Consider the following 72,089-nt stretch of genomic DNA (forward strand, 5'->3'; position numbering starts at 1 on the left):
GAAGCTGTTTATGGCTTCTAGGAGTTTTATGGTGAAGTTTTTCAAATCTTTTAGGTATAAGATCATGTAATCTGCAAATAGGGATAGTTTGATCTCTTCTGTATCTATTTGTACTCCTTTTATTTCTTCTTCCTGCTTTATTTCTCTGGTTAGGAATTCCAGGACTATGTTGAATAAGAGTGGGGAGAGGGACAACCTTCTCTCGTTCCTGACTTTAGGAGAAATGGTTTCAGTTTTTCCCCATTAAGTATGGTGTTGGCTATACGTTTGTCATATATAGACTTTATTATGTTGAGGTATATTCCTTCTATTCCTAGTTTCATTGGAGCTTTTATCTTGAAATGGCATTGAATTTCATAGAAGGGTTTTTCTACATGTATTGATATGATCAAGTGGTTTTTGTCTTCACATCTGTTAATGTGCTCATCAGCTTAATTCTTGTGTGGATTGTAGAATTATATATAATTTGGAAACCACTTTCCCATGTAGGGTAGTTTTATTGCTGTTGTCAAGGGACTCCAAGAATGTTATTTCTTGCATGTTTGTTGTCTTTATAATGTTCTCTTATTCCCCTGGCAGCAAGTCCTTTCTCTTACATTGAGAGACACTGTTCAATAGAATGGTAAAAATTCTTTATTGGAGCTGGCAGACTTCAGCAATAGAATAAGAAAGAGATGTTTAACATATGAAAATCATTAAGGTTTCATACTGAATGTATCACCTGAGGAATATCACAAGATTCTGGCTGAGAGATAGATGATTTAACATCTGTTTTCATGTTTCCACAATGCTCTCTGACTTAGGCAATGCTGATTTTTCTCTGCTCTTCTATTTGCCACCCAAGTTTCATAAATTGGATGATTTATATAAATTAGGAAAGTAAGCACTACTGTGGTGACCTTTTCGTTACTCTGCCTTTTGATTATTCAGGATTTTTTTCTCCTTGATGGAGAGGCAGAGCCTGCTGACTTCTTTAAGAGGAGTCTGGAAATCATGTTTACACAGTCTTTCATAAAACTATGTGTCAATTTCAGGAGAAAAGACAGAGCAATTAAGTCTTTTCCTGAAAGACATGACAGACCAGAGAGATGCTAAAAAAAAACTGATGAGGTTCACAATTCTCTAAGCATACAGCTTCTTTCTGAGAGGACTGGAGAGGAAAGTGCCTTTAACAACTGTTTTTTAACAATGAGAGGAAGAACTAACATTTGAATAAATCTGTATAGTTTTCAAAGAGTTTTCTGATCTATTATTTCATTTAATGCTTTTAATAGCCTTCTTAGATAGGCAGAATCAATGTTGTCATTACTTGACTGTGGAAGGGATAAAACATGTTGGCTCATCAGCACCATTGGATACCAAGAAATAGAAGAAGGTAGTATAATTTGGTCTATATGCTGAGAAGGTTTTACTAATTCACTTATAGAGTTGACCAAAGACCATGGCTACGTTGTGATATTGTCAGTGTCTGAGCCTGGTATTGATGCTTGCTGAGGAAGCCCTATATGGTTGACAAGGCATGGTGATTAGAGTTTTAAGTGTTAAACAAAATTCTATAGGAGTCAAAATGGTCCTGAGTTGCCTTGATAAAGAAAATAAGACAAATTTATTCATAAAGACTGAAGCACACAGATGATTAAAGCTCTTCCCTGCAACACTACGCTCTGAATGACTGGGGAAGAGCAGTTTCCAGGATCCACAGTAGATAGGGCTTAGGCTTTCAGCATACATGGGGTTGGCCTAGATTAGGCTAGGAATTGACAAGCATTGAGAAATATATAGGGATGAGCTGTGACTCCACTTGAAAGGAGCTTTGGATAGGCATTTTATAGAAATAAAGTCATATGAGAGTTAGAGTCATAGTATTACTGTACCAAGAGCAAATTATTGATTATTTCCAAACTAGTCTTCTTCTATATGATCTGGAAGTACCCAGAAGCATCTAAAATAATGTAGAAAGGTTTTATTGGTATTTTACACACTGAGTAATAGGACGAGTTCTTCATTACAGTATCAGGCTTAGTGTTGAAGCAGAAGATTGGATATGAAAGAGACTAAAATAGAGTATGTCACAGAAAGAAGGCACCAGTGGAATACTTGTGAACACTGAGAAGTTTTGTACCTACTTGAAAATTTTTGTCCCAGAGACAATCCAATACATTCTTCTTATGAAATCCCAATCCTCATGAAATAAGGTGAATAAAGAGTGTAGATGGAATAGGGAAACAGTTTATGAGGAAGATCTCAGAGAATGTGCCAAGTGCACAGTTGTGGGCAGAGATGTGACAGATAGATGTGCACTTGAAGTCTATGTTGGTTTTCCATACATCTTAAAAAGGAGACAACTATGAGTTTAAAAAACTAACAGCCAGTGATTCTATGTGTTCAACAATTAGTCACATGATAGAATCCAAGGCATAGAATATCCTCAGACAATCAGAATTATTGCACCACTTATCTGTGCTCCCATAGATTTGTTTGGTTCCATCTTACATTGGTTGTTTCCTTTAGTAGAATAAAAGAAACTTATCAATGATAGGGATCAGGTCTTACTTATTTTTCCTGTTATTATAGTACACAGCACAGCATTGTGAATATGAAGGAAACTACATATATTTGTATATGTAGAATTAAGCTAGATAAAAGAAAGGGAAATAGCTGCCATAGTTCTTCATTTTGCAGATGGTTCCAGTGTTCAAACTTGATCAAAGTACAATACAGTCATGTGTGAAATAACACCATGAAACCCCTTCATACAATTAATAAACACTGATTAAAAAAAAGAATAGAAAAAATTAGATCTCCAGAAAGAAGGAATGTAGATGATTAGGTAGTAGAGTAAAAAGATGACTAAATTACCCAGCAGAGCATTAGAATTATTGTTCTAACTGAACAGTTAGCTTTTTGTTCAATTCTTTTGAGAACCTTCTAATCCATGAGCTTTCTTTATCTTTGTGTTCAAATGGGCCCATTTAACTGGGCATCTTTTTGGACCCATGTTACTCAAGAATTTGCATCAAAAAATAAAATGGCACCAAATGTTGAGAGTCTATTAGGCAAGTATACGATTAGGCAGAAAGACAGTTTGCACTGTCGAATTTATTTCCTGACAATTAAGCAATGTAAGTTCACTTGATAGAGTAAAGAAAATATATAATAAAGAAAATAAAAATTAGTGATAATTTGGGATAACCCAAATGGACATCTTTGGGTATTTCTCTGTTTAACACTGTGTTTGGGGGTGGCAAGAGACAGAAAAACAGATTTAAATTTATGGAATTATATTACATAACTCTTTGGTATCGTGTATTAGTCACTTAGCATTAAATTTTGAACATTTTATATCATTAAGTATTAGAAAATGATTTTAATAGCTGAATTCTGTTTCATTGTTATGCATCATAATTTATTTCACCAATCCCTTGTTATAATGTGATTATAATATAGATTTTAACAAATCTGGGCCGATTTTTCTATGATAAATTTGTGGCACATAAACATTTTAAAGACTTGTTTATCTATTGCCAAGTTGCCCTATAGGAAGAAAGTGGTACAATTTATGCTGCCACGAGTAGCTCATGAGGAGGCCCATCTTAATGAATTGCCTACATGGAGGTTATCATTATTATTATTTTTTTACAGCTTCCATAGGTAAAACTATTTTATTATTTTAAGTTAATTATTTTCCTGGATTTCTGGTGAAAGAAAAAAAATCTATCATGTTCCTCTTGGGGATAATTGCAGTTTACTTTTGCTAGTTGCCTATTGGATCACTCTGCTCTGTAGGAGTGGCTTTTTCCACATTGATTTGCAAATATTTCCCCCATTTTATGATTTGCTTTCTGTTTTAAATGCTTTTGTTTTGTCATGCAGAAGCTTTACATTTTCAAGTAATCAAAGTAATATCTTCCCTTAAGGCTTCTACTTTGATTTCCTTTCAGAAATGTCTCTTTCACTCAAAGATTATATAAAAATGCAGCTACAGTCTTCTCCTTTGGGGAGAGTATGTGGGAGGAAGAGATTAGACATCCATGCTTACATTGTGATTGTGGGAGTCTTTATGTAAAAGCATTTTTATTGTGCTTAATCAAGTAGTCATTTCTTTTATTATCCTTGTTTTATAAACACAGTTGCAAGATGGAGAAATTTTAGTGTTTTAATAAAAATGTGTAAGCCTATTTGATTCTAGTTCAGTATAATCCCTCATGCATTTTGTTTTTCTTCTGCACTTCTGTTTTATCTTCTTTCCTATCAGAATGCTTAAATATAGAACTTTATTTGATAGATTTCCTTAAATTTACTTTTTCTTATATGATTTTATATACAGATTATATCTTTTCTCTCTTGCTTCTAGATCCCTAGTTTTAAATGGCTTCTGTGCCTCTCAACTTGATTACCTTGTATGTATCTTGGAATCAAAAAATTCAAAAATGGATTTGTTATTCTGAATGAAAGAAAGCAATTCTTTTCTACTTTCTGTGTTTGTTGAATTGGTTGTTGGTTTCATCATTGATATAGCAGTTAAACACCACAATCTTAGCATCAACTCTGGACTACAGTGGTAAAAATGAAAACTGGAAGGGAAGTTCATAGGGGAACAATCTTGTGAGTTACTGTAATAGATTTGAGTTAATAGGAGCAATAAGGGATGCATACATCATTTCCCAAATAGAGTTTATGGAAGAAGCAAGAGCCAAGAATAGAAGATATTATACTATGTGTTTACATCAGAAATTGAAAACATAAATTCCTACATGTAACAGGCCAGGAATATAAATGGATGTCCCTGGCTCTTTGGGAACAAACTGGAAAACTAATGCTATAATTCTAACTCCAATCAAGTTTTACCATGTGAAAACAAAGACCCAATGTTTCCAGATCTATGATTTTTCAAGGTAAGGTAGAAAACTAGTTTTTATTTGATATAGCCTATTGTTTGCATGTTTGCAAGCAGTTCACATTTAAAAGCAAACAAGCAACAAACAAATAAGAGCACTGTGTGGCCACAGAAAACACATTTAGAGGCCACTATTTTGTAATTCTGACATAGGCTGTTGGACCTGAGCTGGCTTCACACTGTTTTACTTGAATGGTAAGATGGTGGACAATGTGATTTCTCTATTCTTCAGAGCATCACAAAAATATAAAAAGCCTGGGCATCTTTGAATTTCCTGAGAGCTTAGCAAAGTTCAGAGGTATGACCTGAGCATGTGGAACTCTGTGTGTGTGTGTGTGTGTGTGTGTGTGTGAGAGAGAGAGAGAGAGAGAGAGAGAGAGAGAGAGAGAGAGAGAGAGAGTTGATTTAGGTGAAAGTTGCTATAGAAGAACTATAATTTCTTATTTTTTTGAACATCTGTCCTGTAGATCAATAGTTGAAAATAATAAAACATATTTCATACTTAGTGTTATGATGATTCTGGTATAATGACATATCAGAAACTGTCTACAGTGGTTTGAGAATTGGAAACCACGTATTTGTGAGTTGCTTTGTGAACTTTTCATTAGATTGAATAGTGTGATTGTTCACCACGTATGAATCTATTACTTAAAACAATAAATGGACAAATTAACCTACCTCTCAAGCCTAATTTTTCCTTGGCCATGGATAGACCTTCTATTATAGCCTTATCAGATCACTCTCTTTTCCCTCCCTGACCTCATTTTTTTCTCCACACACTTTTGCAATTCTTAGATCGCCACATCTCAAATGTTGTCCAACCCTTAGCCTGCCTCTGTGACTTAGTTTTCAGAAGCCAGTTCAACAGCCACCTTTTTTTTGGAGCTAACCTACTTCAGTATCCATATCACATGTTTGCTGTCTAAAATTTATACCATTTAGTTCATACCATAAATATCATATATTCCAAATTGTCATATGGGCACTGCAAAACAGCCTTTCTTTTAACTAGTTTGTGAATCCTCTGAGGAAAGACTGGTACCACTTGCCATAACCATAAGCATGTATCATTCCTTGAAAGAATAGTTCAGTTCCTTGAATTTACTCTGAGCATTAAGATATTACTACATCTTTAATGCAGTATCACAGATGATAAAGACCTTGGTTCTAAGATGTAGTGTGGTGTTCTAGGTCACTACACATTGTAGTAACCTAGATTGTTTTAAAAATTCAGGCCAGTGATATCAGAATCACTAGGAGTAAAACTTAGGTATCAGAACTTTTTTTTAACAATTCCACAGATGATTCCAATGTACAGCCAAGTATGAAATTCAGTGTTTCACAGAGTGTTAAATGTAATCTGATGCTAGTAAAGCGTTCTAGAGAGCATGTTCTGTTTCCTGTTGCTTTTGTGCACTTGCCTGCTCCATTTATTTACTTTTAATTCTCTGAAGTTTGTACTAGTCCACGACTTTGAACCCTGTTGTTATCTAAAAAATAGAGACAATACTTTTTCTTCTTTTAAAGGGTTATTCTGAGGATTAAATGAGATGATAAAGAGAAAAGTGCTTTATGAACTCTAAAGAATACTAAAAATACTTGTTTTTCATCTTACCAGATCCATATTTTCTCTCCATACATATTTTATTTATTTTGTAAATGAATTAGCTTCCAAAGAGTGTAACATTTATTTCCAAGTTCACTTAAAACTATTCTACATTTTAAATTAACTTTGCTATGATGCTCTTCCTGTTTCACAACTACAGCTATTTTTTTCTATTTTCTGTCTCGTGAATGCTAATAAAGGAGATTAACATTGATCCAAAATATAGAATATTTTAAAGCTCTACAAATTATGAGCAGTGTCTTATAGATACTGGGACTCAAAAGAACTTTTTTTAAAAGCACAACACATTTTTTGCCTTTGAGAAATTGCTGTGACATCTGTTGAGATGAGATTTCATTTTGGTTAAGTTCCCCATCAATTTGCATGGCAAATATTTCATAGAATAATTTTGCACAGTGCTGATCACTGAGTCATTGTCAATTTGATGAGGTATCTTTCTTTTGACATAAAGGCACTTCAGTGACATTTAAAATGGAATGAACAGTATTCTGGGCAAGGGAACCAAGCAATAAATTTCTTATGCCTTTGCAAAACTGAGCCTTCTCAAGGTACTGTATCTTCAAATTCAAACATATGGGTAGTATAATTTTATATTCTCCAACGATGCATTTTCATACTTGTGTAATTATTTAATTAATTTTTTGGTTTTTGGAAGAAACATAAGGAGAGTACAAGACTCCATAGGCCTTCCAGTCACATCTATAGTAAATATTTCCATTCACTGTAGTATGTCAATGTTTTACAAGCTAAAACTGGTTAGGTTTAAATTGCTATCAGAATGCAATACCTTTATTGAATCAGCATGGTAGTTCCAAAAGGTTCATTATAACACTGATGAGACAAAGAGCAAGGCTCCCAGAGGTAGGAGACCACGGTTAGAACACAAATATTTATCATGCTTGCTTCATGAACTAAGTTAAGTTAAAACATCCATGCCTTGATTTTTTGTGTATAAAAGGGTATTACTACCAGATTTCCAAACCACACTGAATGATTTTATAAGCAAAAACAATTCTCTTGACAAAATGATATTATCATGTAGGAAAATATGATTGAGATCTTTTCAGGATTCAAAGTACTAATAGATATGAGCAGGACTGATAATTGTATGAAGATTTAAATAATTGAAAACATATCCTTCTACATGGACTAAGAGTCACTATTATAAAGGTGAGAATATTACATAAATTTATATGCATAGTTAATGTTATCCCTCTGAAAATTTCACCTGCTTGTTGTGCAAAAATTGACAGGCTGATCCTAAGAAATTATATAGAAATGCAAGGGACTCAGAACAACCAAAGCAATCTTGAGAAAAGCAGAACAAATGGCAGAACTTACAGTTTCTGATATCAAAACTTATTAAAAAGCTATGGTAATCAAGAAAGTATATCATTGGCATAAATATACATATGTAGATTAATAATTAAGGGTGCAGAAATGAAACCTGATGTTCACTGATTTTAAACTAGGGGGCCACAGCAATTAAATGGGGGGAAGTATAGTCTTTTTTTATAGAAACAAAAAAAGTTATTTATTTTTATTTTTTTCTCTCTGTGATGACATTTTATCTTTTTTTACTTTATTATTGTGCTGGATAAGGATAGACTGTGGCATTTACAAAAGTTCTTACAATGTATCAAATGTATCACACTTGAATTCACCCCCTCCATTGCTCTTCTTCGTCTTCCCTCCCCTGATTCCTGGAAGTTTCAACAGGTATCATTTTTGTGTTTACATACATGTGTACACATTGTCTGCACTGTGTTCATCCTCCTACCTCTTTCCTTCCATCTCCCCCTCCCACTGGTGCCAGCCCCCTCTACCTTGAGCAGGACTTGTTCTGCCCTCCTGTTCTCCAACTTTGTAGAAGAAAAAACACAAAAGATAAAAAAAAAAGTATGATGTTTTTGATAGTTTGAGATAAAGATAGCTACATAGAGAGTTTCCTTGTGTTGTTTCTATGTATATATGTATTACAACCCCAATTGGTTCATCTCTTCTAGTGCTGTTCAAACCTCCTGAGTCCCCTTCCCATGGTGGCTCCGGCCACATCTGCATGCAAAAGAAAGAAGTTGGACCTTTGTTCACACGAAATGCAAAATAAATATAAAAGTTTGTAATATAAAACCCTTGGACGAAATACAGGAGTGAATTTTTGTGACCTTGAATTTGGCAATGCTTTCTTAGATAGCACCCCACAAGTATAAGCAATAGCATAAAAATAGAACTTTGGGTTTTATTTTTAAAAAGAGCTTTACAATCCTAAAATTAATATCAAAACAAAAGATACTTCAAATAGCCAGGTTAATTTTAAGCAAAAAAGAATAAATCTGTAGGCATTGCACTTTTTGATCTCTAAGTATGTTACAAATCTATAGTAGGTAAAACAGCATCATACTAGAACAAAAATAACACCTCATTCAGTATATTTGAGAGCACAGAAATGAACCCATATGATCACAGTTAATTGATTTTTGGCAAAGGTGCTAGGACCTGACAATGAGAAAAAAACAGTCTATTTGATAAAGTGTATTGGGAAACTTGATGTCCATATGCAGACAAAGAAAATGAACCCCTATCTCACACCATATACAGAAATCAAATTCAAATGGATTAAAGACTTAAACATAATACCTGAAGCTATAAAACTACTAGAAGAAAACCAGAGAGAAAGCTATATTGCGTTGGACTGAGCAGTGAATTTTTGGACCTAATATCAAAGCTTAGGTAACAAAAGCATATGAAGAAAAATTGGATTATATCAAAATTAAGAAAAAAACTGCACAGCAAAGGAAATAAGTACACAGTAAAGAGACAATCTGCAGAATGAGATAAAATTTTTGTAAGCCTATACATCTGATAATGGGTTATAGTGTTCCAAAATATATAAAGAACTCAGCTCAATTGCATGAAACTAACAATTTAAAAATGGACAAAGGAAATGAATAAGCATTTAAAGGGAAATTGTTGAAAAACAACTTCATTGGTTTGTCCTCCAAAGGCTCATGTACTGGAAGGTTGGTTCTCAATGTGGCAGTGGGTCTAATGAGAAGTGGGGCCCAGTAGAAGGCAATTAAGTCATGAGAGCACCTACCTAAGAAGGGATTAATACTGATCTCAAGGAGTAGCTTAGTTCTTGCACATGTTTTGTGTGTGTATGTGTGTGTGTGTATGTGTCTTGTTTCTTTGTTTTCTTTGTTTTTTGTTTTTTGCAGTACTGGGGTTTGAACTCAGGGCCTCACACTTGCTAGGTAGTCACTCTACCACTTGAGCCATGCCACCAGCCCTTTTTTGCTTTTAGTTATTTTTCAGATAGGATCTCATGTTTTTGTCTAGTGCTGGCCTCAGACCACAATCTTCTTACCTATGACCTTCCATGCAGCTGGGATGACAGGCACACATCATGATGTTTGATCTACTGATTGAGTTGGGGTTTCTCTAACTTTTTTCCCAGACTGGCCTTAAACAAAAGTTCTCCCAACTTCTGTCTCCTGGATATCTAGGCTTACAAGTGTAAGCCACTGCAACTGGACAAGATTGAGGGTCTTTTGTTTTCTTTTGTTTTTTGCAGTTGTACTGGGGCTTGAACTCAGAGCCAAGACCTTGAGCCACTCCACCAGCCCTTTTTTGTGTTGGATATTTTTGAGAAAGGGTCTCCTAAATTATTTGCCCCTGCTGGCTTGCTGGCTTTGAACCATGATCATCCTTATGCCTCCTGAGTAGCTAGGATTACTGTCGTGAGTCACTAGTGCCCGGCAAGAGAGTGAGTTTTTATAAAGAATGCTTGACTGTCATAGCTGTCTCTCTTCCTTCCTGTTACACCATGTGATGTTTTCCTCTTGCACTCCCTTCCACCAAGATACCATCCAATATGTTGTGGAGCTGAAGACCTTCTCCAGAGTGGAGCAGATGCCAGTATTATGGTTTTGGAACTTCAAAACTGTGAGATAAATAAACCTCTTTTTTGGTAAATTTCCCAGCCCAAGATATTTTGTTATAGTGATATAAAATAGATAATAAAAACAATATATCCACATAATAGAATATTGAATACACATAAAAAAGAGTGCACTAGTTTCTGATGATACATATATGTCTGTACATATGTGTATATATATGCACACACATATATATATATACATAGTTGAGCCATGAAATGGTATGTATATCAATATATTTGTATGTAGTTGGGATATATTTTCAAGACAAAAAATTCAAGGTGGAAAATGTGTTCATAGTGTGTTTTGGTCTATGATTGATTTCATAAAAAATTAATGGATGATGCAAAAGGAACATATCAGTTCATGTTTTGTATCATGTTTACATATTAAATAAGCTTTAAAATCACATAGATGTTTGGAATTTTAAGTTAAATATGTGTTTGTTTTGCAAAGAAGTGTCTTTTCCTGACAGCTTATTGGATACCACTGTACTGTTCAGTGATTGAATTTGGCTGAATGTAAGAAGAAAACCCAAAGACAAAAATCATGGCACTGAAGTGCTTTATTTTCCCATATAATAAAGAATAAAGTGGTAGGAATTCCAATCCTGGTGCAGTGGTTCCAAAACAGGTTGCTTCGGTGATTTAGCTTTATTCTCCCCAGAAAATTGCTATCAGAATGGCTCAGGAAGAGTAGTTTCTTGGGTTTTAGAAAATATAAAATGATTACATAGTTTATAATCCAAGGTTATGAGTGGAGAGCATATTGGGAGGAAAATAGTAAGCAACTTCAAATGAATAAGTAACTTACAATTTATATATTTATAAACAAGTTATTTATAATTTATTATAATTTGTAGCTTATAATCATATTTGTGAATACATTTTGTAATCTGTAATCTTACAGAGATTTAAGTTTCATAAGAACAAACAACAGGTCAATGAAAGCATTCGTGTATCAATTTACTATTTCATCTTTGGTTCCTACCAGAAGAGTAATCTTGCACCTTCTTTTTATGCTGGGCAGTAAGAGGTATATGAAAAGCTCACTACTTAAAATGGATCTGCAGAAACCTTAGTGTTACAAAGGTTTCACTGGAGTCTTGACAAGTCACTGCCACAGTCCTTTCTAGAAGTCACAATAAGAATTTTTCATAAGTCAAGTAATACAAAGCTATGAAATAGACATGTTGAGTTCTTGCTTTTCCCTGAATTCAACATTTCGTCTTTTCTACATGCTCAATGTTTTACCTAATCAGCAGCCAGACACACTTCATTTAGCGACAAATACTGCATTTTTAAATTCTCCCCAAAGAAACGTGCATATTAAAATAGCCAAAACTGATCCTGATTGAAAAAGCAACTTCCATGCTGAGAGTGCCTAATCTTTACTTAATCTTGATAATTTGGCTGGGTGCTTAGAATCAGTTTGCCAAGATCTTTTCAACTGATTTTTTCTTACTGCAAGGAATATTGAATATGAAGTGAGTATTGAAAAGAAATACTGGCAATGCAAATATTTCTCCCAGTAGCATTGCAATTTAATAAGATGACAAATATTTACAATCCATATCATGATACAAATTTCTCAAAATTAAAAAAAATCCAAACATTGAGCCATTAGAATATAAATTTAAAGATTATTCATTTGATAAAAATTAAGCTCTATGATGATGGAATGAATGATTCTCTTTTTCAATACCTTATCCTTGCTGCTTGGCCCAATGCCTGGTATATGGTAGTCAGGGTTCAATCAATCAATATGTATTAGCTCAATGAATAAATAATCCAAATGTGGTGAAAGAAAATGTCAGCTCCTACTGTTGAAATGTATATTTTCACTTCTATATAAAGAGCAAATCATCAAGAAAAAACTGATTGATTTTAGTTCTTGACTCATTTCTCTGTCTTGGTAGAGAAGTACTCTTTATTTCTCTTCAGATATTATGCAAGATAACCTAAGACATTATTTGCTCTATTCCTCTTCTTCATCTCTTATATTTAACAAGTTATCAAGTCCTTTAATTACACTTGAGAAAAATCTGTATTCAGATTAGATTAATCATTTTAATGTCAGAAGGTTAAAATGTGAAACATGTACATCCTGTTTGGTATGCCTTAGTTTACGATATCATAATTTTAACCTAAATATAGTTATGAAAATATAAATAAATGAATAAATAGCATTTATCACCTATCTCCTTGCCTCCAGACTCTCTTCCTTTTTCATTTATTATTAATGTAGAAGATAATAATGTTGATTTTTAATTAAACTATTTTCCAATAGATATAGATTTCCAACAAATAAATTCTAATGTGTTATCATTAGTTGGCATTTTTAACAGTCTGGCTCTAAACTGCATTTCCAGTGACAGTTCTTTGGCATCTTTCCAGTTTTCACATCTTTGCACATGTCATAGTCTTGGTCATCTCAGACTTTGAACATGTGCTATGTTATCTTCTTGAATCATTCTTCTCTTCCCTCCTTCACCTACCTGTTACTGTTAAGTCTTCAGTCTAAAAATTAACTATTCTGTTAAGCTTTTGTTTAATCTCTTTGGGCTAGATAAGACATCCTGATATATAATCTCATACTGCCCTGCACTTCTTAACACTCATAGCCCTTTTAGTTATTTATTTAATGTCTTTTTTTTAAGTGTAAGGGCTGAGAATATATCTATCTTGTTCATCCCTCTGTCCCTATATACAATATAGTGATCGGCATATAATAGGTTCTCAAAAATATTTGTCGAGTGAATGAATGTTAACTGATATATGAACACATTTTACACTGCCATCATTTGGATCTCTTTTAAAATATGCTATCCATTATACCTACCTAAAATATCATTATGCAATTTTGAATTGTAATCCTATGAGTATTTATTGTGTCCTGATCACTTACCATTAACTGTGCTTCATGGTGGGGACATAAGGGCAGAAATGATATATGTTCTTTCATGATGGAACATAATATCTTATTTAGAAATAGGCACAGATAAATTAATACTGTAATACCAATGAGAGGAATATTGATAAATCTTTTTGCAAACTAATTGCAGTAAAAGCAAGGGCTTTTATATAATTATCATCTCCAATGATAATGTTGGTGTGGAGGAGGAAGTTCAAGGAGTGGGGTCACAGAAATTATGCTTAAGGTGGTTTTGTTAGGCTAATGGCAAAAGGTGGAGCTGGTGAGAGAAGTAGAAGCCAGGTACTAATATGCTATGCAGTTCAGACAATTTAAGGGACAAACAAGTATAAATTCCCTAAACAAGAATGATGTTTTCATGTTTGAGAGAAAGAAAGAAAGTGTATTTAGGAAAAGATGATGTCATTAGAGCAGTTGCAAAGGGGATGGGAGAGAAGGAATGGAATCAAGACCTAGTAAGTAGGTAAAAATGAAGAAATTATGGTGGCTAATTGAACATGCACATGTTGGGGGGTTTGCTAAAAGGTAAAGGAATGAATGAGTATGATATATGGTTTCTAACTAGGAAAGTTAATGTAGCTAGCTATTTGTTCCATTAACCAAGATAATCAAAATGGGAAAAAACACAGATCTGAGTAGGGAGGTAAGGAAATAATGAGCTCAGTGTCGGAGAGGTACACTTGGGGGTATCTGTGGGACATCCATGGAAGCTGTTCTGTGTACAGATGGAAATGAGGTCTGGAAATCTAGAAGAGCTGAAGACATAAATTTGAGATTCTTAGCACATAGATGAAACTGCTGTGTGGTACGAGATTAGAAGGTAGATTTTAGCACTGAGGACTTTAAGGGAAGAAACTTTAGCTTCATAGAAGATGCAAAGACTAATCCTATGACCTAATCTTCTCTCAGAGATGTTGAAAGTAGACAGTCGTGGCTAATGGATTAGAGCTAAATAGTTTATTTCTCACACACAGCAAACAAGGTAAACAGCAGCATAGGTATAGTGGTTCCTCTGCCCACAAGTTCTAGACAATGTGAGAGGCCCAGATAGATGCTAAACACAAAGAGTTGTTTTGCATCAAAGCTGAGGAAGCCAAGGGCATGAGATAATTATACTTTTCAGCAGGAAGAAAACGTTTTAAATAGCAAGCAAACCAAGCCAGTGTCATTTTCTAGAGAGTGAGCATTTATGCAGTAGCCATGCTGTGGTCGCTTTGGCCTACTTAGTTGCCTATGTGTCTAGCCACAGAAACAGCTTAGTATCAGAAGACCAATAAGATTTGCAGTTAGACACAGTCAGCAAAGACTTGCAGGGATGCTCAGGCCCATAGTGGACTGCTTCTTCCTAAAAGTATGTGATTTCATTTGACCCCCATAAGCATGAGCAAATAGGGAGAATATGGCTTTATGCCTCACTTTACAAAAGTGAAAATTGCTTCTGTTAAAGGAAATGGGTGTTTCCATCTCTAGCATATGAAAAAAAACAAGGCTGAAACCCAGTTCTTCTGAACATCTGTGAAAGCTTTGTGTGGTATTTTAAATGATAAGCAGAAGTCACAATCAGTAATTCAAGGCTATATTCCAAGACTAGAGCAGTCTGAAGTATATTGATCTAAATAGGTCTTTCCTTGCATGAGATTTTTTTATAGCTTGGAATTCACTCTAGTGAAATTTCCCAGCAAGTAATTCTCTCAAGTCTGCCTCAGAATCTTGTGAAGGCCATGGCCAAGGTTAACAAGAGGTGAAACCAAAAGGAATGAACTTTGCTGATGTGTATGCACTTGCCCTTCATTTTCTCTGCTGTGACTTCCAGTAATTGTAGAAAGTAACACCAAAGAGTTTCTCATTGAATGCAATTAACAATTTAATGAAACTTGGATTCATTACATCCAAGTTCTGTAGATTTTTACAAAATCACCTTACTGAAGCCTGCAAGAGTGTGCCCTAATGACCCATGAACATGTCACACATACAGTCTTAAAATTCTACTATGAGCTTTTAAAACAAACTCTTCAGTAAATGCAGTGTCTGTGCTGAAATATGTCATTTTGCTCTCTTTTAAAAACTGCTTAATTTTTTTAATGGAAAGTGCAATTTAGCTGACAGTCGCCTCTATGCCACTGCTCAGAATAAAGTAGATTTAAAGGCATGGAGTAAACTCTAACAGTAGGTCTTTATGCAAAAAGGAATAAAATAGAAAATGTAGGGAATAGACACAGAACTGAGGATTTGATTCTGAGTATGAATGACTATGTGTGGTTATTAACATGCTTTCAAAGGAGAATGTTGGTAAGAAAAGACAATGAATTAAGCAGGAATGGCAGCTTAGGTAAAATGAGAAGATATTGGTTGGAAAAAGACATCCTAAAGAGATCTATGAAGACCAAATAAATTCACAAATACTTCTCTGTACTGGAGAAAATTGGTACTAGAAAAAATGGGTGAAGATAGGAGCTAAATTTTGCAACTACATTCATCAAATGAATGTGTGTGTGTGTACGTGTTGTCATTGCTCCTTTACTCTTTCTTTGCACTGCTTCTCTGGGTGCTGCCAGTAATGCCAAATAAATGGAGGAAGAGAAACAAAAGTCTCACTCTTAGATCCAGAGACTTTCAAAAGAAGTTCCAAGGCTGTGGAGTCAGTGACCCTTGGGAAGGGTTAGGATCTGGGTATTCTCATATATCTCATTGTAATTCTTTTAGTATTATTTGCAGAAACCTGAGGGGCAGAGAATACAGTGAGGTCACCACATGAAATTACTGAAGTTGCTTCTTGCCTCCTGGTCAGAGCATCATGGAACAACTCTTTACTTTGGACAAAAATTGAGGTTCAGATGTGGAGACTCCAGTCTGCTCTGAGTCTTGATAACAGTGCCTCAGGGGGCTGTTGACAAAGATGGATACCCCCATGTCCACCTGCAAATGCCTGGGATGACTTTTTAATAACAAGAGTTTTTCCCTTGATTTTGTAGCTGTTGGTCCCTTTCTGCCACAGCCTTTCTCTTTCAACAAACCTTATACACTTGCAAAACCTAAAATAAATAAATACAGTTTTTTTTCAGTTGGCTTAGTCCAGTGATTATATATTTTGATAGCTGTAGAGGCAAAAAGGAGGTGCCGTGACAGAGAATACTTGGAGCAGGGGCTACTTAAATAGGGTGCTGAGGGATAGTGCTCCACAAATGATTATGCAATTTGGCACTAACCACGGATGCTCAGCAGAGACAGCAAGTGAGGGATGAAACAGCTCAAGCTTTGCTTGCCAAGTTGAGAATGATGCAACAAGTTACATTGGTTTTAAATTGGGGGCCACTTTTTCTTCCTTCAAAGATATTGTCTGCTTTCCAAGGCCTGTGCCTATATGGATAAGTCCACTTAAGAGGGAACTTTGTTCTAATTTGCACAAAGAGACTATAATAAGAAAGCTGTATCACTGATCAGGAAGATCTTTGTGAAGAGGTGTTATTTGATATTATTCTTCAAGAATGAGAACGAGTCCATGGAAAAATGGGCACTTAGTGAAGAAAGAGTGGCAAGCAGTTGTCTGGTAGTCTTTTAGTTGGCAATGTGTCTCAGGTATTTGAGGAAGAAAAAAACAGATTAGTGGAACTGAAGTGGCATATATAAAGTGTGAAGAAAGAGGATTAGATGTAGTTGGAGAAGTAATGAGGGTCAGAGTCCATAAAATTTTCCAAGCCGTTCTAAAGATTTTGACTTTTCCTTTGTGTTGAGCTGGGTATGATTGGAATTCTCTTAATCATGGCTGTTCTGACTGAGGTACCTATCACTGGTGCTGTACTGCTAAATATTTATAATCTGTTCACTGATATCTGTAATATACTCACCTCATGGCCTATTTCACATTACTGAATGTAGAATTGAGGACAGATATTAAAAATTGTGTTGAGTAGTGTGAGCCAGTTGCAGCAACTCATTTTGCAGATGCAAAACCTGCAGAAATAAATAATGATCCAACCAATAAGGACTTAGTTTATCAGGCTAAGAAGTGTAGTTTTCATCCTATAGGCAGGAGGAAGATATTGGTAGATTTTAAGCAGAGATAATATGGTTAAATTTGTGTTTTACAAAATGTTAAGTATAAAATTAGGGGTAGTATATTTGTTAAATGAATAAATGGGCATAGAGAAGTTAAATATTTTATTCTAACTAGTGGATTCAAAGGAAAAATTGTCAAAACAAGAGCTTATGAGTTAGTGGCAAACCTGAATTTGAAGCCAGATTAGTTAAATATTCTATTTTGTAAACCATTATTAGAAGGGAAATAGCTAAAGAATATTTTCTTGATTTGCGATATTTAATAAGATAACAGTAAAAGAACTTGTGGGAAGATGGCATTAGCAACAAATGTATGTGGTCAATAGTCCAATAAGATGTCACTATGAAAAATGGGTAATGGAAGAAAATGAATTATCTCCAAGAATTTTGAAACAGTGGAGAAGTTGGAATTAAAAGAGTTACTGATTCTGCCTCTTTGTCTCCTTTTGGAAGGATAAACAAATGGCTGAGAATTGCCACTAACAGCACAGAACCATTAATAAATTAACAACTACAACACTAAAATGTCCCTTAGTTATGGGAGCTTTAATAGTGTATAATCAACCAGAGGATATAGAACTAATCAGCTGAAATACATCAAGGATGAAAGTCAGATTCTAACTAATTTATTGAAATACTAGTATGTGATTTCCAAATTATTTGTCTTCTTCTACATTTCATCATGTTAACAACGAAATACCAGAGTTACACATTGTATGTTGTTAAATGATGTTAACAAGTGAGGAATATTTGGATAAAATGTTGGGAATTTTTCTCACAGGGAAAAATATGTGAGCTTAAAAATTATACATGATTTCTTCAGTTGGCTTAAAACCAGTATCAAGAGGCATCTTAAACAAGGTGAAATTTGTCATTTCTCTTGGAATACAACCAAGAAGAACTAATTAGCAGGAAAAGATTTCCCCTGCAGGCTGCAAAATTAGTCTTGAGGTCAAAATAAATGATAATGAGAAAGTTGGGTTATTAAGTCTAAGCATAGTTTCCAAAGGATAAATATAAAAGGTCATTGAGTAGAATATTATCATAGTGAAGCTTTCAAGCTTACAGATTGAGATTTAGTTAATATAAATTGCTGAATTTTTAACAAATTTGCATTATATACATTTCCTTCATCTCTACTGAATCATTAAATTAGAAAATAAGCTTCCAAGACATTTTAATATGCATATTGAATTCAAAATGTTCTTGTGTCTTAATTTTTCAAAACTAAAGTGTGGGCTTATTTTGTCAAGAAACCATACTTCTATTTAAATAAAGCTGGAGCACTTCCTATAATTTTTAACTGCTGAGTAGGACATTCATAACTCTTTCTGCCTTCTGTTTGACTTCCATTCATATATTCTACATTGATTTTGTGCAGGGCACTGTGGTGGATGCTATCATAAATGTAGCAATAAATCAATTAAGGATCTTGAATCCATGAGGATCTACCTTAATATGTGGGAATAAAAGACATTCTTCATTTTACATAACACAAGATTGAATGTTACAAGTATCTTGTAAGAAGCACAAATAAAATGTTCTGAGTCCAGAGGAAGAAGACATTAATTTTAGTTGAAAAAAAAAACTTTTATGTGATGATAAGAACACACGGAAATGAGTGGTGAGAGGGCATTCCAGGTAGAAGAGAAAATTTTGATAAAGGGTTGGAGCTGGGGAAGCATAGAATGTCTATGAAGAGAATATAATTCAGCATGCGGTTCAAGGAGAGTAATATTGAATGGAATGAAATGTAGGTTTGTTAACTAATCTATTTATCAAGAACTATCTAGTGAGTACTACCTATATGCCAGGGACTTGTCTAGACAGTGGGGATAGAAGGATGAACAAGACCAGTTTGTTGTTGTTTTGCAGTGCAGAGGGTGGAACCCATTACCTTGTGTAAGGAAAGTGTTCTACCACTGAGCTACATCCCCAGCCACAAAACTGTCTTATCTCATGGGTGAGCACTTTTGGATGCTAACTATTGACTTTTGATAGTCAATAGGCAGGGGGATCATTGAAAGTAGTGTGACATGCACATGATTATAGCTTTAAAGAAAAAAAGTATATTGAGACGGTACTAGCCATGTGTAATTGCTAGAAGAAACTTGAAGTGCTGGGAAATCTATCCTATTCCCAATATCAGTTGTAGAAAATAAAACAACTGCCGTAGTAAAATAAATAACATTTATGATTAATTTCACATTGCAAATAGTCAATTTCACATGAGTTATCTCATTTGTTCTTTTGGTCATCCCTGTGAGGGCACTTATTATTATTATTATTATTATTATTTTCATTTTATAGATCAGGCTTTAAGATTAAGTGACTTGCTGATGTACACACAGCTTTATACTATCAAACCAAGATTGATCCCAAATCTTCTGTCACTCCATCCCCTATTCTTTTTCTATAGCTTTTAACTTCTCTATAGTAAAATCAAAGTCTCCCAAAATAATCTTTCTGTGTATATCTTTTCCTACCTCTTTATTGTGGCACTAGATGCAAGGAAGCACTAAAGAGATTATTGTAAGCATAGATTTCTGAAAATCTTTTCAACTGTCAATTTTGATTGAAATGAAAACAATATAATGCAAATCCTATGAGCCTGCCACAAAGCTGCTTCCTAAATGCATTACAAATGCTGGTTTCTTGACTTCTAGTGTGGCTATCTCTATACTGTTTTATACCATTTCTAGCTTGGACCATGCAAGTCTGCCAAAATTCCTTATTGGCATTTTTTTTCTCACCCTATAGGTCCCCTGTATTGATTTAATAGATCTTTCATAAAGGTGACTTTTTTCAAAGACTTCAGCAATGTTTATCTTCCATGAACTGCAAGAACAGCATTTCCTTTGAGAGGAATAATATTGATTATTTATTAGAGTTTTATCCCAGTGGTGCTGAGGTAGTAGATGGCCATAAAGGGAGAATCAGAGTTTAGATACACATTTGAAAAGCATGATAGACAGCAACAATCTGCTAATGAATTCTTGTTGCTACCACAGCTGTATAGAATGGCACTGAAGCATCTAAGCAGTTGTGTGAGTTTCATCAAAGAGGTCTTTCAGCACTATGCAGAAAAATAAACATCTATAACAAACATGCTCTGCTTGGTTCCCACAACAGGGAGCCATTCCACATCACTCTGGTGCATGATCTTGCTGAATTCTTATCACCATTTTATTAGAGAACTTCACTGCATGACCCTTACTAAAATACACTGTCTGCCTTTGCTGGTTCCTACATCAGGAAATGGCTTACTCCATTTGTTTAGCTACTGCCCTCTATTTAAATGTAGAAATTAAGTTTTAATTCCTCCTCCTCCATGAAGCTTTCCCTTAATATGTTCTCTCCACTCATTTTACAATGGGGTGAACTGACCTTGTTCCTGGTCCTGGGCTAGGCACTAGAGATACAATCGAGCAATGGAGGAGGAAAACAAGGGTCCTGTCCTTATTCTGATTGCTTTTTTTAAGAGGAGAGGGAATGCACAAAACATAGAACACAATCATTTCCAGTTATGATAGGTGCCATGAATAAAAGAAGACAGAGTGAAGTGACCCTCAGATATCAGAGGCTGGGGTGTTGATTAGATAGTTAAGGAAGCCTCCCACTGCCACCACCTCTCTACCTGCTCATGTATATTGTTACCTTCCCTGTACGCAAATGGACCTGTTGGTTTCTTTATCTTCTTCCCAAATAGTCTGTAGACTTCTTAGCCAAATGGATTGTGCTTTCTTTATTTGAATCTACTGGTGCAGAAGAAGCACTTTAAAATATTTGTTGAACTGTGTTGAAGAAACTTGACATTGGACAATTAAGTGACTTGCCTAAAGTTGTAGTACTAGAAAGGAACAGATCAGGAGGTGAATCTGACCTTTCAGACTCCAAGTGTAGTGTTGTTTCCCTATATTATATCCTCCTTTCAGTGTTCTTAAATGATCTGCCACTCCAGATCTTATGTTATCTACACCATTGTTGTTCTCATCCTCCATATCTAACTTCACATTTTACTGTCCCCTAACTCTGTTCTAGCCCATCAACCTCCTTGCTCTTCCTTACACAGGCCCAGCATGTTCCTTCCTTAAGATCTTGCTCTAGCTGTTTTCTCTACTGCCAATGCCCTTTCTTTGAAAGAACCTTGGGAAGGACATCACTCCTTGTCTAACTCCCTTACCTCCTTCATTTCCTTACTTATATATCACCTGTCTATCTTATTTAAATCTAGCACCTGCTCCTTTGTTATTCTGATCCCCTTCAACCAGTCTGATATTTTTCCCCAATGGCCCTTAACATCTAATTTATTTGCTTTTTACTATAAAAACTTTTTATTAGAATATAAAACATCTACTTTATCAGGTGTTTGTCTTATTCAGTATGTCTGTCGTTTCTCTCATGCTAACAGATAGATTCCAGAAAGATGGATTCTTGTTCTATTTTGTTTACCTTCCTATAACAGTGCTTGGTACATGTTATCCAATAACTATTTGTTGAATGAAGTTTGAATAATATTCATGTTTAATGAGTGTTTCCTCAGATATCATTGATTTGCAATCTCTTTTTTTTTCATTTTCTATGTTTACTAAAAATGTGTACACAAACAATGTTCATAGCAGTTTTATTTACAATATCCCAAACTGGAAATAACTATCATAAATTAACAAGAAAATGAACAAATTTTAGCTATACCCCATATATACTATGTATGATTTCCTGAAAGGGAATTGAGTAAAAAAAGCCAGACCCAAATGTACATTTATTGTGATTTCTTTTAATTAAACTTCAAAAGACAGGCAAAAAGTTGCCATGGGTTTAAAATTCAAGAGAGTTGTTATATTTTTGAACAAATAAAACAACAAAATGCTTAAGGGAACATTCTGATGAGCTCAAAATGTTCTATCTTTTAACCTAGTTGATGCTTCACGTGAAAATTCATCAAGCTATGCATTTAATATGCTATTTTTGAGTTATTCTGTTTCTGTGTAGGCCAGGCTGACCTCTAACTCATGATCCTCCTATCTTAACCTCCCAAATATTGGGTTATAGGCATGAAAGATCATGTCAGACTACTTACTATGTTTTTATGTATATACATTGTACTTGAAGTTTTAAAAAACTGAAAAAGGGAAACCTATAAAGGGAAAGTAAACCTGATTTATCACTTCCCAAACTCCAAACAATAGCTATATTTTATCAATTTCATCATAGAGCCCATATACTCTAATGAAATTATTGAATGACTGATAGTGAATATACAGAAATATAATGTGCTTTATGCAATATATGGATCCTTTATGGAAGGCTATATTTCTTACAGAAAGAAGAGAATCTTCCAATGTCCTACTGCAGAAATGCCCCCAAATAAGGGTTGAAATTTGGAATTCTTCCAAAGCATATTTCCACAATGCTTTCCTTTTTTCCAATAGAGAATTACATAAAACTGGGGTCTCTGCATTAAATGGCATATAAAATATTCATGGATAGAAACTAAAACCAAGAACAAAACTTTAGTGAAACTCAGGCTAAAGACACAGGATATGAATGTTCAAAAATAGATTAACTATACTTTTATACATCTCCGTTATTTTGAAAAAGAAGTACAAAAGTAATGGAAAAAATCTGAAAGCACAACTTCATTATTCTCTGATTATTATAAAGAATAAACACACAATTAAATCAGAGAATGTTAAAGAGCTGGATTTTTTTCCAAAGATGGATTTGGGTTTTTTATATCAGATGAATAAATGAGCCCTAAGACAGGGTAGTAGCAGAGACTTATATGAAATAAGACAGTAAATAAACTAGTTTAAATTTCCTTTTATAAATGAAAGATTCTTAAATTAGGATAAACTGAAGAAGACATTTATTGGTGATTTTAAAATGGCCATATGTTCAACACCTTATTTGTGAAGTATCCCTTTTGTGTCAGGTTGTATTTTAGGTCATTCAGGACACTGCATTCAGTAATCAGAATCAATTTCTTCTGTCACGAAGTTTACAGCCACATAGCAGGAGAGGCCAAACATTTATAATGCATCTATGTAGTGATAGGTAAGTGAATGAAAAATGGATGAATAGAATAGGATGTCTGATTAAGTTGTTACATAATCTGAGACCTGAAGGAAGTAAAGGAGTGAAGTCTAGGGGTAACTATAGGAAGAAGGTCCACAGGGGGTGATAAAAAAGACCTTGAGGTGAAAAACATTTATACTGAGAGTCAGTAGGTAGAATGGACTGTGTGTGGAAAACAAAATATAGACAATAGTAGCAAGAAGGTATTGGGGTTGGGGGTAGAAAGGGGAAATATGGGTGAGACATGATTTAGTTTTGACTCTTAGCAATGACATGATAACTAAAAAACTGCTATTATATAAGTACATAGTGGAATAATTTCTTTCAAAAGTCAATTAAAAAAATAATTAAAAGCAAAGAGAAATGTAAAGGAAAAATATTGTAAATTCACCATTTTAGTGAAGAAAGACATAATCAATAATAAAAATATAATAAAACTTAATGCATAATAGAAATACTGGGAAACAACAAAGAAAAATTAATGGAAATATATTTTATTAGGAGCTTTTAAGTCACCATTTTCAGATTATAATATGTTTCACAGCAAAAAAATGAGTGTATGATGAACATAATGAACAACATAAATTCACTATGGATTTGACAGAGATTGTCTTTTTCTTGATGCTTTAAAGAATAGTAGACAGTAATAAAGAATGTGTGCATTTTATGTAAATCCCCCATGATGTTAAATTTGTGATAATTTTTAACAATTTCTTTTAACTTAACCAAACTCAAATACGAACATCAAAATTGAATGCAAGCAGCAAGCAAAGGATATCCCACTGGATGCTTTGATGATGAACTGCTAATGTCAAGTGCACAGCAGGAAATATGGTGCATCATTGAGTAAAATGATGTTTAATTTCTTTTAGATGGATAGCTCTCCAATTGATCATCAGAAAAAGGCTCACATGTATATCTACTTTGCTTAACACTTTGTTAGGTATATTGGGAAGGGATGTTTAGGAATGTTTGGTAAATGGTGTCACACACATTGGCAATTGGGCATTTGTTGAGTTCTCCCTCTAATATCTTCCAGGGTCTCTTCTTTAAAAGAATAGCAGTGCAAGATTCTCCAACTGGTTCATGGACTTTATCTGGGCTACTTTCCACAAGACATGGGGGAAATAATGGTAATGATGGGATCTTTTTAAAATGTCCTTTCTATTCTGTTTAATATTGCTTTTATATTTAACAATGGAAGTCCTACATCTGACAGCAAGGCAGTACAAAAGTAGGTTCTCCCCAACTTGGCAAGCAAATGCATGTTCCTCAGCCAAATTGTATTTAAATAAGTAGATCCTGACTTTTTAGCTTTGTGCTCATAATACTTCATTCATTTTAGAGGTCATTCAAGTTTTGTTTAAATGATGCTGCATCATAAATATTACTTCAACATAAAATTTTGAAATATTAAGTATTTTGAAATACTTAATTGGTGGGTATGTTCTGCAGTCTTCCTTTATTTTTCAGAATTTGTTACAGAACACAAGGTTTGAGGACATGGCTATTAAATTCAAATTAGATAGAACAAAATCTCATTGGTATGTAAGGCTAGAATCTGAAGCCCTGCCTGCTCATTATTACCATTCTACCTAGTTACATCCCTCCTTGCCTGCCAATTCCATACAACTACCTCATGGCATCTTAGCTCATCAGGTCACATAATTCCACAGAAGCTTAGTTCTCTTGCACAACACAAATAACTCAACCAGAAGGCCCCATAAATAGATAATAGTTATACTAACTACACTATCCTCAGGTATATAACTATACAAAAGTCTCCTCTGACAAATGGAGGTGCTACAGTCTGGTACATATGCAAATATAATATAGCCAAGCTCACATTTAGGTGTATACAATGCAGCCCAGCCCAAATTATCCCCCCAAACACTGTAACAAATACACAGACTCACTTGGGCTTGAATTTTTCCTTTATCCTTTATAAGAATTTTATCCATGGTAAAATATGAAACCCCTTCTTCAGATCAACACTATAGGAAATGAAAGACAAGACAAAAGTGCTGAATATTTTAGAGAAATACTAAAATAACATGAGAATTAACTATATACTTACTAGATTAATATCTACAGGATAATAACAAATGAAAGAAGGCCTAATTTAATAAAGGTTATTATCACTACGTTGAATATGCTCAAAAATAAAAGTGACATCGAAGATATAACATTGAGCCAAATTAAACCAATAAAGATAAAAGCTAAAATGCTTAAGATAAAAAATATATCTTCTGGGATTCACAAAAAATTAGAGGGTGCATAGAAAAGATCAATGAACTTGAAGATAGCAATGGATCCTATCCAAAATGAAAAACAGAAAAAGCAGCATTAAAATACAAAATAAAAGAGCATCCAATGCACTATGTAGCAAGGTCAAGCAGTATAATATATATGTTATTAGAATCCCTCATTAGGGTGACATCCAGAAAAACAGCTGAAAGAATAGCGAAATTTTTTCTAAATTTGATAAAAATTTTAAACTCATAGATCCAAGAATCTCAATGTACCCCACCTATAAAAAACATGAAAAAATGAACCCAACACAAAGTATAATTAAAAATCTCTCAAAACCAGTATAAAGAGACAATCTTAAACTCAGCTAGAAGAAACATGACATCTTATAGTAGTAGAATATATTTAAGAAATGACAATAGGCTTCACAGTGGAAAACCAGCAAGCAAGAAGAAAATGGAGGTGTACTTTTAAAGCAGCCCCCCAAATAAAAAGAACTTATAAAAAATATTTTTATAAAATATTTCATGCACATGTATGAAAATAGAATAATGAAACCTGTTTAAAAAATGTTGAAAAAGAGGTATAGAGGGGTTAAGAAAGAGTAATAACTATGATGTTAAAGTATGTCTTTAAGGAAGAAGGAAAATAATAACAGGTAGAAATGTAGGTTAAACAAAGGAAGTAAGAGCAATAAAACTGGTAACTAAAGTACATGGATTTCTGCTTTTTTTGCTTGTCTGAAGCCTCTCTTATAGGTGATAGGGTAGAATTTTTCTGCTCAGCAGAAAAGCTAGGCTCAGGGATTAGTGAAAAGGAATATACCAGTTACTCTGAACTACTGATATGCAAAGAATAGATCCTTGGTTTCTTAGATGATACCTCTTAGACAAGTTTCCTCTTGTACCAATGGAAGACCTAGAGATTTCCAGGAAACTATGTAGTGCTAAGAAGATATACTTCATTAAATCAGACTATTGACCCCAAGATCCAGAGAAATAAGGACTAGTTACATAGAACTCACTAAAGTGATGAGGATATTTGTGACCCTTTGTTTAGAATATGGCTGCTGTTATTTTTAAATGTCTTTTTCTTAAGCTCTTTTTTTCTCAGCATATATTCATTGTATAGGGGGAGTTCATTGTGACAATTCTGAATTCTGAATAGTCTTACATTGTATATTGGTTAGATCACCCACACCACTCCTCCTCCAATCCTCTCCCTGCCCCACTTAAAACAGTTGCAAGAGGTTTCATTGTTCTATATAAGAATATATATAAAGCTCCTATCTTCTTCTTCTGTACACTCCAACAACAGTTTTGCATGTTTTCTCTTAAGTTCTTTTTAACTACAATTTAGATTATATTTTTGTAAATTGAAATGAATCATTAATCAAGAGTTTATTCTCATTGACTCTTCAGAATTCAGGAATAAATACATTTACTGAGAGGCTCTATAGTTTTCATGTCAATATAAGTATTTGCATTGGTGCATTAAGAATATACCTTCCATCCTTCTTATTACCAGGTTATAACTGGCCAACTCAATTGTGAAACCAAAGCCTTAGTCAGAATTCTTCAGGGCAAGAGAACCAACAGGATATGTATGTACATATGTGTGTGTTCATATACGTATACACACATACATTCACATACATATACATATATATGCATGTATGGAGAGAGATGAGAAGATGAGAAAGATACTGATTTTCATTAGCTTATTAAGGAAATTGTTTAAGGTCATTTTTTAGAATTCTTGTTAACGTCCATTTGCAAGCTGGAAAACTAGAAAGCTGGTGGTATTTAATTCAGAATCTGTAATCTCAAGAATCAGGAGTGTCCCATGGTAGAAGAGAAATATCTATTTGAAGAGAGGAGAATGGGAAGGAGGGAGGGAGACAGGGAGAGAGTGTAGAAAGGCAAAGGAGAGAGAGAGAGAGAGAGAGAGAGAGAGAGAGAGAGAGAGAGAGAGAGAGAGAGAGAGAGTTTTTGTTCTGTTTGGATAAAGGATGATGCCCATTGGTGAAGGCTGGTATTCTTTACTCAACCTACCAATTCAAATGCTGATCTCTCCAAGGAACTCCCTCCACAGACATACCCAGAAAAATGTTTTACTATCTGGGAAGACCATAATCAAGTCAAATTGACACATACAATTCACCATTGCATCTGAAATTTGTCATATTTAAGAATGATTCTATTTAGGTAGTGCACCAGGACTGTTGGTGAGTGAGGGAGCAGAGACTTCCTTACTACTTGAGCCCTGAATTCTGCGAGCCAAACAGAATACGCCGGCCAGTCCACAAGTCACACTACCGGCAGTGTGATGGAGAAACCAAGCCGTATGTTGGTAATCTGGAAACTGGTGCTGGCAAAGGAGAGTTAGAAAGGGCTTTCAGTTACTATGCTTCCTTAAGAACAGTGTGGATTGCCAGAAACCCTACGGAATTTGTCTTTGTGGAATTTGAAGGTCCTAGAGATGGCAGAAGACCCAGTACAAGGACTGGATGGGAGGGTGATTTGTGGTTCTCGAGGGAGGGTTGAACTATCAAAAGGAATGCCTCAGAGATCTCTTTTTGATAGACCATCTGCCAGACGTCCATTTGATCCCAATAATAGGTGCTTTGAGTGTGACGAAAAAGGACATTATGCTTATAATTGTCATCACTATGGCCGATTAAGAAGAAACAGATCACGGTCAAGAGCATATTCTCGATCCGGAGGAAGGCTATATTCTTACTCACACAGCAGGAGCTGGAGACAGAGATCAAGACCAGCATTTCCTCAATGATCAAGATCTGTGTCTCTTTGTAGATGGAGGTTAGCTTCACTCAGAAGATCTGGGTATAATTGTATAAAAGGATCAAGGTATTTCCAATCTCGTTCCAGGTCAAGATAAATCTAGGTCTCTCAGGGCCAAAAAGCAGCCGATCAAAGTCCAGATTTCCACCTCCATACAGAAGTAGTTCCCCTCAGGGAGTTCACACAGAAATGCAAGTCCTGAAAGAATGGACTGAAATTCTCAAGTTCATCCTTTAGGGAAAAGTTATTTTGTTTACATTATTATAAGGGATTTGTGATGTCCGTAAAGTGTAATCTAGGAAGGATCTTTCAACTATCTAATCAAAATCAATCAGGATTATTACTCTAAATTCACAGCAGTAAAATAATGTTTTTGTTGAATGTATTAACATCTTATGGTCTGAAGATGTTTTTTATTTAAATAAAATGTTTCTAACTAGAAAAAAAAGAATGCTTCTATTTAAACCAGTTGCAACAAAGCCATATCTATTCAAAAGCACATATGCAGTTAATGCTTACAAAGCCCCTCCAGGAAACTGACTCGGTTGTGGCTAGAGGATCCCAGTCTCTCAGATTTTATGATGTTTACTTCCTGATAAGTTGGTGACTTTATTAAAATTGGAAGAGAGATGTAGCATATGTGAAGCTGAGCTCAAACCCTAGTATATCACCAAGAAAAGGAAGAGAGAATTTCATCCTGATTTATACGTGATGTATATGAAATCTTATAGAGCGTGTATGTTGGACTTAATTTCCTACTTTTGGCTGGAAGGACAACAATAAAGGGTTCTTAAAGTTCAGTTCAAGATTGTCTATATAAACTTCTTAACATAAAGTTATTCTTGGCTTTACTAGCTGCTCAATATTTTATGGTTCTGTATCTACAGAGCAAACACAAAAAGATCTGTGTGATTAAATTAATACTTGTGGTATACCTGTACAGATAAACAGGGCAATCCATTTTAAGAAAAATCTTTGGAGATTATTTATGATAACAAGAGTGAGTACTGCCAGAAAAAAATTCTGATTGGAATTCTGAAAGAAAGACATATCCTTTCAATATCAAAGGGAAGCAAAAGTCACTCAAAGCTTATGTTGGGGAATTGGCTTAGTTTATCTCATTGCTTACTCTTCATTAAAGCTCTTAAAGTTAGTAAAGTTTCATTAACTTGTAGATTTTTGTCAGGTAAAAGTGTAAATTTGTTCATTGGTATAGATAACTCCAAATATTTATGGTCTTTTTAAGGCTAACCAGTTTTGTATTTAACTCTGTAATCTTATATTTACTTGTTAACCTTCCTATAAATCTTGAATTTGTAATTGCTTTGTGAATTGGTCACATCTTACTGTTCTCTCATTAATTAATTAGATAAGTAAGTTTTTCACTTGTCACAAAAGAAAAGGAAACAAAAACACAGGAGAAAAAGAAAAAATAAGAGAATTAAACTATCTGACTTCTAAGTTCCCTTGTATCTTTTTTATATATATATGTTCATAACCTGAGTGCACTATTGAGAATCTATCACTTTGGAGAGTTTCAAAGAAATTAAAAGATGAAGGTATATGTAAACTTCTTTTTGCTGCCTCTGAGAATGCTAGCTTCTATCAACCTATATTTCTGGTTTGAGTTATAGATAGGCAGCAGTGAAGCATTTGTTAACCTTATCGATTCTCAAACTTTAACACAAAAGAATGGTATCAAAAATAACTTGCATAAGTGAACTGCCATATTTTTGACAATACATGCATTTCTTTTATTCTTTAAGAGTTAATTTTAGAATGTTTTGGAGGAAATATTTTTGGTGAATGTGTTTATAAATTCTTGAGAAAGCAGCAAAAAAGGGGGTGGTGATAGAGAAAGATAGTACAATTGATATAAAAGCAGTACTTAAAGTTTGGATCTTCATTCTTCAGTTTGAAGATTTGGAATTATTGGGGAAAACCTCATTTCTTCTGAATGCTTTAGAGCAAATATGTGAATACCCAATGTCTGCTTCCCAAAAGATGAAAGGCAGCATACATAATAGTACGTTTTTAAGAGAAAAAACGTTAACATTGGATAAAACCATGAATGAAGTGGTAGAGGGAAGGGAATATATTATATTTAGAAATCTGTCTAGGGATAGTTATTAAGAAACTCAGATTTAAGCTTCTTAGAATCTACAGGGACACTTGTAGCATGCAGTTATTCTTGCTTTAATGTGAGCAAGTATACAAGCTCATTAGGTAAAATATACATTTTACAAGCTTTAAGAGGAATTTTTCAAGAGGTGCTCTAAAAGGAATGTTACCAGTGATATTCTTGATGGTGTTTTGCATGTGCAGCGACATATAGTACTTAGGGAATGCAAGTGAAAATATATTTTATGGTTCAATAATGATGACTTTTGAGGTGCCAGGTGGGTGTAACCTAACTAGGTAATTTGCTTGTCATTTGGCTAAATATGCAAACAAAAGATGTGCCTTTCTCAAGAATTATGTTCTTCCACAGGATAATATCATTTTTATAGTACAGTAGTTAATCATTATATTAAACAGAGCTGAGGTTAGGTTATCATAAAATGCTTCACAAACATATACTCAAATGTACAGTGAGTGGTCATAAAACAGATTTATTTCTTACTCATTTAAAAGTATAAGATGGATGTTCTGGTTTGGGAGGTTGGTTTTCCTCTACATAATCAGTCAGTGGTCCAGGCTCACAAAAACTTTGCCATCCTCTTCCTGGGACTCTTTGATCTCGATGGTAATTTCCATCCAAAGTAGTTGGAAGGTAGAAAGAGCATAAATACACTTGAGAGATTATCATAGGTCAGGGATCTATAACCATCAAATGCAAATGAGGCTTAGGATGCAGTTTACCTATCATTATATGAATTGGTAACAGCTTCTATCAGTGTTTGCCCTTCTGATTAAATTGTTCCTTTTTTGCCTTCTCTCATATAGTATATATTTGATATGTTTGTCTTTAGGTGAGAGAACCCCAAATCTTATGCAGTTCTAAATGGAACTTAATCAGACCTTGATATGGTTCCTTATATTCTGCATCCCTATGACTTGAAAAGACAAGGTGTGTTATCACTATGTCTACCCAACTGTATTTAATGGATAATGGTGAAGCAGGGGAAAGTAATCTTAGTAAAATTTCTGTTCATAAAGGGAAAATGAGATACACATAGCAGCCACCAATCCAGAACAATGATGGAATTCTGGTGGGAGGCATTGTGATATTTTTCTGTCATGCAGTGAAAAAAGTTTCGTATAAGTTCCTGATTCTGCCTTTTTTACAGGAATTCCTTTGTTTATTACACTCAGTGGCCACTGGCTATACATATTGGTATGTTCTTTATTGTTCATTATTTTTCATTGCCACATCTGAAGTGGATGAAAAAGAAATAAACATCCCTGACAGCTGACAGCTGGTAGCAAGCCTGGCAACTAAATTTAGGCCATGGTATTTACTTGCTAAATAGCTAGGCCATGGTGTTCCCTGCTGAAATAAATAATTACATGCAATAGTAACAATATTTCAAAGTAGATCACTCCATAACCTTGATGAAACAAGACAAAAACAAGACCACTCAGTAATCAGACAAAAAGCACGAACATTATGCAGCCATGCACATATATAAAACTAAATAACTACCTTTCCTGGTAATATAAATACTTTATCAAAGGCAATTATAGCTTCACTTCATTTCTTTTCTATCTCCTACATCAAATTTAAAATACTGCATCGCAGATTTGCCTGTTTTTTGATAATATTTAATCCAGAACAGAATCTCACTTTCTTAAATGCTTCCAAAATAGCACAAGCTCAAATACTCTCATCAGTTATGAGATGACTTGTGCCCCCCAAATTTATCTTAATGTCTTCAAAATGTAACCATATTTAGATATAAAGTCCTTAAAGAAGTGATTAAGGTAAAATGAAGTATTTAGGATGGGCACTAATCCAGTCTCTGGTGTCCTTATCAAAAAAGGGTATATTTGCACATGTAGACACCACGGATTCTTGTGCACAGAAAAGACCAGATGAGGATGCAGTAAGAAGGGAGCTATCTGCAAGCCAAAGAGAGAGGCTTCACAAGAAAACAACCCTGCTGACATGTTGATCTTTGATTTCTAGGGTGTAGAACTGTGAGGAAATACATTTCTGTTCTTTAAGGCTGTTCTTTCCAGTCTGTGCTATTTGTTATTGCAACCTGAGTAGATTAATATACCATCCTAACTCGTTCTTACTGGAACAGTCTTTCCTCATGGTGTGCAGCCTTCTTTGTTGTACCAAGTTTAGAAACATACTTTTGACTACAAGAGTTTCCCTAATGTTCTTTAGTGCCACTGGGCTTTATTACAGATGTAGGGGGAACATTCTGTCTTTGAGAGAAGCATAGGTTTTACAACTTCTTGATAGTAACAATTTGGGGCCCAAGAATTTTTTAATACGTGGGTATGTGTGTAAATATGTAATACATAATCATACATATAGTTTTTATTTGGAAATTATTACTGAACATATGTAGTAGGTTTCTGATCTATGCGCTCAGAAGCACTTTTGTGTATCAGTAATTATAACCAAAGCTCTTTCTTATGCATGGTTAAGCCTCCCTTGTTTCTTGTCTTCCTTACTTGTTCGCTTTCTTTTTGAACTCAATACTCCTACCTTGAAACAATATGAAATTACAGGCTTGGTATGAAGGTAAAACCTTTAATGCATGCCCTTTAGTGTAACTGCAAACTTTTAATGGGAACTTGGTTAAAGCCTTTTTCCAGTCTTATTTCATAGTTTTTGAATTCCTAAAGCAGCCTTTTCAACTTCATTAAACCAAAAATTTTTGAACTGGACTCTATTACTCTTTTTTTGCTTTTTAAATTTCTGCTTCCAAGACTATCTCTTCTTTTCTGTGCTCAGATTTTAAACTAGCTAAGCATACCAAGTTATTGTCACCTTGCTGAAGATACAATGCCACCATCAATACACACTAATGCTTTAATATATTTTCCCCAACCAGTTTGCTAAGTACATGGTCTGTGGTTCATTGCATCATAGCAATAATTTTACCAAATATAATCTGTGCAGTGTATTCCTCTTTAGAGTTTTAGCTTCCTCTGTCTATTTCATTATAACCTGCTGTTTTCCATATACTCACTAAAACAATATCATATATTTTATGATTTGTTACACTATGGTCCTACTTTGGAATACTAGATTTTATGTTAGAATAACAGTAATTAATGTAACAATAGGTAAATGTTTATAGAAAACAACACTTTTCCAGAAATTAAGGTGTTTCTTACTCTAGGGTCTCAACATGTTCAGAACTAGTGCCAACAATTTTTATTCTGAGTTGTTCTTAATCCCATGTTACCTGTATCTATAAATATACTCACAGTCTACTAAACTCCTCAAGCCAGAAATCTCTCATCCTTAATTCTAAAATATTCTGAAAACCTAGATAACTTATGGTCTTTCCTCTCTTCTTCAGTTGCACTGTCATTTGTCTAGTTCAGATGCTCCTAAATTCTAGTCTGGATTATGTACCACATGTGGAAAAGATCTTCCATCCTTTCACACTTCTGACTAATTTTACACAGTAGCCATAAAGCAAACAATATATTTCTTTTCACTGTGATCTGAAAGTTTTTGTTCTCTCAAAGTTGAAAACCTTTTGATGACTTCACATCATAATTATATTACAGGTTGGCCTTGTCTACACTCTGACTTTATCTCCTCTCCTCTCACTCTTCTCTTGTTTTCTATTCAGTGTACAATGGCCCTCCAATTCCTTAAAAAACAGGTTATGTGTTCCCATTTTACTTGAATTCCAGCATTTTAGCCCATAATAATACAAAAATAATTATAGAGCTATAATGAAAATGACAGTGATAAAAATAATAACAGCAATAGTAATTGTTATGGTTTGAATGTAAAATGTTCCCCCATGGCCTCATGTATTGAAGATTAGGTTTCCAGCTGGTGGTGTTATAATTGAGAGATTCTGGAACCTTTAGGAGGTAGGACCTTCATAAAGGAAGCAAGTCACTGTAACTGGGTCCATGGTGTATCTTGTCCTTTACACCTTCCTGTCTTGCTGTCTGCTTCCTGTCCACCATGAGGTAAAGAGGTAAAGAAGCTCCTCTGCCACACACTCTATACATATGTTTATATGTATAGGCTTGAATCATGTTAAATTGCTGATATTTGACTATGTTTGACATACAAAATGGTAATTTTACATGTTTTTCCTAATATTTATGAATTTTACTAACCAATAAAAAACAAAAGAGCACATGAAAAGCACAAGAGAGGTAGACAGACTCCATTAGAGTAGGGTGATCAAGGAAAACCTAAGGAGGTAATATTTGGGCTGATAAGAATGACTGGGGCCATCTGTGTTAAGGTTGGGGGATAAATTTGCTAGATATAGGAAATACACATGGCACTGTTCTATGAAAATTGTGTTTTAATAATTATGTCTACTAAATGATAAATATTAAAATGCTACATATTGATATAGTCTTTCTTCTTCAAAATAGGAGATACTGAAAGTTTGTTGAAGGAATGAAGGGATGCAGGAACAAATGAATGAACGGATGTGGACTCTAAGCATACCTCCAAGATCATCTTCATTCATTTTTTTCACATTATATCATCTAGTGGTTCTAATATTCTTATTTTTCCTATAATTACAGTATTATTTACTATGTTTTAGCTTGTTCTCATTGAAATTCTTTCTGCTTTGGAAACTCTTTTATACTTGACTAATGTATACTTATCCTTTGATATTCATATGAAGCGTCACTTCTTTCGGGAAGAGTTTCTTAAGCACTTGACTGTCACCAATCCCATAAGCAAATTTCCCCAAATCCAACAGAGGCTCTTCTCTGTTCTCTCTAGTGTCTTGAACCTTCCACTACCATGTTACCACACTTTAAAAAATTTGTTTTACTAACATATATTGATTTTACAAAGTGAAGGGTTTTTATTATGGCATTTCTAAACATGCATATAATGTACTTTTTTTCATATTTACCCTCTCTATTACTTTTTCTCATCTCCCCTCTCCAGCCACCCCCTTTTTAAGCCTTCTGGCAATTTTTAAGTAAGTTTCATTATTATCTTTTCATATATGCATGCAATGTGCTTCTATCATATTCTTTCCCCCATTCACCATATCTCTTCTCCCCCCAAAAGTCCCCTTTTTATGTTCATTCCTCCCATTTTTTTTACAATCTAGATTGCACATTTGAGATAAAACAGGAGGTATTTGCCTTTCTGCATCAGACTTTTTCATTTAACATGAAGATCTCCAGTCCCATATATTTTCTTGCAAATGACATAGTTCCATTCTTCCTTATGGCTGAATAATAATCCACTGCATATATATACCATTTTTTCTTTATCCATTCATCTATTTATGGATACCTGAGCTGATTCCATAAAGTAGCTATTGGGAATAGTTCTGCAATAAACATGGGTGTACAGATAGCTCTATTGCATGCTGATTTACATTCCTTTGGGCATATGACTAAGAGTGGAATAGAAAGATCATATGTTAGTTCTGTTTTTACTGTTTTGAGGAACCTCCATACTAATTTCCATAGTGGATGCACTAATTTGCATTCTCACCAACAGTGTATAAGTGTTCCTTTCCCCCTCTATCTTTGCCAGCATTTGTTATTTGTTTTCTTGATGATAACCATTCTGACTGGGTTGAGATGGAATCTCAATGATCAAAATGGATCTCAATGATAAAAAGATTTGCTCTTCTTTATGGATAATGATATTGAACACTTCTTCACGTGCTTATTGGCCATTTGTACTTCTTTTGAAAGTTTTGTTCAATTCATTTGCACATGTATCAATTGGATTTTGTTCTGCTGGTGTTTAATGTTTTGAGCTCTTAATAGATTCTGAATATTAGTCCCTTGTCAGATGAACAGCTGGTAAATATTTTCCCATTCTTCAGGCTGTCTTTTTACTGTGCTAATTGTTTCCTTTGATGATGGCACCACATTAAAATAATTCAACATATGTATTCCTCTTCCTACAAGATGACAAAACACTATGGACCAGGACCTAAGTTTTCTTTTTCATCATGTCTCCACAGAGTAAGTGGTCAAAAATTATTGTTATACTGACAATACCACATTAACAATACATAGATTGAGAACTGTGAATATATACTTACTAATGCAATTATTTCCAGTAAAACATACCAAACTGAATTTTCCATGTAGAAATGGACATAAGAAAAATCTTCCCAGATATTATGGTTTTTGGAATTGTAACAATATTAAGCTAAATTAAAATAAGTCATAGTATTTCGCATGTTTAATTTATGTCCTGTATCCTTGGTAAAACACATACATTATGAGTATCGTCATGATAACCTTAAATGATAGATTAGGAATGGGAGTGTGAGGGAGATGGCTAATGTAATCATTCAGAAATGTCAATTTTATTTTCTTAAAAATGGAGAGAACAATTTGTTTACTTATATAATTTAATAATAATTTAACATATACTTGATCCTATGGCAAATCTGGAGAAAATGATTTGGCTCATGAGCAGATACTTCCTAATGATAGAAGTCATACCTGGGGAATTCTTCTGAATTCATATAAGGGTTACATGAAAGATAAAGATTTTTCTCTGCAGGTAAAACAAAAACTTTCTGAAATATCCTGGAGTCCAGAGCTGTTATCTTCCACAACTGAGCTGAGGACTGCAAAACTAGTGTTGACAATTGAATGTATCAGGTGGAAGGCAGCAGAGGGTTATAGGAAAGGTTGATTGTATCTGCTCCTTAGGGGCAAGGTAGCTTTGGGAAAAGGTTTTACAGAGGAAAAATAAGCAGTAAGCATTTTCATTGTTGAAAGTGCTAGAAGTGATATTAAAGATGTTTATGTGCCCAGCCAAAAAGATGAAAACCCAATGCAAAGTCAGAATTTATCCCCAGGCACAAGAGGGCATAACAAGTACCAGCCAGGCAGCCAAGAAGGTATCTAGGAGCCAGTCTACTCTGATATCATTATTGCTGTATCTTGCTACAAAAAGAACTTCTAAAGGCCCTGGTTTGGTTCCTGAGTTTTACTTTTCTGTTTTCTAGGATGAAAAGACCCTGCACTAACCCTGGGTTAGTTACACACTTTGGACCCATAAAAACTGTATGTTCTTGGATGAGATTAATACCCTTATGGTATTGAAGTGATGAAAAGGATGGACACTGTCATCATGCTTTCATGGTGTTTTGTGGATTGAATATATACTCTATCAGTAATGACCTGAAATTTGTTAGGTTCCACCAGTCATTTTTATCTTTTAAATTTTTTATGGTATTGGGGATTAAATTCAGGGTCTTCAACATGCTAGGCAAATGCTGTATCACTGAGCTACATCACCAAGCTGTCTAAATTTTATTTCTGTTTTTAAACTGGTTGTAATTGGCCTCACTATTCTATGCCTTTTAAGTTCTTCTTTTAGAAATGATGCTAATGACAATGATAGCTAATATTATTTTTGAGGACTTAGTATGTGCCAGGTACTGTGTAGCAAATTTTTATGAATGATATTATTTAATCCTCGAGAGTCAGGTTGTCATGCTACTTAGAAATATGAATTCCAGTTTCAAAATGCATAAGTTAGCCTCCTAATTCTATAATTTACAAACTGGGGCTCAGTTTCTATGCACACAAGTAGATAGCACTAGAGTTAATAAATAAGACCTCATCACTGACATTGTGGAGTACAAAGAGTAGTAGAAATGTTGTCTTATGCAGGGGTCGTCACACTAAGAGTCATAAGCCAAATCCAACTCACTGCTTGTCTTTGTAAATAAAGTTTTATTGGCACACACCCATACCTATTTGTGCATATATTCTGTGTTTACTCTTAAGCTACAATGGCAGACTTGAGTAGTTTTCATAATCATATGGCCTGCAAGATCTAAAATAGTTATTCTCTTGCCATTTACAGAAAATGTTTGTCAATTCCTAGTCTAGTATAATGATTTTAGGACTTCATTAAAATCCAGTGGATGCTGGTGAAGAGCACAGGCTTTGCTGTCGGGTAGATCTAGGCTCAACCACTGTCAGCTCAATAACTTCTTCAACTGTGTGACCTTGAACAAAGTCCCTGGAATACAATGTCCTCATATGACAAATGAAGCTAATAATACCTTCCTCAGTGGGCAGTGTGAGCATTAAATTAGTTCATATAAAAAGTTTAGCATAGTGTCTGAAACATAGTAAGTGGTCACTTATTTTATCTGCTATTATTATTATTGTTGTTTTTGCTGTTGTTGCCAGCTTTTTATTAGGGCCTGCTAGAGTAAGAAATTGTTTATACGAGTAATAAAGGAATGAGAATGGGAAAGAGATTTTGGACTGGGAAAAAAGAATGGGAAGGAGAGATTTGGGGGCAGATAACAGAAGAAATTGACTAGACTTCAGAGATTCCATTTAAACATATGTATAATGAGGCATTGAAGGCTGATCAACAGAAGAAGGGGAAGCATGATGAAAGATTATCCTTAGTGATGTTCCTATCTATCTTCCTCTTCCTTTTCATTTTTTCCTATAGCTTTTATGCCCTTCTAACACATTATGATATATTATTTATTGTGTATAGCTTTCATTATCTCCTGCTAGAATATCAGTTCCATAGGCTCACAGATTTTTGTTTTGATTATTAATGAAACCTAAGGACTTAGGAAGCACCTGAAAAACTACAAAGCACTAACTATCCATTAAATGTATAGGATAGATTACATTCAGGAACACCACTTAGGCGATCAGTGCACTCACCAATTAGTGTATGGGTGTGGGTGATGGTTTAGAATGATGGCAATGCTCACGTTCAAGGAAAGATAAGGAGAACAAAGTTGTTTTAAAAACCATCTTAAGGATTTAGTAATTAATGAATGACAAGAGCCAAAGAAAAGGTTGAAGCAAAGTGCTTCTCTTTCCAAAAATTGCACACGTGTGACAACTACTTAGAGTCTTAGACCAATTAGCAGGTATAATTTGCCAATGATCAAGTGCATGTATGAGAGGAAATATTGGGACAAATAACTCCCACGTATTGTCACACTGACATGTAGAGTAAACTAGTTCTAGCTTATTCTCTAGAATTGTAGTGATTTATGTTGCAACATGGACAATTTTCTTACTTCAATGCTATTTCATGTGTGCATTGTTGTCCTGCTGACTTCCTTAGCTTTGATATGACTTTCATTGCTTTTATTTTTTAATAGACATAAATATTCCTAAACATACCTTCAATTACTAATGCAAAAAGCTGCTAAAGATGGCATTTAATTACTTAAAATTTGCTAATGCACTCTTTGAAAGACTTTCTCCTTTAGTATCTTAGAGTGAGTGAATGTGCCATCCAGAGTGGTCTACTTCTACATCAGCAATTAACTTGTGCCTCCTGTAGCTCTAGCTACTTCAATGACAGATAAACCAGCCTGGTTGCTTCTTGTTAAAAACACAAATCAGACTCCCCCTTCGGTCATATTTAGTGACCCTTTTTTGTCTTCTTATTCCGCTGAGGATAACAGTTCCATTCAGTTCAGCACACCACAGTCTCCTAAGTGAATGCACTCCTGCTGTTTTTGCAAACATTGAGGTCAACTTGAAACATCCCTCTATTCTCTTTACCTTACTATGGGACAAAGGACAAAGTTATTATGGTGAAAAATGTAATATATTGTTTCTAAAACATAACTGAGAACCCAGGGAAAATCAGGAAAGAGCAAGAAAAAAAAGCAGAATGATCGTTCTACAGTAGAACAAAAAGTAAACTCCCAAAGACACGTTATTGGAAAAATGGAAGCTATTTGTGTGGGAGATTGGGAGATTTGCAGATGCATTTTCAACTAGTACTCTCATGTGCTTACTATACCTGCATTTACCTTGTTATAGTTGAGGAATGAATCCACAGAAGAGCTCTGTACTACTCTGGTGCTTGTCAGGCTCTCCAGTCTTTTCACTAGCATTATTTCAAAGGACTGACATGTTAGAATGATAAGTGCCCAGGTTCTGGAATCAGAGAGGCTGGATTCAAATCCTACCTCTTCTATCAACTAGTAAGGTGACCCTGAACAAGTCACTATATCTCTCAGAGACTCAGTTTTTTAAGATATAAATTGAAAATAATACACACTTCTTAAAATTACTGTGAATATTAGAGTTGATAATCCATATAAGTAACCTTATATCTGAAAAAATCTATATATTAGTTATCATTATTATTACACAGATTTTCTGCTCCTGCCAACAATGGAAATCTGTTTTCTCTCCATATCAGTGGGTCTTAAGGAAGGTCCAGATTTCTAGCCACATTGATTCCTTTGTTTGGTGGCCTTTCAGTCATCTTTATTTTGAAGACCTATATTTTAGATCCAGTTAAAGATATACCTCATGACCTCCTTGATACCATAAGCCTTCATCTGATGCCAGAAATTCACTTTTTCTCATATTATTTGTTCAGTCCCTACAAGACAGCATCTGACACCATAGATTACTATTTTTCCTTGCTTTCTGAGTAACCTTAATAAATTGCAGGATCCTTGAGGGCATATGTCATTTTGTAGCCTAGATTCTTAGCATGCCACAAATCTCTTTTGGTGCTCTCTATATATGGTTGTAGCAATTGTGGCTTTAAAGTAGTGAAGTATAAATTTAGTTTCACAAGTATAGCATTAACTTATATATTCACAGAGGTTTATGGTAACAAGCATGTCATCAGGAGATCTGAGCTAAATCCAGGATCCTCCACTTTCTAGTTGTATGAACTCAGACAAGACATTTCGCCCTTCTAAGCTTCTCAAAGGATCACATGAGTTAACATATTGAAAGTACTTAGCAAAGTTCCAAAACATAGGAAAAAGAAAGTACTTGATAAAAAGGTATCAACAACTAGCTATCCATAAAATAAAAAAGTGTTACCTCCTTTTTTCTCTATTATTACTAACTCAAGAACTTTTCATTGATCATTCCTTTGATACTTATTCTGACAATTTCATCCCTCTTTCAGGTGCTCTCAACCTGATCTTTGGCTTCACCAAGTAGTCCTGAAGCAGGATAGATAGATGAGGAGACAGGGAAATTATATTATTTTAATAAATATTTAAGAAGTCAAATTCTGACATTAAAACGAGGAAGTAAAAGCTGGAGAGCAAGAGCAGTTAGTCCCCTCTCATCTCCTTTTAGATGCTAAGTTACAAATACCAGAGCTACCTGCTTCTACTTTCCTCTTTGAGATGTTAAAAAGCTACTAGGAGTAGAAAATCATCATGTCTAGCAAAAGAAAGTTCTAAAGCTCACCTGTCATCCTGGTGTTTGGGTAAAATCTCCATATTTTACCATAATAACCAGCTCCCATCTAGGTGACTCAGAACGATTGTCTAGTGATTAGGGCTGCTAGACTTTCACTTGAGGTTGTCTATTTCCCCACCTTAAAGCTTAAAGACCCCAGGAAACAACCACATTCTGAGCTTGTCTCCCACCCCTACACTGGTAGCAGGAGGTGTCTTTTCCTTCTTCCCTTTCAATTTCTTCCTACTTTATCCTGTTGTACTAAAATAAATCCTTGCTAAAACCTTCACCTTGTGAGACTCCTTGTCAGACACACTAAAATGCTTTTCATGTCTGTGGATCTCAAGGACCTGTGATTTTGTGTGGAAACTGGGGAGCTATGGGAACCCCTTCATCTGTCCTCCAGTGACAGTCCTAACAATCATCTTTTTCCTCAGGGTTTACCCAAATTTTCCATCACATTTCTCTCTCTTCTGAGCCTGGAACCCCCCCCCACCAAATCAACTGTTTACTTTTCCCTGAAGACTCTAAGCAAATTTATATTCTTCCAATCTACTTGGCCAACTTTCAATTTTGACCCAAGTTCATAATTTGACTTCATTACTTTCTACAAGTAATAGGTCTGGAAGTGTTAGGAAAAACGCCACACAAGGAAAACTCACGAGAAAACTCACGTCCAAGGGCAGGGTTTAATGGCAGGTACGGGGTAGTGCAGGAAGAAGAAAGGATAAAAGGGAAGGGGTTCAGGCCAGGCATGGCCTTTTATAGGAGAGGGAGGGTAAGGGGTTGGCGCATACGCCAGGGGTCCCTGATGGAGGTGGAGCTTGTTTTTGGGAGCACGGGAAACCTTGTTAAGGGGGAGGGAAAAGCTACATTTTCCATGAGGTGCCGCTAATTTATAAAATGGCGGCATTATTGTTCTATCAGGAGGCAATAGCCACTGCACCTATTATGATCAACACAAAAACAGTGGCAGTTTACCACTGTGGAGATTATTTGATTTCCAGTCTCAGTTGATTTTTGAAGTGCTAGGGTTTGAACACAGGGCTTCATACATGCTAGATAAGCACTCTATCACTGCCCTTTAGTTGAACATTTAATGCCACTGGAGAAGTGTTTTAAAAATCATTTTCTTATTTGAAGAGCCTGTATTTACTCACCCTTTTGTCAAACTCCTGAAAGGTCTTTTTCTTCTCTTGCCTGCTTCACTGGAATCTAGTGATTCTAAAACTTATGAATATGTTAGAATCACCTTCCAGGGCTGAAAAACACAGACTGACAGACCTCATTTTCAGCTTCTCACTCAGTAAGTCTATGGTGGGGCTTGAGAATTTGCATTTCAAACATTTTCCCATGCTGTGCTGCTATGTCCCTCCAGAAACAAATTCTTAGACAAAATAATATGCATATGCTATGCATTTTCCTGCTGCTTTCAGTCCCTTACTTTACTTTCATTCTTGTATCAAAATCCATTACTCATAGAAATAACTATCTATAATGGCAGTGGTGATTTACATGTTAGTATATACAATAAACACATTTAGGTCTGCATTTGGTCTGAGAACATTTTGCATTTACTATTCCATTCTTAAAATTGTCTTTCATGGTTTTAGTCACACCCTATTTATCCAATTGCCATTTTCCTACTTGAATTATTTCGTATTAATCTCACTTACTCATTTCTTCTGTCTGCTAGTTATTCTTAAGTCACTAGCTAGGTTGTCGCTCATCTCTTCTCTACTAAATGTTCTCCTGGAGAGATCTCTATATTGCTATCAATTACACATTGATAAGTCTCAGATTTTTCTGGCCAACTGTTGACTCAACCTCCTTCTGCTTAGAAGGGAAACCAATCCAGAAATCATGAAAATTCAACATGAAAAAAATCTCATTTAATATTTAAACTTGTTCTTTTTTCCTTGTTGATAGGACATTGCGAATTTCATGATGTTATGTGCCAGTGTTGAAGTGTTGCAAGCGGGGGTCGAGGGTCCTTGCCTTCACAGGCCAGGGAAATGGCTTATGAGGCAGCTGAATGATGAGCCAAAGCTGGTATATAAAAAGTGGGATGTATTAGAGAGAAAGGAAAGGCTACAGCTAGAGGAGTGCAGTGGAGCCTGCTCACGTGAAGGCTGGGGTTTTTATGGACATTTTAACTCTGGGTTGGGGGGAGGGGAGTTCTTATTGGCCATGCATTTCACAGGCTTTCTTAGGTGAACTGGTATAGTTAGGACCTTTATTGGGGGAAGGGAACAATCTTGGGAGCATTTTCCTCATCAGCTCTGTGGCAGATCTATCAGACTGTATCTCTTCTTTAGGATGCAGGAATGCAGGCCTCCATCTCCTCAGGATGTAGGAATGGTAGTGCTCTCCATGGGGGATGAGATACTCTCTCATCTGTCTTAGGTCTCCAGACCCAACAGTGATATTATGGCTAGAGAACCATAGAACACTAATAATCACTCTTCCCCATACATTCAGATAACAACCAGTAAATGAGAAAATTCCAGCCTTAAACCCCAATGTATTTAAATATAATAAGCATGGTTGTGTCATATAAAGGACTGTTTTGCTTATTTTTTCAACAAATAGCTATTGAATACATTCCCTTTCTCAGATACTGAACTGTAATGAGGGTATAGTACTGAGAAAAACAGACTGATCCGCTGCAATAGAATTTATGGCTTAATTTCAGAGGCATATTTAGAAATGTCAGTAATCTATAACTGTAATAAATGTTTAAAGGAAATGGGAATTGCCAGGAGATAGGGCATATGACTATAATCCTAGCTACTTGGGAGGCTGGAATCAGGAGAATGGTAGTTCGAGGGCAGCCCAGGCAAATAGTTCTCAAGATATCATCTCCAAAGTAACCAAAGCAAAAGAAACTGGACATGAGGCTAAAGCAGTAGAGCACATTCTTTGCAAGTGTGAAACACTGAGTTAAAATCCCACTCCCACAAAAAAATAAATGTTGGAAGAACAAGAGAGAGACTAAGGTTACTGAATTATTTTTGGGAGAACTACTTTGAGAAAGAGACATTTAAACTGAATCTTAAAGGATGGATAAGAGTTCCAGGTGAACAGTGGAATTAGAATATTTTAATCAAAGAGAATAACATGGACAAATTATAATTGCTGTATTTGAAACACTGGGTATTAAACCCTGGGTCTCATGCTTGCTAAGCAAGACTTCTACCACTTGAACCATGTCCTCAGCCCTTTTGCTTTTCAGTTAGTTTTTGAGGTAGGGTTTCCCCCTAACTTTGCCTGGGTTGGCCTTGAACTTTGTTCTTTCTACCTCCACTTCTAAAGTAGCTGGGATTAGAGTCATGTGTTACCATTTCTGGCCCCTTAGACAAGAGAGAAAGAGCTTGGTGTGCATGAAGAACAGAAAGCCCTCTATGGTTTGATGGTTACTGGATGCTTGTCAGAGTCCATATCAATATAGCCTTGTAGGCCATGCAAGAAATTTATCTTTAATTTGAAATTCAGTAGCCATCCCATATTATAATGACATAGTATGAATGGTAATTTTAGAAGACCAGCCTGGTTGTGTTAGGGTACCTTCAAGTCTTGCAGCCCACTCAACCAGCCATGACTAAGATGACCCAAGCTGCCACTTACTGGAACTAAGGGAGGTGGGACGGTCTCTGGGAACAGGCACTGTTTCTGGTTAATCCTGCTAAACGGTATGTGAGTCAATGAGTTAAGACACCTGGTGTTTACCAAATTCCTGATAAGTAATCTTCAAGTAATCTTGCCCCACCACCAGGATGTGGGTGATATCAGAAATATGTGACCCCAGGGGCCATAAAAATTGCTGTAGACCATGACTACTGTTTAAAAATATATATATAAAAGCAGCCTGAACATTGCATTTGGGGTCCTCGTTGAAACCCGCTGCATCGGGCAGATACCCGGACCCCAGCTGGCTGGAAATAAACCTTGCTTTGTGGCTTACATTATCGTGAGTGTCTTTTGTTCCTCTGAGGGGTGGTCGACCTCAGACCCCAACATCTGGAGGTCCCACTGAGATCTCGGCCCCTCCCTGAGAGGAACAAATAGCCTCCGATATCAAGGTTTAGTTGAGAAAAACCGCGGAAGAAGGATTGGCCACCTCCTTTTGGAGGGACTTAGAGTCCCCGTCTGAATCTGGTTGAGAATTCTCGTTGAGTGGAAGGAAGGGGTTACAACCCTGGAGGCTCCACTATTGGAAGTCTTGTGAGACATCCCTGTTGGTCAGGAACCATGCTGGCATCCTCAGTGGACGCCATTTGGGTGGTCTTTGGGTAAGGATCCTGAATCTGGTGTGAATGGAATTGCGCCTGTGAGAGTAGTCTGGTTGACCGGCTGGTACTTGTGCATGTTGGAGAGTCCTGTGCAAATTTGTTTGTCTGCTGGAATTGTCTCTCTTGTTCTTTGTTGTCTCCTCTGTCCCTCTCTCCTGATCATCATGGGACAGGCTCAGGTAACTCCCAAGACCCTCTTTCTGAGTCATTTTTCAGAAATCCATGTTAAGGGACACAATTATGGCATGGAAATTAAGAAAGGTAAGTTTAACATCCTTTGTTCAGCGGAATAGCCAACCTTCAATGTAGGCTGGCCTCCTCAAGGTGCCTTCTCCTTGGACACGATTAAGAAGGTCCAAGACATCATTAATAGACCCAGTCTTCATGGCCACCCTGATCAATATCCCTATATCCTTATGTGGCAGACTTTACTAGAGGACCCTCCTTCCTGGCTGCAGCCATTTATCCATGAGTCACCTACAGACCGGCCCACGATACTGGCCATGTTGGGGAACACCCCCACTCCCGTTAATTCCCCTAAGAAGCCTATTCTGCAAGAAGAACCGACTCTCCATCCATCCTTGATAGACTTAGATTTTGAAGTAAACCCCCCGCCATATGCTGCTGCCACACCGCTCCAGCCAGAGGCAGCTGGCCCCCCTGAGCCTCCCTACTTGTCAGCCTCCCCGTCTGCACGTCCTGCCCCTGTCTCTGGACCGTGAGGGGACTCAGGCCCCGTAGGCAGTGAGAAGAAACCCCAGAGGAGGAGCCCTCCTCCACTTCCACCGGGGCCCCCATCCTTCTGGTGCGGGCCCTGGGTGGTGCTGGTCCTGATGGGGGATGCACTTATCAGTATTGGCCATTTTCAAGTAGTGACCTGTATAACTGGAAAGCCCAGAATCCTCCTTTTTCTGAGGACCCTAGAGGCCTGACTGATTTGTTCAAGTCCATTTTGCATACTCACAGTCCCACCTGGGATGACTGTCAGCAGCTCCTTTAAGACTCTGTTCACCACTGAGGAAAGGGAGTGGATTCTCACTGAAGCCAGAAAGAATGTCCCTGGCGACAATGGACGGCCAACCACCCTGCCGAACCTGATTGATGATCATTTTCCTTTAAACAGACCCAACTGGGACTATGGGAACGCAGAAGGTAGGGAGCATCTCCGGGTCTACTGCCAGACTCTTATGGCAAGCCTCTGGGCAGCAGCTCGCTGCCCTACCAATTTGGGTAAGGTTAAGGCAATAATGCAAGGGGAAAATGAAAGCCCAGCCACGTTCCTTGAGCGTCTTTATGATGCATACAGACAATATACCCCACTAGACCCACTAGTGGAGGTGAATCAGTCAGCCGTGATAATGTCCTTCATAAATCAGGCTGCCCCAGATATCAGGAAGAAGCTATATAAGCAGGAAGGACTTGGGGAAATGACTATCCAGGATCTGATGAAAGTAGCCGAAAGGGTTTTTAACATCCGAGAAACCCCAGAAGAATGAGAGGATAGAATCAGGAAGGAGAATCAGGAACTACAAGAAAGGATTCAGAAGGAGGACAGGGAACACCAGAATAAGGAAAACAAGAAACAGCAAAAGGAGATCACTAAGATATTGCTAGCAGGAGTCCAGGGTCTGGCCAGACCAAGTTCTGGACGGACCGGCCCCACACGTCCCAGAAGAGATCGACCCAGGCTAGACCAGGGACAATGTGCCTATTGTAAGGAATATGGACCCTGGAAGAAGGAGTGTCCCAAACTCCAGGGTCACCTGGGACCAAATAGCAGGCCCAATAATGACGCCCGGATCCTGTTAGCCAGAATGGACAGTGACTAGAGGGGACAGGACTCAGATCCCCTCCCTGAGTCTTGGGTAACCATATATGTGGAGGGGAAGCCCGTGAGATGCATGGTGGACACAGGGGCCCAATATTCAGTCCTTAATAAACCTACTGAGCCACTGTCCCAGAAAATTAGTCTCATGCAGGGAGCCACTGTGTCCAAGGCATATCAATGGACTAGCAAGCGTCAGGTGGATTTGGGCCAACATCAGGTGACCCATTCCTTTCTAGTCATTCCTGAGTGCCCTTCCCCCTTCTGAGACATGATCTGCTAACTAAGGTGAGGGCTCACATTCACTTTGAGCCGGATGGTATCAAAGTGACAGATGGACAAGGACAGCCCCTCCAAGTCTTGACCATGTCTCTCGAGGATAAACATCACTTGTTCTCCTTGTGGGACCCTCCCCCAAACCTATTGAGTGGTCCCCTGAAATGGCTTATTGGATTCAAACCTACCCCCAGGCTTGGGCAGAAATAGCAGGTGTGGGGCTGGCGGAACATCGAGCACCGGTAATAGTAGAAATCAAGGCTTCAGCTCAGCCCATCCGAGTCCCTCAGTATCCCATGTCTTCCGAGGCATGGAGGGGGATTGCCCCTCACATTAACCATCTCCTGGAGGCCGGAATATTACGGCCCTGCCATTCTGCTTGGAACACTCCACTCCTCCCCATTAAGAAACCTGGGGGAAAAGACTATAGGCCAGTCCAAGATTTAAGGGAAGAAAACAAGAGGGTCAAGGACATCCACCCCACAGTCCCCAACCCCTATACCTTGCTGAGCCATTTGCCCCCCTCCCATGTTTGGTATACCACTTTGGACTTGAAAGATGCTTTTTTTAGCATAGCCCTGGCACCCAACAGTCAACACATTTTTGCCTTTGAATGGCATGATGAAAATACGGGAACCCCCAGACAGCTAACATGGACTAGACTTCCACAAGGTTTCAAAAACTCCCCTACTCTGTTCAATGAGGCTCTTAATCAGGATCTGGACTCATATCACCGGAGCCACAGTTCTGTCACACTTTTGCAGTATGTAGATGACTTGCTTCTGGCAGCTGCATCTGAAGCTGAGTGCCAACAAGCCACTGGAGACCTCCTCCAGGAGCTGGGGAAGTTAGGCTATTGGGCCAGTGCAAAGAAGGCTCAAATTTGTAGACAAACAGACACCTACCTGGGTTATGAACTAAAAGAGGGAACCAGATGGTTAATGAATGCTATGAAAGAAACTATTCTCAGACTCCCCGTCCCCACCTCGGCTCGAGAAGTCCGTGAGTTCCTGGGGATAGCGGGCTACTGCCTGCTGTGGATATTGGGGTATGCTGAACTGGCAAAACCCTTATATGAGGCAACTAAGGACAAGACCCCTTGGGCCTGGGGGCCAGATCAACAAAAGGCCTTTGAGGAGCTCAAGACTGCCCTCCTGAGAACCCTGGCCCTGGCGCTGCCAGACCCTCTAAAGCCCTTCACCCTCCTTGTAGATGAAAGGATGGGGATAGTGAAAGGGGTACTAATGCAGCGCCTAGGGCCCTGGAAGCATCCAGTTGCTTATCTATCCAAAAGGTTAGACCCAGTTGCAGTGTGCTGGCCCCCATGCCTGCGGATCATAGCAGCAGTTGCCCTAATGGTAAAGGATGCAGATAAGCTCACTTTTGGGCAACATCTGAAGGTGGTAACCCCCCATGCAGTAGAGGGGGTCCTAAAGCATCCTCCAGGTAGATGGATGATCAACGCCCGACTGACTCATTACCAAGGGCTCTTGCTGGATGCCCCCCGCATTCTCTTCTCCGAACCAGTCTCTCTGAACCCAGCCACCTTGCTGCCAAATCTGGACCTGGAAGCCCCCCTACATGACTGTCAGGAGATCATAGCCAAAATCACCCAAGTGTGCCCCGATCTCCAGGACTTAGCCCTACCCAACAACGAGCTGGTATGGTATTCAGATGGGAGTAGCTTCGTCTCAGATGGGGTGAGTAAGGTGGGCGCAGCAGTGGTGGACCAAGGTGGGAGCATAATTTGGAGTGCCCAGCTGCCCCTGGGTCCTCAGCCCAGAAGGCCGAACTGATCACGTTGGCAGAGGCTCTTGAGCGGGCTGAGGGAAAACAAGTGACTGTTTATACAGACAGCCGTTACGCTTTCAGCACTGTCCATGTACATAGCACCATCTACCGGGAAAGGGGTTTCATTACAGCAGAAGGAAAGGAGCTACATAACCTCCCAGAGATCCAGAGACTACTGATTGTGGTGCAGAAGCCTCAGGCTGTTGCGGTAGTACATGTTCCTGGTCACCAGTCTGCTCAGACTCTGGAAGCTATGGGGAACCGGCGAGCGGACGAAGTGGCCCAAAATGCTGCTTTGGCCTCCACGACCCTAGCACTGACTTTACCTGTGCCTGAGCTCTCGCGCTTGCCACCGCAACCCAAGTACACCCTGGAAGACAAGCAATGGATTCAATATCACCGGTGCCCGGAGCCCAATCAGCAAGGCTGGTATCGTGATATCTAAGGGCGGCTAATCCTCCCTGAAAAGCTAGGACTGTTTCTTCTCTCCAACTTACATCAAGCCAACCACCTAGGCAAGAAAAAACTACTTGCCTTCCTTGAGTCGGCCCGCCTCCGATTCCTGTGCCAAGCAGCTCAGATTCAAAGGATTGTGGACCAATGTGCCCGGTGCCAGGCTATGAAACCCAGTAAAAAAGGACTTCTACATACAGGTACACGGGTATGGGGGAGGGCGCCGGGACAGAGCTGGGAAGTGGATTTTACTGAGGTGAAGCCGGGAAGGTATGGTATAAGTATTTGTTGGTTCTGATAGACACCTTCTCAGGCTGGGTAGAAGCCTTTCCTACAAAATGAGAGACTGCCCAGGTTGTAGCTAAGGTTTTGCTAGAGGAAATCATGCCCAGATATGGCATCCCCAAAACTCTAGGCTCTGGTAACAGTCCGGCTTTCATCAGTAACGTCCTACAAGGGCTGGCCTGGGCAGTGGGGACTAATTGGAAACTACATTGTGAATATAACCCCCAGAGCTCAGGGCAGGTAGAAAGAATGAATTGGACCCTGAAGGAGACCTTATCTCAATTAGCTATCGAGACTGGTGGAGACTGGGTGGCCCTCCTACCCTATGCCATCTTCCGGGTTCGAAATTCACCATATGTACATGGATTGACACCTTTTGAAATTCTATATGGGGCTCCGCCCCCCATTCTTGTCCAAGCTCTACCAGACCAAGACCCCAGTACGGCCCCAAATTACTTGGCTAGCTTAAAGGCCCTACAGGAGGTCCAACGAGAGATCTGGCCCTTAGTGCGCTCCTTGTATGAGACAAAAGATGCATCAAACCCAGAACATGGCATCATCCCAGGGGATTGGGTATGGGTAAAGAGACACAGAGCCCGCACTCTAGAAGAAAGATGGAAAGCTCCTTACATGGTCATTCTGGTTACCCCCACTGCTCTTAAGGTTGACGGAGTCAGACCTTGGGTCCATCACTCCCACGTGCGTCCAGCCAGTCAGCAAGAACAGACAGACACCAGAGAGTGGACCACACAGTGGCGCCCCAGATAGCCCATTGAAGCTGAAGCTCTTGCAACCCCGGGAACATGCAGAGTCTTCAAGAACAGCCACGGATTTGTTGGCTGGTTGCTCTGATCTTGCTCAGTGCCCAGAGCAGGAGCCTCACAGAAACCAACTCTCACGAGCCCTATAAGCAAACCTGGATACTCACCGATGGGGAGACCCATACCACCCTTAAAGAGACTACACACATTGCCCCTACAGGAACTTGGTGGCCAGAGCTTCAATTCTGCTTTAGAGACCTCAATTCTGCCTATAAATCTGCTGCCCCGGAGCAAGCCCGATGTGATGGTTTTTATGCTTGCCCTGGCCACAAGATAAGCAAAGACTGTGGGGGGATGCAATTCTTCTTCTGTAAGTCATGGGCATGTGTCACATCTAATGATGGTAATTGGAAATGGGGGGTATCAAAACTGGACCTGGTTAAATTTGCCTTTGTAAACAAGGGGGTACTGTGGGGAACTAAAAAGCCGTTGCCCACCCAAGAATGTCGGCCCACCGATCTAGATAGAATCAAGGTCACTTTCACTGACAGTGGCAAAAGAGACACCCCCGGGTGGATACAAGGCAGAAGGTGGGGACTTGTGTATTATAAATATGGTGGACATTCTGGCTCGACTGTAGTAATCAGATTAAAAGTTGAGCCCATAGGGCCACTGTCTAAAATGGTAGGCCCCAACAAAGTACTCAAGCCACCCTATGTAGAGCCACCTTTCTGGCCTCGCACCACCCCGGTCCCTTCCCAGCCTCACACACATGCTAACATTAAAACTCTAGGACCGCTAGGCACCGGCCCTCCCCTGGGAAGGCCCAATCTCACGTCCGGGTCCACAGACCCCCTCTGGAATTTGGTAAATGCTGCATTCCTAACATTGAACCACACCAACCCTAATATGACTACCTCCTGCTGCTGTGCTATGATGTGAGGCCCCCATTCTATGAGACAATAGGGCTAAATGTCACCTACAATGTCTCGACTAGTGAAAACCCCACTCAATGTTCCTGGGGAGACCGTAAGAGAGGTCTGACCATACAACAAATGAGCAGCCAAGGAACGTGCTTAGGGAAGGTGCCGGTGGAAAAACAGGACCTATGTGCTACTATAGATAACAATCCCACCTGGGGCGATGGTATTAAGTGGGTAATTCCAAAAGGCTTACCCCTTGCCTATTAACTAATGCCTTTAATGGCTCTAAAGAATTCTGTGTCCTAGTGACTGTGCTGCCCTGCATCATCTATCATTCTGAGGAGAGCCTATATTCATACTGGAATACAGGAACAGGTGAGAGAAAAAAGAGAGAGCCTATTTCTGCATTAACCATTGCTACCCTACTTAGCCTAGGAGTGGCTGGGGCAGGAACCGGCATAGCCTCCCTGGCTACTCAACATAAAGGGATGTCCTCACTGCACACGGCCATAGACGAGGATATAGAGAGGATAGAAGTCTCCATTAGTCACCTGGAAAAATCCCTTACCTCTCTAGTTGAGGTAGTGCTTCAGAACCAATGGGGCTTAGACTTGTTGTTCCTCCAGCAGGGGGGACTATGTGCAGCCCTAGGGGAGGAATGTTGTTTTTATGCTGACCATTCAGGGGTAGTTAGGGATTCTATGGCTAAAGTGAGGGAAGGACTTGAAAAAAGGAAACGGGAAAGGGAAGCCCAAGAAAATTGGTTCCAAACTTGGTTCAATAGGTCCCCCTGATTCACTACCTTGGCCTCTACGCTGGTGAGCCCTCTGGTCATACTACTGCTTATCTTAACCTTTGGTCCTTGTATTCTGAATAAGCTAGTGACCTTCGTGAAAGATCGAATTAGTACAGTCCAACTAATGGTCCTGAGGCAGCAATATGAATAGTTACCTAGCCCTGAAAATGTTTACACTCATTGCCTAGATAAGCATGATTCCTTATTATGAACAGCTAAAGGGGGGAATGTTAAGGTACCTTCGAGGCTTGCAGCCCACTCAGCCTGAAACTGGCCATGACTAAGATGACCCAAGCTGCCACTTACTGGAACTAAGGGAGGTGGGATGGTCTCTGGGAACAGGGACTGTTTCTGGTTAATTCTGCTAAATGGTATGTGAGTCAATGAGTTAAGGCACCTGGTGTTTATCAAGTTCCTGATAAGTAATCTTCAAGTAATCTTGCCCCACCACCAGGATGTGGGTGATATCAGAAATATGTGACCCCAGGGGCCATAAAAATTGCTGTGTGACCATGACTACTGTTTCAAAAAATATAAAAGCAGCCTGAACATTGCATTTGGGGTCCTCGTTGAAACCTGCTGCGTCGGGCGGATACCTGGACCCCAGCTGGCTGGAAATAAACCTTGCTTTGTGGCTTACATTATCGTGAGTGTCTTTTGTTCCTTTGAGGGGTGGTCGACCTCAGACCCCAACAGTTGCACTATGGATAATGAATTTTATAGGGTAAAGAGCAAGGGAACCAGGTAGTAAGGTATAGAAAAGGTCAGGTGTGGGTTGATGTTATTTTGGACTAAGGTTGTTGTAGTAGAGACAGAAAATGCAGGAGGATTTGGGCTATATTTTAGAGGACAAAACAACAGTTACTTGCATGGTGATGTCATATATTGGTATATGGAACTTGGAGTAGGAATGTACTTCAGAGCAAAGTGTTTTTGAACACTCCATTGTCTTTGAGTTAAAAAACAAACTTCACACAAGATTTAATAATTGTTCTTCCCTTTCACTTTTTACCTTGTGTCATATATCCTTATATCTTCCTTATGTCCTTATATCTTCATCCCCAAGACCTTAGCGTTTTTCAAACCTGCAATGCTTTGACACACTTCATTGGTTGCCCTAAGAAGAATGGATATCTTTATGTGTCCAGTATACTGTGAATTAAACTTCTATCATTAAAAAAAGCCCAACAGAACAATAATGCAAAGCAAGTACTGTTTTGTTATATTTTATTAATGATTAAAAAGAGTTTGAGAAATTCTGTCAGTATTGCACAGGTACAATACACTAAACTCAGGTCTGTTTAACTCCAAAACACATCATGTTTACAACCTGCTACATTATAGCACCAACCATTATATATGACATTTACTATAATTTATCTTTATGCATACATTAAAAACAGAGACTGCATCTTATTTATCTCTGAAAGGGGCATGCACAAAGCAAGTAATCAATAATCTTCTTTTGTTTGTTTTTTGGTGGGACTGGGATTTGAACTCAGGGGTTCACACTTGTAAAGCATGAACTCTACCACTTGAGCTATGCCTCCAGTTCATTTTGCTCTAATTATTGTGGAGATGGAGTCTTGAGAACTGCTTGTCCAGGCTAACCTTGAACCACTATCTTCCCAATCTCAGCTTCCCAAATAGCTAGGATTATGGGTAGTGAGCCACTTGTGCCCAGCAATAAGTATCTTTTGAGTACAAATAAAACACTAATATAGAGACTATCAGATTTAGAAGAGATTACATACTCGAATTACATGATTGAAATAGGAATGCATGGAATTGTAAAATATATATTTCCAGTTGAGAACAAAGCTCCATTGTTGCAATTTGCTTGTGGAAAGCTATAGGAACCTATGGAATAACCTAGTGTGAGAAATACCTAACCTTTCTGTACTTTCCTCTAGGGTTTGGGCATACTTGCAAAGAAGCCAGTGATTATTTATCAGGCTTTTATTTTCATGTAAAATATCCATTTTGGAGTAAGGCAAAATTAAACTCAGTGATTAAGCTTTTCACAAAGGTCTTATCCAGTCAAACTTCTTCTCCCAATAATGATAGCAGCTCACATAACACAAATGGAGCAGGAAAACGGACATTTGGTAATATTTATCAAAATTTAAAACTTCCATTTTCTATCATTTGCAATTCTACTAGAAATCTGTTATGAAGAAATTCTTGCATTTGCATACAAATTTTAGTTTGTAAGATATTCATTATACCACTTTCATGATGCAGACTTTGAAATAATTATTAACATTCACTGAGTATTTGCTATAGGTCGGGTTGTTCTTGAAGATTAATTAATTTTTTCTTTGGAATGGACTTCATGCTTTTCACTAAATATGTACTCCTGTCCTTCTTTCAGTAACAGAGAAGCTGGAAACACTGAGTTACTAAGAAGAATGTTCCTCCTCAGTTGATCTGTGATAGGGAAGAAGTATGAGTAAGGTAGATTGTTCTTTTAAGCAATTAAAATTATGAATGATCTATTACTGAAGCAGAACCAAGTCTACCTTGATTGTTCTAATCCTCATGACAACCCTATGAGTGATACAGTATTTTTATCAATATTTTACAAATGAGGAAGTTGAGGTGCATGGAGGTTAAATAATTTTCCCAAGATGACAAAGCTAGGAAGTGGTAGGCTCAGAGTAGAAACCCAGGTAGTTTGGTCCCAGAGTCAACCTTCTCAACTACTACATATACTACCACTCCCAGGTATATCAATAGGGGAGTTTATTTGTTTACATTAGGTTACAACTACAATATGATACACTATGCATCTATGAAAAATATGATACTTAATAGATATTAATTAACAAAAAGATCTCCAGAGTACATAGCTTAATTAACAAAAGTAGCACAACTAAGCAACTTATGCAATGGTCCACTTAAGTAAAAAAATGATACTATCAGATTGTCCATGTCTATATATGAACATACAAAGAATGCATGAATGTATGCATTCTGAATCTATGTATATATGATCAATATATGCTTATGCATGTATATAAAATATAAATATGCACACACATATACAAACATGTGTACCATAAAATACACACACATACACATACACATGTACATATATATGTACACACATATGTATGCATGTAAAGGAAATATCAAAAGTACCCAATCCATCATAAAACAATGTGGCCTTTATTCTCTAAACCTATACACTCTCAATCTAAAGAACACAAATTATCATAGTTCTAAAAAAGTTCTCTTCTTCTTGAAGGCAGTGCTAAAAACACACAGGTTTAATTTCCAGAGTAAATATACAAGTAGTGTTTGCCCATTACTTGTAGATACTTTAAAGCTTAATCTTTTTTAAAACCTCCTCCAGAAAGGATTCCAAGATGGCAACAAGAGGGAGGAAGCAGAAAGTGTGCTTCCTAAAGTAAAATCTTGGAGAGACGCTGGAGAAACACCTTGCAGGAAAAATCACCAAGAAGAGGCAAAACTCCAACTCCTCCACACCCCCAGCCTGCGCATAGCATCCCCACTCCATGTTAAATGGAGAAGCCAGGAGGTTGCCTACACCTCCAGACCCCAGCTCCTAGGCTGCTTGGGAAGTCACAGACCACCAGGTACTCCCACAGACAACCCTGGGCCAGATCAGCATAGCACCCTGGAAAGACTGACCCCCACCCAGGGGGAAAAAAAAAGAGAAAAAAACAAACTGAATAATAAACAAGCAGCTGAATAATAATAAAAAAAAGACATGTAGCAAAGAGAGCAGAGCACCCCAAGCCCCAGAAAGTGGGGTAGGGGAAATCCCTCAGGTGAACTGTAAATAAACAAGCCAGCCAGAGAAGGTAGCAGCAGCGGTACCTGCCCAGCAATCTTGGAAAGCTTGAAACTGCAGCTGTTGTGTGGAAAGCGCCACCAGAGAGGGGGTGGGGGCCATTCCTCATGCAAAAAAGACTGCAATTGCAAAATGCTGGTAGGGCTGTATACTGGAGAAAACAAAGGGGAACTGCATCCAGGAGAACTCTAAATAAACAAGGCCTGCAGCAGCAGATGGCTAACAGTAAGAGGCAGGTGAACCACAGCCTCAGACAGACACTCACAAAGCTGTCTCCAGATTCCCTTTCTTTTTATTTTTTTTTTCCTCTTCCTTTGATGAGACAAAAACACCAGATGCTGAAGGACTAACTGAAACTGTATTGCTTTTGAACTTGGGATTTTAGTTTGTTCATTTGTTTTTGTTTTAGTTTTTTGGTTTTTTTTTTCCCCTTTGATGAGAAAATGACAGAACTATTTCACAGACACTGAGAAGTCTTCAAGACTGGAGGCTGAAGGAATAACACCAAAATTATTAAGACTGAAACTTTATTGCATTTGAACTTGTGGGGTTTTTTGTCTTTTTAATTTTTTTAAATTTTTAAAAATTATTTTTATTATCCTCTCTGTCTCTCTAATGCCTGTTTAGCTTATTGTTCATTAGTACACTATCTCTCCCTGTTTTTTTCCTTTGGCTCTGTTTTTTGTTGTTGTGGTTTAGTTGGGCTTTTTGTTTGTTTGTTTGTTTGGTTTGTTTTTTTTTCCTTTTTCTTTACCTTCTTTGCTCTCCCTCTCCTCTCACCCTTCCATTTTAGATATCACCATTGTTATTATTACAAGCTAGACAATACTAAATTACACAGTATAAGAACAGTAACAATAGCAGGGCAATGATGGGAAGACAGAAAAAAGAGGGAAATCATTTTCCCCACAATAATAAATTAGTACAGGAACAAGAGGAAAATGAAGAAAACAGATACCCAGATCCAGACTCCAACAAAATGAAGATAAACTATGCCAAAGTACCCAATGAAGCCCACAAGAACAATCTGAAAGACGATATCCTGAAAGTAACCAAGGAGAATTTTATAGAGATGATACTGGATATGGTCAAACAAAATGTACAGGAGACACTCAAGAAATTCCAAGACAACAAAAATAGAGAATTTGAGAAAGCACAAGAAAAAATAAAAGAAACCATAGAAGCACTGTATAAACAACAAAGTGAAACAAAGAACATGATTAATAAAGAGATAAATGAACTCAGGATGAAAATAGACAACATTAAAGAGGAGGAAACTCAGGATATGGAAAACCTCAGAAAAAAGAACGAAACAGAAATGCAAAACAAAATGGAAGGCTAATCCAACAGAATAGAACAAGCAGAAGACAGAATCTCAGAACTTGAAGATGAAATGGTAATTAAAGGAAAAACTGAAGAACTATTAGTTCAACAACTCAAGACCTGTGAAAAGAAAATGCAAGAACTCACCGACTCCATCAAAAGACCAAACCTGAGAATCATGGGCATTGAAGAAGGAGAAGAGGTGCAAGCAAAGGGAATGCATAACATATTCAACAAAATAATTGCAGAAAATTTCCCAAATCTAGAGAAAACTATGCCCATAGAGGTATAGGAAACCTTCAGAACTCCAAACAGACCTGACCAAAATAGAAATACCCTATGACATATTATCATTAAAATGACAAGACAGAGAATAAAGAAAGAATATTGAAGGCTGTAAGAGAGAAAAAACAAATAACATACAAAGGTAAACCCATCAAAATCACAGCAGACTTCTCAACAAAAACACTAAAAGCAAGAAAAGCTTAGGGTGAGGTCTTCTGAGCACTGAATGAAAATAACTTCAACCCTAGGACACTCTACCAAGCAAAACTATTATTCGAAATAGGTGGAGCAATAAAAGTCTTCCATGATAAGCAGAAACTAAAACAAAATATGACCACTAAACCACCACTAAAAAAGATTGTTCAAGGGATTCTGCACACAGAAAGTGAAACCCAACATAACCATGAAAGGGCAGGCAGTACCAAACTATAGGAAAAGAAAAAGCAAGAAAGTAGAGAGTAACATCGATTTAGCTACACACAATCAAACCCTCAAACAACTAAAACAACTAAATGACAGGAATCACCACATACTTGTCATTACTAACACTTAATGTTAAGGGACTTAATTCCCCCATCAAAAGGTACTGTTTGACAAACTGCATTAAAAAGGAAGATCCAACAAATTGTTGCTTACAGAAGACCCATCTCACTGATAGAAATAAGCGTAGGCTTAGGATGAAAGGCTGGAAAAAAATTTACCAAGCCAATGGCCCCTGAAAACAGGCAGGAGTAGCAATACTTATCCCTGACAAAGTAGACTTCAAACCTACATTGATCAAATGAGATAAAGAAGGACATTCCATACTAATAAAAGGGGAAATAGACCAAAAGAAATAACAATTATCAACCTATATGCACACAATGTCAATGCACCCACTTTAATCAAACATACCCTGAAGGACCTAAAAGCATATTATTAACTCCAACACAGTGGTTGTGGGAGACTTTAGCACCCCATTATCATCAATAGATAGGTCATCCAAACAAAAAATCAATAAAGAAATCCAAGACCTAAAGCATACTATATATCAAATGGACCTAGTTGATGTCTACAGAACATTTCATCCAACTTCTACACAATATACATTCTTTCAGCACCTCACTGAACCTTCTCCAAAATAGATCATATCCTAGGGCACAAAGCAAGCCTAAGCAAATATAAGAGAATAGAAATTATACCATACATTCTATCTGATCACAATGCAATAAAACTAGAACTCAACAACAAAAATAAAGACAAAAACATGTAAGCAGCTGGAAACTAAATAACTCTTTGCTTAATGAACAATGTGTCATTGATGAAATAGAAGAGGAAATTAAAAGGTTCCTGGAAGTCAATGAAAATGAAAACACAACCTACCAGAACCTATGGGACACAGCAAAGGCAGTCCTGCGAGGAAAGTTTATAGCCATGAATGCATATATTAAAAAGACTGAAAGACCTCAAATCAATGACCTAATGATACATCTCAAATTCCTAGAAAAACAAGAACAAGCAAATCCCAAAACAAATAGAAGGAGAGAAATAATAAAAATAAGAGCTGAAATCAATGAAATAGAAACCAAAAAAACCATACAAAGAATTAATGACAAAAAAGTTGGTTCTTTGAAAAAATAAACAAGATTGAAAGACCCCTGGCAAACCTGACTAAAATGAGGAGAGAAAAAACCCAAATTAGTAAAATCAGGAATGCAAAAGGGGAGATAAAAACAACACCATGGAAGTCCAGGAAATCATCAGAGACTACTTTGAGAACATATATTCAAATAAGTTTGAAAATCTAAAAGAAATGGACAGATTTCTAGATACACATGATCATCTAAAACTGAACCAAGAGGAAATTAATCACCTGAATAGATCTATAACACAAAATGAAATTGAAGCAGCAATCAAGACTCTCCCAAAAAAGAAAAGTCCAGGACCTGATGGATTCTCTGCTGAATTCTATCAGACCTTTAAAGAATAACTAATATCAACTCTCCTTAAACTGTTCCACAAAATAGAAAGGGAAGGAAAACTGCTTAACACATTTTATGAAGCCAGTATTACACTCATCCCAAAACCAGGCAAAGACACCGCCAAAAGGAAAACTATAAGCCAGTCTCCTTAATGACATCGATGCAAAAATCCTCAATAAAATAATGGCAAACCGAATTCAACAACACATCAAAAGGATCATTCACCACAACCAAGTAGGCTTCATCCTTGGAATGCAGGGGTGGTTCAACATATGAAAATCAATAAATGTAATAAACCACATTAACAGAAGCAAAGACAAAAACCACTTGATCATCTCAATAGATGCAGAAAAAGCCTTTGATAAGATCCAACACCATTTCATGATAAAAGCTCTAAGAAAACTAGGAATAGAAGGAAAGTACCTCAACATTATAAAAGCTATATATGACAAACCTACAGCCAGTATTATACTTAGTGGAGAAAAACTGAAACCATTCCCTCTAAAATCAGGAAGTAGACAAGGATGCCCACTATCTCCACTCTTATTCAACATAGTACTGGTATTCCTAGCCAGAGCGATTAGGCAAGAAGAAGGAATAAAAGGAATATAAATAGGTAAAGAAAACTGTCAAAATATCCCTATTTGCAGACAATATGATCCTATACCTTAAAGACCCAAAAAACTATACCCAAAAGCTCCTAGACACCATCAATAGCTATAGCAAGGTAGCAGGATATAAAATCAACATAGAAAAATCATTAGCATTTCTATAAACTAATAATGAACAAACCGAGAAAGAATATATGAAAACAATACCATTTACAATAGCTTCAAAAAGAAAATTCAAATACCTAGGTGTAAACTTAACAAAGGATGTGAATGAGCTCTACAAGGAAAACCAAAACTTGTGAAGAAAGAGATTGAGGAAGACTACAGAAAGTGGTGAGATCTCCCACACACATGGATTGGTAGAATCAACATAATAAAAATGTTATACTCCCAAAAGTTATCTACATGTTTAATGCAATTCCCATGAAAATCCCAATGACATTCATTAAAGAGATTGAAAAATCTACCATTAGATTTATATGGAGACACAAGAGGCCAGGAATAGCCAAAGGAATACTCAGTCAAAAGAACAATACTGGAGGTATCACAATACCTGACTTCAAACTATATTACAAAGCAATAACAATGAAAACAGCATGGTACTGGCACAAAAGCAGACATGAAGACCAGTGGAACAGGATAGAGGATCCGGATATGAAGCCACAAAACTATAACCAACTTGTCTTTGACAAAGGAGCTAAAAATATATGATGGAGAAATAGCAGCCTCTTCAACAAAAACTGCTGGGAAAACTGGTTAGCCATCTGCAAAAAACTGAAGCTAGATCCATGTATATCACCCTATACCAATATTAACTCAAAATGGATCAAGGATCTTAATATCAGACTACAAACTCTAAAGTTGATTCAGGAAAGAGTAGGGAATACTCTGGAGTTAGTAGGTATAGGTAAGAACTTTCTCAATGGAACCCCAGCAGCACAGCAACTAAGAGATAGCATAGATAAATGGAACTTCATAAAACTAAAAAGCTTCTGCTCAACAAAAGAAATGGTCTCTAAACTGAAGAGAACACCCACAGAGTGGGAGAAAATATTTGCCAGCTACACATCAGACAAAGGACTGATAACCAGAATATATAGGGAACTTAAAAAACTAAATTCTCCCAAAACTAATGAACCAATAAAGAAATGGGCAAGTGAACTAAACAGACCTTTCTCAAAAGAAGAAATTCAAATGTCCAAAAAACACATCAAAAAATGCTCACCATCTCTAGCAATAAAAGAAATGCAAATTTAAACCATGCTAAGATTCCACCTCACCCCTGTTATAATAGCCATCATCAGCAACACCACCACCAACAGGTGTTGGCGAGGATGCGGGGGAAAAAGGAACCCTCTTACACTGTTGGTGGGAATGTAAACTAGTACACCACTCTGGAAAAAAATTTGGAGGCTACTTAAAAAGCTAGACATTGATCTACCATTTGATCCAGCAATACCACTCTTGGGGATATACCCAAAAGACTGTGACACAGGTTACTCCAGAGGCACCTGCACACCCATGTTTATTGCAGCACTATTCACAATAGCCAAGTTATGGAAACAGCCAAGATGCCCCACCACTGACGAATGGATTAAGAAAATGTGGTATCTATACACAATGGAATTTTATGCAGCCATGAAGAAGAACGAAATGTTATCATTTGCTGGTAAATAGATGGAATTGGAGAACATCATTCTGAGTGAGGTTAGCCTGGCCCAAAAGACCAAAAATCATATGTTCTCCCTCATATGCAGACATTACATCAAGGGCAAACACAACAAGGGGATTGGACTTTGATCACACGATAAAGCGAGAGCACACAAGGGAGGGGTGAAGATAGGTAAGACACCTAAAAAACTAGCTAGCATTTGTTGCCCTTAACGCAGAGAAACTAAAGCAGATACCTTAAAAGCAACTGAGGCCAATAAGAAAAGGGGACCAAGAACTAGAGAAAAGGTTAGATCAAAAAGAATTAACCTAGAAGGTAACACACATGCACAGGAAATCAATGTGAGTCAATGCCCTATATAGCTATCCTTATGTCAACCAGCAAAAACCCTTGTTCCTTCCTATTATTGCTTATACTCTCTCTACAACAAAATTAAAAATAAGGGCAAAATAGTTTCTGCTGGGTATTGAGGGGGTGGGGGGAGAAGGAGGGGGCGGAGGGTGGTAAGGAAGGGGGTGGGAGCAGGGGGGAGAAATGACCAAAGCCTTGTATGCACATATGAATAATAAAATTAAAAAGAAAAAAAAAGGAGTGGTGGAGTGGCTCAAGGAGTAGGCCTGAGTTCAAACCCCACTACCACAAAAAAAAGTTCTTAATGTATGCATGGTTGTTAAAATAAAAAATTCTAACTTAAAAAAAAGAAAGAAAACTGTCAAAATATCCCTATTTGCAGACAATATGATCCTATACCTTAAAGACCCAAAAAACTGTACCCAAACGCTCCTAGACACCATCAATAGCTATAGCAAGGTAGCAGGATATAAAATCAACATAGAAAAATCATTAGCATTTCTATAAACTAATAATGAACAAACCGAGAAAGAATATATGAAAACAATACCATTTATAATAGCTTCAAAAAAAAATCAAATACCTAGGTGTAAACTTAACAAAGGATGTGAATGAGCTCTACAAGGAAAACCAAAACTTCTGAAGAAAGAGATTGAGGAAGACTACAGAAAGTGGTGAGATCTCCCATGCTCATTAATTGGTAGAATCAACATAATAAAAATGTCTATATTCCCAAAAGTGATCTACATGTTTAATGCAATTCCCATGAAAATCCCAAAGACATTCATTAAAGAGATTGAAAAATCTACCATTAGATTTATATGGAAACACAAGAGGCCAGGAATAGCCAAAGGAATACTCAGTCAAAAGAACAATGCAGGAGGTATCACAATACCTGAATTCAAACTATATTACAAAGCAATAACAATGAAAACAGCATGGTACTGGCACAAAAGCAGACATGAAGACCAGTGGAACAGGATAGAGGACCCGGATATGAAGCCACACAACTGTAACCAACTTGTCTTTGACAAAGGCGCTAAAAATATACAATGGAGAAAAGACAGCCTCTTCAACAAAAACTGCTGGGAAAATGGGTTAGCAGTCTGCAAAAAACTGATACTGGATCCATGTTTATTACCCTATACCAACATTAACTCAAAATGGATCTTGGATCTTAATATCAGACCTCAAACTCTAAAGTTGGTACAGGAAAGAGTAGGAAATACTTTGGAGCTAATAGGTATAGGCAAGCACTTTCTCAATGGAACCGCAGCAGTTCAGCAACTAAGAGACAGCATAGACAAATGGGACTTCATAGAACTAAATAGCTTCTGCTTAACAAAAGAAATGGTCTCTAAACTGAAGAGAACACCCACAGAGTGGGAGAAAATATTTGCCAGCTACACATCAGACAAAGGACTGATAACCAGAATATATAGGGAACTCAAAAAACTAAATTCTCCCAAAATTAGTGAACCAATAAAGAAATGGGCAAGTGAACTAAACAGAACTTTGTCAAAAGAAGAAATTCAAATGGCCAAAAAACACATGAAAAAATGCTCACCATCTCTAGCGATAAAGGAAATGCAAATTAAAATCACACTAAGATTCCACCTCACCCCTGTTAGAATAGCCATCATCAGCAACACCACCAACAACAGGTGTTGGTGAGGATGCAGGCAAAAAGGAACCCTCTTACACTGCTGGTGGGAATGTAAGCTAGTACAACCACTCTGGAAAAAAATTTGGAGGCTACTTAAAAAGCTAAGCATTGATGTACCCTAACTGACATCATTTCAAACAGCAGCAAGAGAAGATTTTTGATTGGGTTCTATATTAGAAAGGATGATCAATGTTAGTAGCTTAAAAATTACTGCAATTTCATGGTTTAATTTTTTTGTATCTCATTTTTTCAAATCTTGCATTGTTTGATATTGACTTCATGTGGAATTTGTAGTCTCTAGCAAGGGAAGAAGAAGGGTTGGAAGACATAGGGCACTTCATAATCAATTCAAGGAAACTATTCACCCAATTAACTACAAGAAAGCCTGGGGAAAGGTAGGAAAACATAAATTACTTGGTGAACGCTAAATGTGAATTAGTTTATAAACCAAGTACCTCTAAAAATAAAATCAAGTGTCTATGTGCATGCGTTCAGTCATCCATATCTGCAGGTTCTACATCTGTAGATTTAACCAACTACAAATAAAAAATATTAAATTGTACATATGTACTGGGCATATATATGCTTTTTCTTGTCATTATACTCTAAACAATAGAGTATAACAATTATATAATCACATTTAAACTACATTATGTATTATAAGTAATCGAGATTATTTTAAGTATGAGGATGAGCCTAAGTTATCAGCAAAACACTATGTCATTTTATGTAAAGTACTTGAGCAGATGTTGGTAACTATTGGTTTTTTGGAACCAATGCACTGTTGATACTCAGGAACAACTGTATATAAATTTTATCTGGAGTGAGTTTCCCATAGGAATATGATAATATTCCCAAAGGAATGTTTAATCCCTCGAATATTTACCCGCAACCTGTGTGGGTATGCTGCATGAACATGACTAAGAGCAGCAGGAAATGAGAAATAAGACACACCCAGACATATAGACATAAAATAGAAAATCTGGGGACGGGATGGCTGCATGTTCCTCGTGGGATATGTGGGCGCCTACCTGAGTCAGAGTGTTTATTTTATAGGTTGGTACAAGGAAAAGACTCAGGTAAAAGTCAAGCTTTAGATTCAATCAAAAAACATGCTGATATCATGAAAACAAAATAATTGATATTAATTATTAATGTTTCAGATAGTCAAAAACAATTTATGGTAAGGTTAACTTGCATTTAAAAGAGAGGAATGTCAATTGTGGAAAGACACAAGAGAATGACATGCAGCAAAGGTCATCACTCTTGTATTAAGGCTCGAAAAGTGAAAAAGCCTGTTATATTGATAGACAAGAAAGACCCAATCTCCAAAGAAAAATCCAATCCCTGTTGTAAACAAAAACTTTAGTACTGAAAGTTTTATTTCAAAATGATTCTGTTTTTCCTTTGTGCTTCTTAGTGATTGCTTTTTTGAGGAAGGTCAGTTTTTACATAGTATAAAGTTCATCCAGGTCAAATTTATAAAACTATATTTCTATTACTCAGAAATAGTTCTTTGTACCCCTTTGCAGTCAGCACTATTCCCTACTGTTAGACCCTGGTAATGATGATCTGCATATTATTATTATATTTGCCTTTTATAGAATTTCAAGTAAATGGAATCAGAAGATATGTAGTCATTTATATTTGGCCTAATTCATTTACATAGTTTTAGACTAATTCATATTATTCTGCATATCAGTAGTGGTTTTCCTTTATATACATATTCCACAATTTTATCATTCATTCAAGAATTGAGTAGCATTTAGATTGTTTCCAAATTTCATACATTGTGCATAATTGTTATGGACATACTTGTATAAGTCATTATGTGAATATGCATTTGAATTTTCCTTTTGTAGATGCCTAGGAGTGGATTTCCCATGTCATATAATAATTTCAACTTCTTAGAAACTGCCAAACTCTTTCAAAAAATGTCTGTACTATTTTATACTCTCACCAATCACCAGCTGTGAATGAGAGGGGTGCATCTTGTTTCTTTTTACCCTCTAAAACACTTGATATTGTTAATATTATGACAATTTTATTCATTCTATTTGGCAGGTGGTGATATCGCACTGTGAAAAATAATACTCATTTCTTCATTTTGAGCCCTGTTTCAAGTGCTTACCTCTCATTTGTATATCTTCCTTTATGAATTGTCCATTCAAGTCTTTTGTTCAGCATTTTACTGGCTGCTTAATTATTATTGTGTTATAAGAAACCTATATATATTCTTGGCTCAAATCCTTTATCAGATATTTGTTTTACTAAGGTTTTGGAATGTATTTTCATTTTTAAAATTGTGTGTTTTGAAGGGAAAATTTTTACTTTTGATAAACTTTAACATAGGAATATTTTCTTTTATTGTTTATCTGTTTGAATCTTATTTTTCTCTATCAAAATCACAATGTTTTACTCCTACATGGTTTCTAGACAATTTATTATTATTAATTATGATGTGAGGATTCTGGTTTACTTTGATTTTTGTCTTTGTTTTCAGAAATTTGACTATGATATAAATAGATGTGGTTCTGTTTGTGGATACCTTATAAAAACTTCAGTGGACTTGTATCTTTAAGTTGATGTTTTAAAAATGAATTTAGGAGATTTGTCCATTATTTTTTCAAATATCTTTATGTCCCTTTTTTATCTTTTGGTACTCCTACTACATAAATGTTGAGCATTTTTTCTTGTCTCATGCGTCTTTGAATTATTTATTTATTTTTGCAACACTGGAGTTTGAACTCAGGGTCTTGTGCTTGCTGGGCAGGTGCTCTACTGCTTGAACCACTCTGCCAGGCCTCTCATATGCCTTTGATATTTTGCTCTTTTTCATGTTAGATTTTAGTGATCAAATATTTCTTCATCCATTTTGTAATTTTCTCTTTCTTTATTGTGCCAACTGAAATCTTCTGCTGAATGTGACTGGTAAATTTTCCATTTCAGTTATTGTACTTTCAAAATGTGGAGTTTCCACTTGGCACTCTTTTTCTCTTTAAACATTTTTATTAGTATATGATAGTTATACAGGGATTTTCATTGTGGCATTTCCATGTATACATATATTGTACCCTGATTTGGTTAATCTCTTCCATTATTCTCCCTTTTCTTCTTTCCCTTTCCTAAAATGACTTTGATAGGTTTCAGTGTTCCATATGTATACATGCATAAAAGTATTCATATACTTTTGACCATATTCACCCTTCCTCACCCTCTTTATTTACCCTCCCCTTCTTGATAGTGCCTTCCCCTTAATATGACCTGAGCTACAGTCTTGTCCTTCATTGTTTCAGTGTCTGTTCATTATTCAGTGGGAATTTACTTTGGTGTTTTACTTGCAAATATATTGTACTTAATCAGGTAAAGACCTTCTATTACTCTTCCTATACTTTTTTTTCCCCTTCTCTGTATTGTTCAACTGTTTTCATTGCATTTTGCTGTGTCTTGTTCCTACACAAAAGTGATGTATTCCAATACTATTCACTCTCTATCATTCTTTTCTTCCTTTCTTCCTCCCTTCCTCCCTTCATCTCCTCTAACAGTCTCACTTTTGGAAACATATTCTGTGTATATATATATATGTGTGTGTGTGTGTACGTGTGTGTGTGTATGACAATGCTTGTATTTGTATTTGGATGTATTGTCTACATATGAGAGAAAGCATGTGACCTTTGTCTTTCTGAATCTGACTTATTTCATTTAGCATGCTGTCCTGCACTTCAGTCCATTTACTTGCAAATGACAAAATTTCATTCTTCTTTATGGCTGAATAATATTCCATTATATGTATAAGTATATATACTTGTTGGGCATCTGGGCTGCATTGCTTGGCTACTATGAATAATGCTGCAACAAATGTGGGTATGCATGTGTGTCTTTATGGTAAACTGACTTTCATTCCTTCAGGTATGTTTTTAGTAGCCTAGTAGTATTATTGCTGAATCATATGGTAGTTATACTTTTAATTTTTGAAGATCCTCCATATTGCTGTCCACAGTGGTTGTGGTAATTACATTTCTACCAGCAGTGTATGAAGGTTCCTTTTTCCCCACTCCTCACCAACATTTGTTGTTGTTTATGTTCTTGGTGATAGCCATTCTAATAGGAGTGAGGTGGAATCTTGGTGTGGTTTTGATTTGCATTTTCTTTATAGTTAAGGATGTTGAGCATTTCATGTGTTTTTTGGCCATTTGAAAAATTTCTGTCCAGTTCTTTTGCCCATTTTTTCATTGGGTCATTGATTCTTTAGGAGTTTAGTTTTTTGAGCTCCCTGTAAATTCTGATTATTATTCCCTTGTCAGATGTATAGCTGGAATGATTTTCTCCAATTCTGTGGGCAGCTTCTTCAATCTGGTAACCATTTTCTTTGCATTGCAGAGATTTTTAGCTTCATGTTGTCCCATTTGACATAGTTTCTCTTAATTGCTGAGCCAATGCAGTTCTATTTAGGAAGTTATTGCCTATAACTATATGTTCTAATGTATTCCCTGTTCTTTCCTGCACTAGTTTCAAAGTTTCAGACCTTCTATTAAGATCTTTGATTAACTTTTGAGTTGATTCTCATACAGGGTGAAAGACATGGATCTAGTTTCAGTTTTTTGCAGGCAAACACCGTTTTTCCAGCAACATTTGTAGAAGAGGCCATCTTTTCTCCATCATATGTTTTGGGCATCTTTCTCAAAAATCAGGTGCTGGTAGCTATGTGAATTTATGTCTGGGTTTTCTGTTCTGTTCTATTGGTCTTCTTGTCTGTTTTTGTGCTAGTACTATGCTATTTTTATAGGTATGGCTCTGTAGTATAGTTTGAAGTCAGCTATTGTGATACCTCTAGATTCGTCTTTTTACTCAGTGTTGCCTTGGCTATATGCAGTCTTTTGTAATTCCATAGGAACTGTGGTATTGATTTTTCTATCTCTTTGAGGAGTATCATTTGAATTTTAGTGGGAATTGAATTGAATATATACATTGCTTTTGATAGTATAGCTATTTTCATAATATTAATTCTGACAATCCATGAATGTGCGAGATCTTTCCATCTTCTTCAATTTCTTTCTTTAGAAATTTATAGTTTCCATTGTAGAGGTCTTTCTCTTCCTTTGTTAAGTTTATTCCTAGATATTTTTTGAGGCTATGCCAAATAATGCATACACATGTAAGTAAATGTTAAAGTGATAAAACAAAAAAAATTTAAATGAAATTGTTTTCCTAAATTGTTTCTCAGTTTGTTCATTGTTGGTATATAGAAAATCTACTGGTTTTTGTAAATTGATTTTCCATCCTGCTACTTTGCAGAAAGTGTTTATGATGTCTAGGAGTCTTTTGGTGGACTTTTAGGGTGTTTAAGGTATACGATCAAGTCATCTGCAAATAGCAATAATTTGACTTCTTCCTTTCCTATTTTAATTCCTTTTATTTCTTTTTCCTGTATTATTGCTGTCTCTAGGAATTACAAAACTGTGTTGAATAAGAGTGGACTGAGTGGACTCACTTGTCTCCTTCCTGATGCTAGAGGAAATGGTTTCAGATTTCCCCATTTAAAATGATGTTGGTTATAGGTTTGACATATATAGTCTTTATTATGTTGAAGTACATTCCTTCTATTCCTAGTTTCACAAGAACTTTACCAAGAAAGGATGGGGAATTTTGTCAAAGGCTTTATCTGAATCTATTGAGATGATCATGTGATTTTTGTCCTTGATTTGATTTCTGTGCTGCATTACATTTATTGATAATGAACTATCCCTACATCTCTGGAATGAAACTGACTTCGTCATGGTTTATGATCTTACTGATATGCTGTTGAAATTAGTTTGCCAATATTGTATTGAGGATTTTTGTATTTACCTTCATTAAAGAAATTATTGTATAACTCCCTTTTTTGTTGTGTCCATGCTCAGTTTTGGAATAAATGTAATACTGGCTTCATAGAATGAGTGTGGTAGAGTTTCGCTTTCTAGTTCATGGAAAAGTTTGAGGAGTATTGGTAATAGTTTTTCTTTAAAGGTCTCTTAGAATTAAGAAGTAAATTTATTGAGCCCTGGGCTTTTCTTTTTTGGAAGACTGTATTGATGCTTCAATTTCATTTCTTGTTATAGATCTTTTTAGGTGGTTTATCTCTTCTTGGTTCAATTTTTCTTGGTCATGTGCATGTAGAAATATATCCAGTTTTGTAGACTTCAATTTATTGGTATATAGATTTTCAAAGTAATCCCTAATGATCCTTTGAATTTCATTGGTATTTATTGTGATATCCCCTTTTTTTATCTCTAGTTTTCCTAATTTGGGTCTCTTCCTTTCTTCTTTTAGTCAGATTCACTAAGGGTTTATCAACTTTATTTATCTTTTCAAAGAACCAACTTTTGGTTTGTTCAATCTTTGTTTAGTTTTTTTTTAATCTCTTGTTGATTTCAGCCCTTATTTTCATGATGTCTCTCCTGCTGGTTTAGCTGAGATTATGATACAGAATTAGATCATTTACTTGAGATCTCTGTATTTTAAATGCAGGCATTTAGAGCTATAAACTTTCCCCTTAGCATTGCCTTGTTGTATTCCACACTTTTCAGTAGGTTGTGTTTTAACTTTCATTAGATTCCTGGAACTTTTTCATTTCTACCCTTATTTCTTTGATGACCCACCAGTCATACAGCAATGTGTTGTCCAGTCTCTACTTGTTTGAGTATTTTCTGCTGTTTCTTTTGTTGCTGACTTCTAGTTTTATTCTGTTGTGTTTAGAAAGTATGCAGCATGTTATTTCAATTTTCTTATTTTTGTCAAGACTTGATTTGTGTCCTAAATTATGATATATTTTGCAGAAAGTTCCATGACATAATGAGAAGAATGTGTATTGTTCTGCAGCTGGAAGAAAGAATCTGTAGATGTCTGTCAAGTACATTTAGTCTGTGGTATTATTTAATTCGGAAGACTCTGTTGTTTTTTTGTCTGGATGACCTATCTATTGGTGATAGTGGTGTGTTGGAATTTCCCCACTATCATTGTGTTGGGGTTTATCTGTGATTTTAAGTCAAGAAGTGTATGTTTAATGAAGTTAGGTGCACAGACCTTGGCTGCATTTAACAATTGTT

The 72,089-nt window shown here is 36.8% G+C and overlaps 1 pseudogene; it reads left to right on the forward strand.

Moving 5' to 3' along the window:
- The first annotated feature begins 19,170 nt into the window (after window positions 1–19,170).
- Window positions 19,171–28,802, forward strand: LOC109675604 (serine/arginine-rich splicing factor 7 pseudogene; annotated as a pseudogene).
- Window positions 28,803–72,089: the final 43,287 nt, after the last annotated feature.

The sequence above is a fragment of the Castor canadensis genome, chromosome X (genome assembly GCF_047511655.1).
Source record: "Castor canadensis chromosome X, mCasCan1.hap1v2, whole genome shotgun sequence".
In the NCBI taxonomy this organism is placed as follows: Eukaryota; Metazoa; Chordata; class Mammalia; order Rodentia; family Castoridae; genus Castor; species Castor canadensis.